Below are 72,089 nucleotides of genomic sequence, written 5' to 3' on the forward strand. Positions count from 1 at the left end.
TTCACACTACCTGAAACTGTGACTCAATCTGTGCCTGATCTTCTGTGGCTCTAAGGGAAAAGCAGAGATATTCTCGGTATTTTAGGAAGGAATGGATTCATGGAAGCTGTGAGAAGAGACATACCATAATCATATTATGAACTAATATTTATTATTTGTACAGAAAACTAGGAGAAATTTTTCAAATGACAGCATTCTAATAAAAACTAAAGTTTTGGAATCTAAAAAGTGGATTTTGCTGAGACCGTAAAAAATTGGTAATTTTCAACTTGCACTTTAGACCGAACGGTTCGGCTGAAAAAAAAGTAAATAGTGATATCTGTAGATAATTTTAAGTACTTTAATTTCTGTTAACAGACCATTTACTAAAAGTTAACAATTTTCGAGATTTTAGCAAGAAAGCGGAAAAAAGTTGAAATTTTTCGCTTTTTTTGCGATTTTTTCAATGTTCCGGCAAGAAATTTTGTCCGCAAACCCCGTATTCGGATCCAGCAGCCCAAAATCCATATATAATGAAAAAAATCAGAACTACCCCAAAACTTTCCTAGTCAAAACACAATTTTATTGAATCATACCGGCTGTACCAATCAAACTGTCATTTTTTCTCAAAGTTCGTGTGACTTTGTGGAATATTCTAGCACTTGCAAAATACTGAAATTAAAAACAAACTATAGCTTCATGTTTTCTTAACATTCTGTTTTTTGATACATTCGCTTGTGTTGGATAATAAAAAAGTTAGGTACTTAAACAGCTAACTTTATTGTTAATCAAAAGAGGGTGCTTTTAAATAAGTATGGCAAACTTACAACTGGCAACTACAAGGGGTAAATCTGCATGAAAAATAATGACAGTTTGCTTTATTTGATTTTGCACAAGGGAAATAAAAAATAATAAAAACAACTTATAATTTACCTGTATTTACAGAAGTTGGACCACATTTTAACCATTTTACTTCTTATTTTCAAGTCTTTCTGAGAAAATGGAAAATTAGACTTAAATAGGTAGTACATGTCTTCACCATGTACAGTACCTAAAAGTACATAAATGTATATAGATAACATAACGGAAGCAAGGAATAGTAATGTATTCTTCAGGTATAATAATGTAACGAATTCTTCAGGTAACCTCACCAGTCCGTGTAATGATCATAATGATGACACTTTCCCCTTTGACGAGGAAAATATTGACCGCAAAAAAATTGTAAACATGAGGTTGTAGGAACTCGCATTTGCTACGATTTCAGTTCCTTCCATTTTTGTCGAAAAGTTGAAAAAAACCAGATAGACCACGTATTAATAGAAAGTAAACATATCGGAGCAATTACCGATTCCAGAAGCTACAGAGGGGCAGATACCAATAGCGACCATATTCTAACGATAGCCAAACTGAAAAGAAGAGCTGCCAAGAAACCCAAGAACAGTAAAAGAAAGATTAACATACAAGATAGAATTACTTAAAGAAGAAAAAACGGCAAACAGATTTGTGGCAGAGATAAATAAAAGACTTCGTTACCCCACCGCAGAAGATATTGATGAAGAATGGAAGAATATACAGATAGCGATGACAGAAGCAACGGAACTATGTTTAGGAAAAGTACAAGCAGAGAAACGAAGAGACTGGATTGACGAGGATTGTAAAATAGCATTGATACGTAGAAATAAAGCAAAAATAGAAAAAGACACAGGCTATTACAGAAAAATATAAAATGGCAAGAAGAGAAGTAAAACAAATCTGCAGAAAAAAGAAAAGAGAACATCTTGACAAACAGTTGAAAACAATAAAAGACTCATACATAAACAAGGAAATAAGAAATTTCTACCAAGAAGTAAAAAAATCTCGAGGAACTGCAAAGAGTAAAACAAGTTATTGTAGAGGTAAAGACGGTGTGCTTTTAGGAGAAACAACAGAAAAATTGAACAGATGGGCGCAGTATTTTGAAGAACTATTAAATGCAAATAAACAGGCAGAACCCCAGGAAGTAAAACAACATGAACAGGATAACACAGAACAACAACGTGAAGAAGAACCTACAGTCAAGAAGTAAAAGAAGCAATATTGAAGCAAAAAAATAATAAAAGCGCAGGAAAAAGCGGAATTCCGGCAGAGATTTTTAAAGCAGGAGAAAAGCGGCAAGAAAAAATTTTCCGACTAATATTAACAGTCTGGCAAAAAGAGGAAATGCCGCAAGAATGGAACAATGCAATCCGAAATAGATTGCAAAAGGAGGTAAATAAGATCATTGGAGAATACCAAGGAGGTTTTAGACCAGGAAGATCAACAACAGATCAAATATGTTTATTAAAACTAATACAGAACAACAGCTACGAACAAAATTTGGGACTACACATGTTTTTCATTGACTTTAAACAAACTTACGACTCAGTAGACCGAGATATGCTATATGAAGCAATGAGATCCTTGGGTATTTCAGGAAAGTTGGTTAAATTAGTGAGAATGACGCTCAACAATACAAAAAACAGGATAACACTGGAAGGAAATTTTTCAAGACAATTCACAGTGAATATAGGACTGAAACAGGGCGACCCTCTATCACAGACTTATTTAAATTGGTACTAGAGCACATAGTAAGAAGGATAAAAATTAGTACAAGCGGTACCATATTTAACAACAGACAGCAGTTTTTAGCTTACGGTGATGATCTAGTCATCCTAACAAGAACAAAGGAACATGTCCAAAAAATATTCCAAAAGTTCGAAGCGGAAGCAAAAAGGTATGGATTAAGAATCAACCAAGGAAAAACACAATACATGGTAATGAAAGGAGATATAAATAAAGAGGATAACTATATAAAAATGAAAGGAGAAGGAGATGAATATAAATTTAAGGAAGTATCAGAATTCGAATACCTTGGAGTGACTGTAACCGGTACTGGAAGGGAAGAAAAAGAAATAGATAAAAGATTATTGAAGGGAAGTCGAGTTGTGGGTGCTTTAAACACGATATTAAAAGCAAAAAATGTATCAATAAACGCGAAAATCAGAATGTATGAAACGATAATACGGCCCACAGTGCTGTATGCGAGCGAAACGTGGGTAATGAATCAACAAGAGGAGAAGAAGATACAGATATCGGAAAGGAAGGTCCTGAGAAAGATTTTTGGAGGTATACAGATAGCGGAGAAAACCTGGAGGAGACGAACAAATGAAGAAGTAATGAGGATGTATGGAAGACCAAAAATAACGACAAAAATACGAGCCCAAAGAGTTAGATGGCTGGGACATATTACTCGAATGCCAGAAACTAGAAACGTCAAACGAATATTGAATGAGAGAGCATTGGGAAAAATGAGACGAGGTCGCCCAAGGAAGAGATGGTTAGAGGCTGCAGAGAGGGATTTGGCAGAAATCGGGGTGAAGGACTGGAGAAAGAGTGCAGAGGACCGAAAAGAATGGAGAAATATTATCCAGAATTTAGAAGCCGAATGCCTATAAGGCCTCTTAGCGCTGTTATATACAGGGTGAGGCAAATAAAGGGCCTATTAGAAATATCTCGAGAACTGAACGCAACAGAATCATGAAAATTGGAATAGAGGTGTTTTGAAGGATGATCTATTAAATGAAAATATTTTCATCTCTTTGCAACTTCCGGCTATACGGGAAGTTGCTTAAAACTTCGTTTTTTTAAACGGTACACCCTGTATATTTTTACATTTATGGATTCTCTTCGATGTCTTCTTTCTTAAAATATGAGGTTTTGTAATATTATACAGGGTATTTTAACCGATAATTACGTTTTTTTATTAATTTCGTAGCAAAATTAACGCCCTGTAGAATTGTAGTAGTTTGACATCTAAAACTCTACTTACGTTCAAATGATTTTTAATATACTCTACTATTGTTAAGAATTATTAGTATAGCTAAATTTTTAATTTTAGTATACAGGGTTGGTCGAAACTCGGAATGAGTATTTTCTTAGTTTTCTTAAATGGAACACCCTGTATTTTAGTATTGTAATGAAATGATATTTTATGTTTCTTTTTTATTTCTTAAGCATTCCCTATACCTAACTGCTTTAATTTGTGCTGAATTGTTAATCGCACCAACAAGCTTAACTAATATGTACGTAGGTATTTTGATAGCTAAACCATTATTGGTAATTTTAAGGACCACTCTGGATTAATATGTATTTATTTCTGAAAAATTATTTGGGATTGAGTATTTTCACGGCCAACCTAATAAAATTTTACGTATTTTTTGTTGCAATTAATGTTTAGCTTGAATCACCAATAACTCACAAATTAAAGTAGTGAGGTATAGGGAATGCTTAAGAAATAAAAAAGTACTATAAAATATCATTTCACTACAATACAAAAATATAGGGTGTTCCATTTAAGAAAACTCAGAAAATACTCATTCGGAGTTTCGACCAACCCTGTGTACTAAAATTAAAATATTAGCTATACTAATGATTCTTAATAATAGTAGAGTATATTAAAAATCATTTGAAAGTAAGTAGAGTTTTAGATGTCAAACTACTACAATTCTACAGGGTGTGAATATTACTACGAAATTAATAAAAAACGTAATTATATTTTAAAATGCCCTATATAATATTACAAACCCTCATATTTTAAGAAAGAAGACATCGAAGAGAATCCAAAAATTTAAAAATATACGGGGTGTCCCATTTAAAAAAAGAAGTTATAAGCAACTTCCGGTATAACCGGAAGTTGCAAAGAGATGAAAATATTTTCATTTAATAGATCATCCTTCAAAACCCCTTTATTTCAATTTTCATGATTCTGTTGCCTTTAGTTCTCGAGATATTTCTAATAGGCCAGTTATCTGCCTCACCCTATATATATTCTTCAGGTAACCTCACCAGTCCGTGTAATGATCTTAATGATGACACTTTCCCCTTTGACGAGGAAAATATTGACCGCAAAAAAAATTGTAAACATGAGGTTGTAGGAACTCGCATTTGCAACAATTTCAGTTCCTTCCATTTTTGTCGAAAAGTTGAAAATTGTGTAGATATTGAGCAAAAACCACCAACTTGGTATATTATATTCCACAGTTTTCACTGTATTCCTTCACTTAAACCTTCTTTCCAGTTCTTTCTGTTTGGCCTTTCCCATTCTTGCAGACTTCTTCTTTTCATGGCTTCATCCACTTCATCTCTGAAAGATCTTCGGGTTTGCATCTCTTCATTTATCCTGCCATCTTAATTTTCCATTAAAATCAAGATGGGAATTCAGTCGAGATTTTAAATTTACAGTACTATTGAGTTAAAATAGTAAAGGTTATCATAATAAAATCTTGGGCAGCTGGCCATTCAAGGATAGGCATTTTTTTCATCTAACCCGATTGGACGACTCATAAATGATCGAAAAGCAGATTTTGGTGAGGATCAAAATATATATCAAAAGAAAACATTATTTAGGTCACTTTATGCGATGGTCTTTTTTTGTACCACTTGTTAAAAATTAGGATAGGCTTTGGGATCGCACCTAATGGTAGGGGAGCAAATTGTGCTAAATGTGCAGTTACTCGAGCGGTTTAGTGACCTATTGGGTTATGAAGAGTAGGTCCTAAAATTAAAAAAAAGTTAAGCTAAGTTTTCCATTTTAGTGGGGACTTGTCCATTTTTAATTTAATTTTCCATTTCCAACAATGGTTCTTTTAAGATTATAGCGCCATCTATCCATAATTCGAAAAAATATCTCGAATAAAAGTTACTTATTTTTACGTAAGGAATCCAAATCTGCAATAAAAAATGGGGGTACCCATTTAAGATTTTAAAGAAACCCCCCACCCCACCTCCGTGGGAGGTCGTCTTTGGTACCATTCTATAGATTTTCAAAAATATTGAATAAGTGTATTTTTCTGTTTTTCAATCTGATGTTCATTCCACGAAATATCGCGGGATTCGTATTTAAAATATTAAATTTACCCCCCACCCTTCTTCGTGGGAAGTCGTGTTTGGTATCATTCGATAGATTTTTGAAAAATATTGAGCACGTATTTGTTAGTTTTTCTATCTGTCATTCATTTCACGAAATGAATGACAGTGAAATATTCGCTTTCTTCTTATGAAAATTTGGGACTCACCCATTTCCTTAGGCTCTGCTCAAATCGTCAGATTTTTAAAATATACACTCTTTTGCATGTACTTAACTTCATCATCATCAACCCGTACTCGTCCACTGCTGGACATAGGTCTCCCTCAGCTCTTTCCATCTTTCTCTGTTTTGTGAGGCTTGCATCCAGTTGCCGACAATACGCTTCAGATCGTCAGCCCATCTAGTTGGTGGTCGTCCTCTGCTCCGTAGTGCTTCTTCTCGTGGCCTCCACTCGACAATACGTTTTGTCCATCGGTTGTCTGACAATCTGGAGACGTGTCCTGCCAAATTCCACTTGAGCGACGCGATTCTTTCGACGGCGTCCGTTGTTTTTGTTCTACGGCGTATTTCTTCGTTTGGGATTCGGTCCCTCATGGAGACACCCAGCATCTGGCGCTCCATAGCCCTCTGAGTTATGCGAATCTTGTTCACTACCTTTTTTATGAGTGTTAATGTTTCCGCTCAATAAGTGAGTACAGGCAATACACACTGGTCAAAAATTTTCCTTTTCAGGCATATGGGTAAGTCCAATTTAAATACATAGCTGTTTACCAAACGCTGCCCAGGTTATTCCTATGCGACGTGGGAGCTCGCACGTCTGGTTATCTCTTCTCAACCGAATTTCATGTCCTAAGTACTTATAAGATGCAGTCTGCTCAATATCCATTCCATAAACAACAATATTACGATTTAGCGCCAGATTCGTCATTATTTGCGTCTTGTTGATGTTAATCTTTAGTCCGACCTCTAAGGAAGCGTGATATTACTTGTTCAACATTATTATTGCATCATCCATACGATCCGCTATAAGGACGATGTCATCTGCGAATCTCAAATGACTGAGCTTCTCTCCATTTATATTGATACCATATTCGTTCAAATCTGCCTTCTTAAAAGTGTGTTCTAAAAGGGTTGTGAACAGCTTTGGTGAGATGGTGTCTCCTTGCCGTACTCCTCGCTGCACACAGAATTTATTAGTTTGTTGAACAGAGAGTCTTACGCTAGCCGTTGCATTGTGGTAGATATATTTTATCATGTTAGTGTAGCGATGGTCTATTCGGCATTCTGTTAATGCTTTTAGTATTTTCTGCTGGATATGGTATCCAACGATTTCTCGTAGTCCACGAATATCAGTGCCAATGGTTTGTTGTATTCCGCCGACTTCTCTATCAAGTTTTTTATTACCAGTAAGTGGTCGTTAGTGCTATATCCGGATCTAAACCCAGCTTGTTCTCTAGGCTGATAGAAGTCTAACTTAGCCTTCAGTCTTTTTTTGAAAATTTTTCTGAACAATTTTTATATGTGTGATAGCAGACTGATAGGACGGTAGTTTTTTAGATCGGTTATGTCACCTTTCTTGCGCAATAAAACAATGACTGCATTGTTCCATTGGGAAGAGGTTTTTCCTTGGTAAATGCACTCGGTAAAAAGTTTGACCAAAACCTGGATAATTTTATTTCCACCTTGTTTGATTGCCTCGATCACTACTTCGTCACCGCCAGGGGATTTATTATTTTTTTTCATATGGTGTTACTTCTGGCATTAATTCTGATCCCTAGTTTGTGATTTTGGGCAGGGGCTGATCTTGCCTTGCGTTGGTGCCCTCATATATTTCGCGATAAAACGATTCGACAACCTTAAGGATTTCGGCTCTATCCGTAGCAATGTTGTTGTCTTTGTTTCTTATTCTGTACATGTTTTTGTTGCAAATGTTATTCGTGTTTCGCCGCAAAACTTTTAAACTTTTGTTTTCTTGAATTATTTGAGTTATTTTTCTTGTATTGTTTTCTCTTATGTCTTTTTGGATTGATGAGTTAATATCTTTATATAATTTCTTCAGTGTTGTACCTAACTTACCCTATCTTAATCTGACGATTTTTGAGTTTTTCTAAGGATAGATTTTTTTTTCGGCCCCCCCTTAACTAACTCTCCTGCATTAAGAGCCAATATATGGTGGAGGTATATCTTCAGGGTACAAGGTTTCTCCCCATGTATTAATCTGACGTGCTCGAGTAAAAATCCCCGCTTGGGCTCCCCTAACATAAGTTAGTGACCCAACTAACAATGCAAAATGTAAGCTCGTGTGTTAGAAATGAAGAAGAAAACTCTAGGTTCTTTGACATTAATAATGGCATAAGACAGAGGCACGCGCTGGCGTGTCTCCTCTTTAATATTGCCAAGAAAATTAAATGTTAGAATGAATTGAACTACTTTAAAAAGATCGACGCAATTTCTCGCATTCGCTGATGATATAGTTATAGTGAGCAGAAGTAAATGACCTGAATAATCAGCTAAAGAGTTCAACAAATGAAAACAATACAGAAATATGGAACACGTTTAAAAATCTTACCTGGAAAGTAATGGAAAAATATACAACAACGATGCAGAGGCACAAAAAACAACAATGGATGACTGATGAAATCCTGGAATTGATGGAGCAGAGAAGAAAACTGAAAGATAACAAAACAGAATACAAAGAAAAACAGAAACTAATTAAACAAAAAATAAAGGTAGCTAAAGAAAAATGGATGGAGGATAAATGCAAGGAATTAGAAAAGTTGAATGAAAAACATGATACGTTTAATATGTTTAAAAAAGTTAGAGAAGTAGCTGGTCTTTATTATAAGAAAACTCCACATACTATAACCGATTCGTCGGGAAAAATGATAATAGAGGAACACGAAATTCGAACTATATATATCGGGTGTTCTACAGCATTCGCCGTTTCCCGCATCCTATTCGCCATGCTTTTCGGTCACGAATATCTTCCTCGTTGAGTTGTCTACTGTTCATTGCTTTCTCTACGTCTTGTATCCATGTTCTCTTCGGTCTGCCTCTTTTTCTTCTCTCGGGTGGTACATACTGGATCATTTTCTTGGGCCATCTTGTTGGTCCCATTCTCTGGACATGCCCGTACCATATTAATCTTTTTTGTTCTATTCTGTCTATAATATCCTTTTCTACTTCCATTCTTTCTTTTATTTCTTCGTTTGGGATATGCTGCAGTTTAGATATTCTGCAGCTTCTTCTAAGCGCGTCCATTTCTAAAGCTTGAAGTCTTTTATTTTGTCGGTCTTTTACTTCCCACACTTCCGAGTTGTACAGGACAATTCCTTCCACGATAGTTTGGTAGATTTTTTTCTTTGTCTGATTTTGCAGTCCTGTACTCCACCAAATGCCATTTAGCTGTTTTATAGCTTTTCTTCCTTGGCTTAATCGATATTCTATATCTTGATCGCATGTGGAGTTTTTGTCAAAAATTGAACCTAGATATTTAAATTCATCACATCCTTTTATGCATTCCCCTTCTAATTCTAAGTCTTCAGTATCACCTCCGACTACAAGGTATTCAGTTTTCTCCATGCTCATTTCCAAACCCCATTTTTGGTACTCCTCTTTCAATTTTCTAATCATGTAACTGGCGTCATCTTTATCAGCAGCAATCACAACTTGGTCGTCAGCAAATAGCAACGTATACAAATAAGAATCTCCTACTGGTATCCCCATTGTTTGGCATTTCCTAGTCCAATATTTTAACACATGTGTAAGGTAAATTTTAAATAAAGTGGGCGACAGACAGCATCCCTGCAAAAGGCCTTTCGAAGTTTCAAAAGTATTTGAAAGTTTCGTTCCAATTTTAATTGCTGTTGTTGCATTAGCATAGAGATCTTTTATTGTTTGGATGTATTTTCTATTTAAAGTGGTTTGTTGTAATACCTCAAACATTTTTCCTCTGGGAACGGTATCGTATGCTTTTTTTAAGTCTACAAATACCATGTGAGTTTCTAGATTTCTACCAGAACGTTTTTCTAGTAATTGCCTTATGCAGAAAATGTTATCTGTGCATGATCTACCTGCCCTAAATCCACTTTGTTCTTCGGAATCTTGCCACTCCTTTTCTATCCGTTTCTTTATTATTCGTCCGTACAGTCTTCCAACTGAGCTGGTCACACTAATGCCTCTGTAATTATTACAATTTTTTCTACCACCCTTTTTGTATATAGGGGTAGTTATGGAGTTTTTCCACTCAGAGGGCACGCCACTACTGCCTGAAAGGCATCCGTTGAATATTTCAACTAAAATTTCTTTTGCCTGTGTCGTGCTGTGCTTAATGAGTTCAATTGGAATACCTCCGGGACCAGGAGCTTTATTGTTTTTCATTTCTCTTAACGTTAGTTCTAGTTCTCGAATAGTTATATCTTCTAGTTGTTCCAGGTTGTTTGGGGCGATGATGGTTTGCCTTACATATTCCTGTCTATTCTCTTGCAATAGGTTTCTAAAGTATGTTTCCCACTCGTTTACACTTATAAGGGATATCTGGCATCTTTCTTGTACGTTTTGTCTTGTATTTGATATTGTTCTCCAAGCTTCTCTGCTTTTTGTTCCTCCCATAAGAGTGTCTATTTCTTCACATTTCTTCAGCCACATATTTTCTTTGGTTTTAATCACTTCTTTTTTTGTTTCCATTCTTATTCTTGCGTAGGTTTTTCGGTCTTCTGAGCAATTGGTACTGAGCCATTTTTGATATGCTTCTTTTTTTTCCCTCGTCTTTTCTTTTAAAGAATCTGTAAACCAAGGGTGATTAGTGTTATTTGAGGATTTTTCCCCTAACGCTTCGAATGCAGCTTCATGTAAGCACTTTTTTAGCCGATCATATTTTTCATCTGCTGTTCTTGTATTAAACTGTGTATTGGTTATCTTTTGGCTCAGTCTTAATTTAAAAAGAAAGGAGATTGAATTATCTTTCAGTGCGTCGATGTTGTATTTGTACTGAGGCGGGTGTTCTTCTGTAATCTCTTCCTGGGTCTCTTCAATTTTGTTGTTCAAGATATATGGAAAGTATAGATCTGCTCTGAGTAAAAAGTGGTCAGTTCCACATTCTGCACCTCTATAGACTCGTACATCTTTCGTCACAATTGATGATTTCTGCTTCATGATGACGTAATCTATAATCGATTTCAATTGTCGGGTTGGCTGCGTCCATGTGTATTTATGGATGGATCTGTGTTGAAAAAATCCATTCGTTATCCGTAAGGAATACGCTTCACATAGTCCCACAAGTCTTGTTCCGTTGTTGTTAACAGTTTCTTCGCCAAATCTTCCCACAATGTCGTCATTGATCTTTGACCCAGTTCTGGCATTGAAGTCGCCCATCATGATAATCTCTTTTCGGTTGCTGATTTTTGAGATGGTGTCCGCTAGGCTTTCCTCAAATTTATCTTTTACATCCTGGTTTGAATCATCGGTAGGAGCATATACAACAAATATTTCTAATTCTCTGTTATAGAGTTTTAGACCTACTCTTAAAATTCGTTCATTTACGTATTCCCAATCTTTTATACTTTTCTTATATTTCTTGCGTATTGCAAATGATACTCCTGACTTTGCTCTGTTCTCCTTCTTCACTCCGCTGTAGATATGAATGTAGTTTTCCTTTTGTTCCATTCCAGTTCCTTTCTTTTTTGTTTCTGTTAGAGCGCAGATATCTATGCGATTCATTTTTAGTTCTTCAAAAATATTATGTTTTGTAGAGATTCCTTGAATATTCCATGTTCCGAAAATCATCGTCCGTTTCCGTAGCCTGTTTCGTTTTCCGTAAGTTCCATCCTGGATCCGAGGCATAGCGCGTGGATTTGTAACAACTTTAGTATTTTACGGGAATGAGTTGTTAGCCCATCGCCCAACCCCCAACCTGGAGGTATTCGAACTACCTGGTATAATTATATAAATGAACTGTATGTATAATGATGATAGACCCGAAGAACTGGACACTTTAGATGAAGGTGAAGGACCAGAAATACTAAAATCAGAAATACAACATGCTATAAAATTGACAAAAAACAAGAAAGCCGTTAGTCCCGACAACATACCTACAGAAATGTTAAAGCTCATAAATGAGGAAAACATTGGAATACTAGTCAAACTTTTCAATGATGTTTATTCGACTGGTGATATCCCTGAAGATTGGTTAAAGTCCGAATTCATAACCCTACCAAAAAAACAACGTCCGAAAAACTGTAGCGACTATAGAATGATAAGCCTTATGAGCCACACCTTGAAAATCTTTCTACGTATCATCCACAGTAGAATCAGAGATAAATGTGAAGGAGACCAGGATGAAACACAATTTGGCTTCAGAAATGGACTGGGAAACCGGGACGCACTCTTTGCACTAAATGTGTTATTGCAGAAATGCCGAGATCAAAGGAAAGACGTCTTTGCTGTATTTATTGACTATGAGAAGGCATTTGATCGAGTACAACATCACAAATTAATTAAAATATTAAAGGATAAAGGAGTTGATAGTCAAGATGTGCGAATCATAGAAAAATTATACTGGTGTCAAACAGCGACAGCTTGCATAAATGGAAAATCAACAGAAATATGCAAAATAAAAAGAGGTGTCAGACAGGGTTGTATACTGTCCCCACTGTTGTTCAATTTGTATTCAGATAGAATATTTAAGGAAGCGCTGCATAATTTGGAATGGGGTGTGAAGGTTAATGGAATTCTGATAAATACAATCAGATATGCAAACGATACAGTTATTTTAAGTGATGATATGAATGGATTACAACACCTTTTAAATGCCACTGATACAGTGGGAAGAGAGTTTGGCCTAAATATAAACTGTTCAAAAACAAAATACATGGTATATAGCCGTTTGGCCCATCAATATTCACGTTTATATGTTGATGGTCATATAATTCAAAGAGTACCCAGTTTTAAATATCTTGGTTGCCATATTACTGAACAACTAGATCCAGATAAAGAGATAAAATGTAGAATCGAGATAGCCCGCACGACATTTTTAAAAATGAGGTCATTCTTCTGTAATGATACCTTGCAACTTCAACTTCGAAAGCGCATGATTAAATGCTACATTTGGTCAGTCCTCTTGTATGGTGTCGAAGCATGGACATTAAAAATATCCACCATTAACCGTTTGGAGGCCTTTGAAATGTGGCTGCACAGACGTATTCTGAAAATACCATGGACGGCTATGCTGACAAATGTGGCAGTCCTTAAGAGAGCAAATGCTACCCGCGAGCTGCTTGATAACATCAAATATAGAAAGATGGCCTATTTTGGACACGTAATAAGGGGAGACCGGTATAATATTCTTCAACTTATTAAGATGGGTAAAATCGAAGGACGCAGAGGAATTGGTAGAAAGCAGGCCTCTTGGTTGAAGAATATCCGGGAGTGGACAGGAATAAAGAAAGCAGAACACCTATTTAGAATAGCTCGAGACAGAGACAGTTTCGCCATGTTAATCGCCAACGTCAAGGGGACTTGATAGGGTACGTTAAGAAGAAGAGCAGAAGTATGAGAGACATGGTGCAATGTTTTACAAAGCTTGAGGACGCCGCAAGTGAATTAGGACTTGTGGTAAACCAGGAACAAACCAAATATATGTTGGTTTCTACTAACTCCTGAATTTCCTTTCACGATAAGCGACGAACTAAAAAGACGCATAACAATAGCAAACATAACAGTTTGCTATTACTTTGCATTTGCAGAAACAGTTCAGGGTTTACAGAAACACATAATATAAAAATTGCAGTAAAGCTTAATACATCTTCTTCTTTAGAAGTAAATCCACTAATGGATGTTAGCGATTACATTTTCCATTACCACTCTGTTTATTGCAATGTGTATCAGAGATTGTATGTCGTTAATCCCTGTCCATTGCCTTATGTTTCGGAGCCAGGACATTTTGTTGCGTCCTATTCCTGTTTTGCCTTTAATTTTACCCTGGATTGTACATAAGTTGGAGGAACTGGTATTTTTCGTTTCGCATGATGTGACCCAAATACGCCGTTTTTCTTCTCTTGATGTTTTCGAAAAGCTGGCGTTCAATACATGCAAGACTTAAATAAGACCGGTTTTGATATGGGGCTGAAAGGTGGACCTTATCTCAAAGTGATGAAAGACTTCTTGGTATTTTTGAGAGAAAAATTTTTAGAAAAATTTTGGGGCCGTAAATGAAAATGGGCTATGGCGTCGAAGATAAGACTTTGAACTATATCAATTATACACTGATCCAGGTATTGTGACATTCGTCAAAGTGCAGACACTTAGATGAGCTGTAATCAACTATTTTCAATGGGAAATAAGCCAAATTTTAACAAAAAAAATATTTTATTAACGTTTCGACGCCCAAGTCGGGTGTCGTTGTCAAAATACAAAATAATTTACTGTGGAATCTCTAGCGCGAGAATTTTACTGCCACCGTTGCATTTGGTTGTCTTTTTAAAGACAGATCACATGCTATGATTTTTTGTGGCGGATATTCTTGAGTTGAGGTTGATTTTAAGTAATCGAATGAACTATCTTTTAGTAAAGTCGTCCCAGGAACGCAACTCATCAATATTGGCAATATCATTTTTAAGTCTTCTACTTTAAAATGTATAAATACATGCCTGAATTGACGATATAAATGAGTCAGATTAAATAAATTATTAGAAGAATTTTTTGCTAAGCAACAACATTTTTGTTTAATCTAGTTTTATTTTGTATTTTGACAACGACACCCGACTTGGGCATCGAAACGTTAATAAAATCATTTTTTTTTGGTAAAATTGTGGCATATTTCCCCTTGAAAATAGTTGATTATAAAAATGCCACAAGAAAATAGCTTCAGAACTACATTAGATGTAGACACATTGCTAGGATGTCAGATCATGAATACACGAAGAGACTAACATTTTCAAAACAAGAAGCCACAATAAGTAGAGGACGACTGCGAAGAAGATGGACTGATGATATGGTAGAAGGCCTAAAGATTCAGAAGATGGAGGGAAGTTGCCAGGAGTCGACAGGATTGTCGAGCCACTTATGATGATGATGTTAAAAATTATTTTGTAAAGTAATATACTTGCCTTTTATATTAAATAAAAACGTAAGTGTCCTTATAAGATCTCCCTTGTAGCTAAACTGGTACAAATACGTATCAGGTACATATTTTTTAACATCAAAGACAAATCTATGGATAGGTTTGACAAACACATCAATATTGATGAACTAAAAATAACAAGAATTGTAAAAAGAAAATCAATTTTGCATTTTTTATAGGTTTCTTTTATAATTATTACAGCTCTAAAATGATGTATTGTTATTAAAGTTTTAAGTAAAATTAAATATAGAAATCATGATCTATGGGTCATGTCATCTCATAAACAATGGTTATCGTATTTCAGCATAGATGAATTATCCAAGATGAACTACCGTAGATGAATTATCCTCAGGGTTTACAGCTCATGCCAGAAATCATCATCAATCGTGCTACAGCCCTATAAAAGAGTCTCGACCTTTCCAAGTCTACTAGTACTAGCACCAGTGTGCTACAACAACAGTGATCTCTCAAACCAAAACATCCCAAGCACACGTTTGTTTCTCTACGCTGACGATACGGCTCTGCTCACATCGACTTAACAATACAATCCACCACTCATCCACAGGCCAAGACAGCAAAGACCAAACAAATAATGAGAACAACAGAGATGAAAACCCTAAGATCCATAAGAGGTATCACACTCAGAGATAGAATACGAAACGAAGACACATTGAGAGAGCTAGGCGTTCAAGACGTAGTGAGATGGATAAGAGCACGACGACGCATGTGGAGAGACCACGTAGATCGGATGGACCCTGAACGTATGACGCAATGGGCGAAGACAGAGAAGCCCAATACCAAGCGACTCAGGAATACCCAAAAAACGTTGGTACGAGAGCTGGAGCTCCGGATCGCAGCAGAGACTGTAACAGAAGAAATATGACATATTCCTAATACAAGAATAAGAAGAAAAAGAAATGATATAAGGCGCACTTAGAAAACTATAGACACATCAGCTTATTGAACCCATCTATAAAATGTTTACCCGAATAGTTACGACAAGACTAGAAAAAAGGTTGGATTTCTACCAGACCCGAGAACAAGCTGGCTTCCGCTCAAAATTCGGAACAAAACATCACCTACAAGCAGTAAAAACTTTAATAGAAAAATCGATAGAATATAATAGATCACTAGTACTTATCTTCGTAGACTTTCACAAAGCCTGCGATACCGTGGAAGTCGACAGCATTATAAATGCTCTGAACAACAGTAGAATAGACTACCGCTTTACAAAGTTAGTACAAACATTGTACCAGAATGCAACAATGCGTGTAAAACTACATGTTACTACCAGAGAAATATGTATCAAACAAGTTGTGAGACAGGGCAACACTCTCTCACCTAAATTATTTATTCAATTAAACGGTCCTCGAATATGCCTTTAAAATCCTAAAGTGGGAAAATATAGGAATAAAAATATACTCAGTGACATTACACTCAGAAGGAATCATTTCTGGAACTTAATTTTTTGGCAACATTTTCATCAAGAATGAAACGATTTGACAACATGAGATCGGTGTCTACTTGTGGCACCTCGTTCCAAGCAACTTGAATTTCATGGATAAACTGTGCCAGAGTCTGTGGAGGATGATGCAAAGTGGACAGTCTCCTCCCCATCATATGCCACACATGTTCGATAGGATTTAAACCTAGTGAACGGGGTAGCCACGGCAAAAAATTAACGCCAGTTTCTTGGAGAAAGTCCATAGTTCGACAAGCAAAATGAGGACGCGCGTTGTCTTTCTGAAGAAGTGCGTTTCGACGGTCGTCTAGATAAGGCAGTAAAGTGGTTTGTAAGGTTTTATCAACATAACGCGCATCTGTCATACTGCCTCGAATAAACAAAAGTGGTGATCGGCTACCATAGGCAATAACCCCTAAACCATTACTCCAACTGTCCTGTGTAGATGTCTCTTAACAGCAAACCCGATATCACGTCGCTCTTCACGGCAGCGTCTTATCATCTTACGATCATCATGCACCCCTAAACAAAATCGCGATTCATCGCTGAATGCTGCATTATGCCATTCTGCCACCCAATGCTGCCGTTCTCTGCTCCAATTCAAACGTTGATGACAGTGGTCCGCAGTCAAAGGAAGCACTCGTTGTGGGTGGAATGAAACCAGACCAAAGGCTCTAATGCTACGGTATAGGGTACGTATAGTAACAAGTCTGCCTTCCACTCCAAACCATTGGTTAGCGATTTGACGCGTAGTAGCAAAACCGTCTCGCAGAGGTAGGAGTCTATAGCGCCTATCTTGTACGCCTCGGTTGACCAGTTGGTCTTCTTCGTGTTCCTTTACCCTCGTTTGTCCACACACGACACACTCGCATAACTATTATTGCCGTACAATTAACATATTTATTAAGCGCAACAGGCCTTGTAGGCCTAGGGCTAAAATGTTTACATTTCTGATTACATAAATTCTAATAACTTAACTTACAAATTTTATTTAATTACACTTCAGTCTTTTTATACACTCCTTCACCACCTCTCTCCATCTCCTGCCCAATGCTAGTTCTTTCCATCTCTCAACAATGTTACTTTTCTTTAAGTCTTAGTACACACTGTCCTTCCATCTTTTCCTTGGCCTGCCTTTCCTCCTCTTTTGTATTGGTCTTCGTAAGAGTACCGTTTTTGGCATTCGTTTACTTCCCATTCTCTCGATGTGCCCCAAATATCGTATTCTCTGTGCTTTCATCGTCGTCGTGATCGTTGGCTCTTGATATAGTTCTTCCAATTCTTTATTGGTTCTTCTTCTCCACTGACCTATTTTCACACCTCCATATATTGCTCTTTGCATTTTTCTCTCCCATCTTTCTAAAAGGTCTGTTTCTGACTTTTTGGGCACCCATGTTTCGCATGCCTATATTACTGTAGGTCTGATAACAGTCTTATAAATTCTTATTTTTGTTTTTCTTGATACGTATTTGGATTTCAATAGTGTGCGTAATGCTTCATATTTTTTATTTCCTTTAGCTATTCTTGCCTTTATCTCCCCTTCTTTATGACCATTTTCATCTATTTTGGCTCCCAGGTAAATAATTTCTTTGGCTCTTTTGAACGAGTACGTTTTTTCTCCATCTATTTGTACTATGATGCTATTCTCTTTTTGTTTTTGGATCTCTCCCATTATCATATTTTGTTCATTTATTTTTGGCTTCTGTTATTATGTTTTTCATTAACTTTTGTAGTTCTTTTTTGCTTGTTGCTTTTTGGCTTGTTGTAGTAGACCAGGGCGCATCTGTAAAAATATTAGTACATTTGGACGTTGAGAGGTGACTCAATTTTTTTTGCAGAAATTGCTTGAAAATAACTCAAATAATAATATTTGAGTTATCCTCCCTCTCAAAAAGGTCCGGAACATTGTTTAAATAATCAAAATGTCAAAAAATGAAGGAAAAATTCGATTTTTTCTTCGTTTTTTGATTATAACTTTAAGAGTATTCATTTCCGAGAAAAGTTGTATGGACATAAAAGTTGTGTAATTAAATTTCCTACAATATAGAGTTTGTTGAAAATTTAAAAAATAGTCACCCTTGTTGCAAAATAGCCATAATTGGGAAAAAACTATACAAAAACAAGTATTCTTATTTTACGGTTTTAGGACCTTCAAATTTCACCCAGAAAAACTATATGATACAGTTAAACAATACTGTAAATCTCATTAAGATCGGTTCAATAGATTTTGCAAAATAAATTTTGCAATCCAGCTTTCGCAAAAAAAATTCATTTTTTCAAACGGTTACAGGACTGAAAATAAAGCAGATAGCAAGTTGAAATTCTTTTTACCCATAGAAATGTACTGTACCTTTCATTTGCAATTTGCAAAACTAAAATCGATTAACCACCACGGCGTCAGGAATTTTTTAAATAAACATTAATTATTGGTGTTGCGCGCAGGACACCGGATAGTTTGCTCTGATTGGGCATTCCAATGACCTTTGATAATTATTGATACATTTTAATTTTTATTACATTTCGATATAAATAAATAAATTTGTTTATTGCAAAATAAAAACACATACTCTATCCTTTGAAATAACACTTTTTTTAGCAAAACATTCTTTGTTCATATATTTTAACTTGAGAATAAAAGTTTATTATTTTTAAACATATACAATTGTTTAAACAATATTTCACAAACAATAATAAAATTAGTTTGATTTTTGTGGAATTAAAATATTAAAATACAACAAAATATAGAGTAAGAAAATAATATATTAGATTTTTTTTTTCTTTTTTGGCTTGGACCGGTCATTCAGCCAGTCTCAATCAAAAGTAAATGTATTAAAGATATTGCCAATTAGTGAAACTTGGTTATTATAATATTATTACAATTTTTTACTTCTTATTTACCTACTCATTACAGCTAATGTACATACTATGTTAATAAATATAAATATATTATATTACTTAATGTTTATCAAGAACACATAGTGTATACATTTTACAAATAAAAATATTAATCTTAATATTAAAATAAATGCATTCTTTTTTGTATTTTATTTTAGTTTTTTTTTTTGTTTTGTTTTTTGTTTTTTTTTTGTCACTACGATAGGATATTTTAATAATATATTTTAATATTTTATATTTTATATTTTAATATATTTTATATTTTAATAATATATTAGATGAAGATTGGAAGAAATTTTGGTGGAAATCAACTTCATGTGAATCGATCACCGCTGTCCTGCGCGTAGCACCAATAATTAATGTCTATTTAAAAAAATTCCTGACGCCGTGGTAGTTAATCGATTTTAATTTTGTAAATTGCAAATAAAAGGTACTGTACACTTCTATAGGAAAAAAAATTTCAACTTGCTATCTGCCTTATTTTCAGTCCTGTAACATTTTGAAAAAATGAATTGTTTTTGCGAAACCTGGATTGCAAAATTTATTTTGCAAAATCTATTGAACCGATCTTAATGAAATTCAAAGTATTATTTTACTGTATCATAAAGTTTTTCTGGGTGAAATATGAAGGTCATAGGTGTAGCATAAATGGTTGAAAAACGTAAAATGCGAATACTTGTTTTTATATGGTTTTTTTCGCAATTATAGCAATTTTGCATTAAGGATGACTATTTTTTCAACTTTTAACTAATTCTATATTGTAGGAAATTTAATTACGCAACTTTTATGTCAGTACATCCTTTCTGGGAAATGAATACTTTTAAAGTTATAATCAAAAAACGAAGAAAAAAATCGAATTTTTCCTTCATTTTTTGACATTTTAATTATTTAAACAATGTTCCCCGGACCTTATTGAGAGGGAGGATAACTCAAATATTATTATTTGAGTTATTTTCAAGCAATTTCTGTAAAAAAATTTGAGTCACCTCTCAACGTCCATCTCAAAACAGATGGGCCCTGGACTATAGGCCAATTTCGCGATACGACAAATCCATATCTCTATACGACTGAGGAATAATAACTAAAAATTTCCTATAACTAAAAATTTTACAAAAACTATAAAAGATATTTAATAATTGATAATAAAAGATAATTGATTTTGTTATCATAGCATGCTTTAAATATAGTCATTGTGCTGCCAAAAAATTAAGTTCAAGAACGGATTCCTTCTGGGTGTAATACTTCTAATGTCTCTGAGTATAGATGGGGAAATGCTCAATCATTTGCGTTTTGCCGACGATATAGCACTTATCGCCGAAGATCTGGGCGAAGCACAACAAATGCTACATAAATTAGAAAATGTATGTTGAACAATATGTTTTGTTTTATGTAAAAAACCATTGAATTATTAGTTAGACAAGGGGGAAGTCTCAGCTCAGTGCTATTCATAAATGTAATAGATGAGATAGTGAAAGAATGTAAGAAAACTTTCAAGAAATACTGCAGCGGTTGGAGCAGAATGCAAATGATAAACGCTGAGACGTGTATATTTGCAGACGACACATTATTAATTGCGGGAACAGCAGAAAAACTGAAATACAACTTGGAAAAATGGAATTTAGAAGCAAGCAAATACAACTTAAACGTAAACAAAGAGAAGACTCAGATAATGAAAATATCAGGGAAACAAGGGACGGAAGATCAAATAGAAGTAATGATAGACCAACAAAAAATAATACAGACAAATTCATACAAATACTTGGGAACAGTAATCAACAACAAAGGAGACATCGAAGACGATCTTAACAGCAGAATGGAAAACACACGAAAACTATTCCAAGCACTAAATAGAGGATTTCTTAATAACAAAGAAATATCGACCAAGATGACAATATACAAAACAATATATAGACCTACGGTGACATATGGAGCAGAAAATTGGATATTAAACAAAAGACAGCAGAGCAGAATTCAGGCAGCAGATATGAAATACCTCAGAAGAACGATCGGAGTAAAAGAACTGATAGAATAAAAAATGAAGAAATAAGAGAAAGAATCAAAATCAAACCGATACTCGATTCAATCAAGGAGAAAAAATTGGCATGGTTCGGACATCTAACCCTGATGGACAATAATAGACAAGTAAAAAGAGTGTGGGACGCCAAACCAATAGGGAAGAACAGAAGAGGAAGACCCATTAAAGAATGGAACAGTGATATCTCGCAAATACTGCAGAGTAAGGGTAAGACTTGGCAGGAAGCAACACAGATGGCATCCAATAGAAAAGAATGAAGACAGTTCGTTAAGAGCCAGGACACCTCAGAAGATTGTATAATATTGTAATTTATGAATTGTATTATGGACAGCCCAACACTGAAAGGTACAAATGGGTCTACTGATTCAGTAAAGTAAAGTATTACTCAAAAAATTATTCATAGTCAAAAGAAACGATCAGCACGATATTATCTTTTAGGTGGATCAAGGGGTGACAAGATAGTAAAAATCAGATCGTACACAAAGAAGATGCTCGTTGGAGCTGAAGGTCACGTTTGTCAGAGTCTATTTTTTTGTATATCCACGTATTATTATTACTACTAATGATAATAAATATGATAACTTAGTGCTATTCATGCCTGATTGATGACACCAACAGATTTTAACCCGGGAGTAGTCGCGCCGTCAGAAAAAATCTAACATTTTATCCTTTTCCGTGATATCTTGATGAAAAATTTTGCAACATATACCACATGCACCATTCGTAAGTGCATCGAAGAAGATTGTAGTAATGCGTAGGTATATTTTTGTTATTTTTGTTATTTATTTTTTGTGGAATTTCTTGCTTTGTTGAGAACCAATTAGCTTTAAAACTGTTAGAAAGAGATATTTTTAACATATCAAGTAGATCAAAATATTATGAAATAAAGGAAATATTAATGTAAAGGAAATATTAATGTAAAGGAAATATTAATGTAAAGGAAATATGCCTCATATGTGAATACGTGGAGAACCTCCCACCTACCGTCTTCCTATTATTGTTCAACACATTGCGTGCCACGCTTTAATCGGGATACAGGTGCCATTGATATCCAAAGCCATGAAAGTTAGTCATACATATACAGTGAGCACGTAAAGGTTGGAATAAATTCATTTTCTCGAGATTGGGCGACTTTGGAAAAAAATTCTAAAACAGGTCGATTTGTATTTTTAAATTACGACTTTTTGGCATATATATCATACTAGTGACGTCACCCATCTGGGCGTGATGACGTCATCGATGATTTTTTTAAATGAGAATAGGGGTCGTGTGATAGCTCATTTGAAAGGTAATTCAATTCTCTATTCAGTAATATAAACATTAACATATCGATTTATACAGGGTGTCCAAAAAATTTTTTTTTTATTAAATTTATTGACATAAAAAGAAGACTGCATGTAATTTATGTATTTGAAAATACATTTTACTGTTCTCAGAAAACAAAAAAATGTTTATTTGAAAAATAATCATGGCTTTTCGCTTAGATTAAATGTACAAACTGTCACGAGGCTGGTGGGTGGCTGCTTTAATATTGAATTTAAGCAAAAAACAATATTTAATTGCCAAATAAACATTTTTTCCTGTTTTCTGATAGCAGTAAAATGCATTTTGAATAAATTACACACATTCTTCTTTTTGTGTCAATAAATTTAATTAAAAAAAGTTTTTTTGGGCACCCTGTATAAATAATTATGGTAATGTTTATATTACTGAATAGAGAATTGAATTACCTTTCAAATGAGCTATCACACGATCCCTATTTTCATTTAAAAAAATCATCGATGACGTCATCACATCCAGATGGGTGACGTCACTAGTATAATATATATGCCAAAAAGTCGTAATCTAAAAATAAAAATTGACTTATATCAGGATTTTTTTCGAAAATTGTCCGATCTCGAGAAAATGAATTTATTCCAACCTTTACGTGCTCACTGTATATTAGGGTGTGCCGAAAAAACTAAAATTATTTTTTCCAGTCGTAATACCGCGGAAAAGTTGCTAATGTATGAGACTAAAAAGGGGTAAGAATTTAAAAAATATCGGTTTATATCTTCCGTTTGCGCATGAGCCATAAACTTTGCCGAAATTGGTAAAAAATTGATTTTTTGCGATAATTTTTAACAGATTTAATTTAGCGTGGATACATTTGTAATAGCTCATTTTCTCATTCTTAATAACCATACTAACTAAATTTAACCGTGTTATTAAAATCTCTTAACATTGTCCGTTCGCGCAAAAGGCATAAAAATAGCCAAAATGTGACAAAATTGCATATTTGATGTTGCAAGAATTGATGTTATTTCGGGTTGTTGTTAATGTTATTTCGTCAACAGGGTTGTTGACCCTGTTATTGAGCGCAATGCTTTTTTCGCCCATCCAGAACATTTGATGTTGGCCTTGACACAAGATAACAGAAAACATATATAAGAGAGCTTGGACTTCGCAGAATTCTTAAAGCTAGACAGCTAGATAAAACAAGATCTAACATCAGAATACTCAAACTGCCAAAACTAAATTTTGAATGTCGAGACTATTTAGCAATAATTCATTGGTTAGACTGTGAGTTATCTCCTCCTCCATTATTAAAAGATATAAATGATGATGAAATAACATTAATTATTCAGAGTGATTCAGGCCCTAACTGGGATGTGATATTAAAGTCATTTCCTGTTCATACACAGGCAGTAGAACGATGTGTAAAACTCGTAACAGAAGCCGCTGGAAAAGTTTGCGGAGCTGAGAATCGCGGCGGCTTCATAAGAACAACATTGTTATCAAGGTCTGCAATGCCGGACTTTACACAGAAATCACAGTTCAAAGTGCCTTTTACTATGTAATAGCAAAAAGGTGTTAAAATAATACAAGATGGACTGGACGGACAATGGACTGGTGGACATTGGACCATATTGTTAAATTGAAAACTTGTATCTCGTAAAAAATTTGGTTTTTTCTAAATTCACAAACAACATTTTTAAATAATAGCCTACTAAAGTTCTGAAAATGATGTGTTTAAAGTGTGTTTATTTTAAGTGTTCTCAATACAAGTTCTCACGTATAAAACAAAATGTATATGTGAGTATTATTTTCATTCAACTAAACTCTTAATTACGAAAAATTAAACGTGTATGAAATACGCAATTTTGTCACATTTTGGCGATTTTTATGCCTTTTGCGCGAACGGACAATGTTAAGAGATTTTAATAACACGGTTAAATTTAGTTAGTATGGTCATTAAGAATGAGAAAATGAGCTATTACAAACGTATCCACGCTAAATTTAATCTGTTAAAAATTATCGCAAAATCAGTTTTTTACCAATTTCGACAAACTTTATGGCTCATGCGCGAACGGAAGATATAAACCGATATCTTTTAAATTGTTACCCCTTTTTAGTCTCATACATTCGCAACTTTTCCGCAGTATTACGACTTAAAAAAAATAATTTTAGTTTTTTCGGCCCACCCTAATGTATATTAAGAATGAGCGACGTGGCCCCTGGCAAAATATCTGTGTCTCTCATAATATATGAGCGACGTGGCACGCAATGTGTTAAAGGTGTTCAAAATATTACATAAAAATTTGTTAACAGTACAGTCGAACCCGCTTATTGAAATAGCCTTTGTGCCAAACAAAAGTATTCCTATAACTGGGATATTCTAATAACCGATAATTGGTTGCAAGTATAAACGTTTCGGGATCTCAAGTTTCTTCCTTACACCGGGATATTCCTTTAACCGTTATTCTAATAAGTGGGTTTGACTGTACTTTATAGTAGACACATTTTTTCTAGCATTTTTCTCTCGTTCTCTTTCTGAAATTTGTCATTGTCACTAAGTTTTTACAAATTAACTAAGTAATTAATACTTACGTTTATTAAGTTACTGTCCATTGTAATATATGGTGCATTTCCAAAAAATTCTTTTCTGATTTTAAGTCCCGCTTCCGTCAAATTCTTGTCGGAAATTATATCTACTGGTACAAATTTTTTTGGTTCGGATTGTAATGTTGGTACAGAACCCGAAAATGCGACTAAAATAGAGTATGTTAAAAGCATGACAAACATGATACTATACTTCGTTCGCTTCTAACGTAAGCTAAGGCTCGTTGCATATTTGCGTGTTTCCAAATTTCGTGCAAGCTGCGAGCAAGATGCTTGTTTTCAAGCCAAATTTCCTGTCAATACACATTTGAGAGGTTTCTCGGCGTCAATAGACGCTAGACATAAACAGCTCTATGTTAAAATCGATCGCGCGGTCAACGTGTACTGAATAATTGCCCAGCACAGTCTGCCAAACCGCCTGATTTGTTTTCAAGCGGCGTGCACGTGGCGGTGTAGCAGAAAGTGGCGTGCTCTCGGTCCACGCAGCTTGAACGCCGCGGCTCAGCTTGAGTGAGAAGTGAATAAATTCAACTCATGTACTGCTGAACCGCCAGCGATCGCACGTAACTTGCTTGCAGATTGAAAGTGAGCTGATTGGTGAGTTTGTCATGTCGACGCAGTTTGTCGTTGGTAAGATATTAATTCCTAACCAATTTTAATTAATCTCTAATAATTAATTTTAATTAATTTCTAAGCAATTTTAATTAATTTCTAACCAATGGTGAATCATTGCGTCAAAGCGTACATGTGATAATTATAAAATTTATTACTTTAACCTTTAGTCTCCCTACGGTACTTTTGAGTACCACCAAATTCTGATACCCTTATATCCTAAGTATTTAAGTAAATCGAACTTGAGAATGTTCTGTTAAATATCATTTATTAGTTAGCAGCTGATGTTTATATTTCAAATGTCGTTCAAACGATTTCGTGTGAAGTGTACAATAATATTTGTAGGTACTCTAAAGCAGGGATCACCAAACGGCGGACCGCGGTCCGTATGCGGACCGTAGGCTAGTTTTGTTCGGACCGCCATTAAATTCAAAAAATCGGTACAGATCTCAGCTAATAGATAAACAACTCAACACCCTACTGAGAATTAGTTGCACTAACCTCACTTCAAACTTCAAATAGTTTGTACGAAATAAAAAATGTTATTTTTCTCACTGACAATTTAATATTGTAAAGTGTCAAAATCAGTATATTAAGGGCCAGATTTTGTTATTTGGGGCATTTTTGGGGTTACTGAAAACGAATACGTAATCGGAACCGATCCCCGGTCACGTGCTGCCCATGGTCACTGCCAAGGCACGTCGCCTTGGTAGAGTTTGGAGGGTTTTGGGCACCAAATGCACGGACCTCGATTCTGATGGAGTATTTGTGATTAAAGACCCCAAAAACCCCCGAGTAACAAAATCTGACCCTTAATATACAGACTTTGACATGTTTATGCACTTTTGGATGGATTTTATGGCAATTAAGTATTTCTACCCATTTTTCTATTGTAAATTTTTTCCCACGTCATCACGAAAATAATGCAGAAAGCTGTAAGTCGATAGGTGCTCTATTTAAAAATAGATTAATTTTTTTCTAAATGCCCTGATCCAACTGTACCAGGAAAGTATTCAACTCTACAGTAGCCAAAAAACAATCAGATATTAAAGATACGTTAGTTTACCTTTCCATATATTTTTTTATTCGCCGTAAAATGTAAAGAACTGCAGTCGCCAATTTAAAAAAACGCTATTTAAGGTAAGCTATTACTAAAATTATAAATTTATTTTTCAAATATGTTCCAAAAGATCGTTGACCACTACTATAAGTGCCGAAAAAAAAAACAACCCGAGACAGGTAGCATTAAATCCGGACCCCGGAAGCGTAATAGGTTTTCAAAACGGACCCTCAGGGAACATAATTGGTGATCCGAGCTCTTAAGAATGGTTGTTGGGATGACCAACGCTTTTAGCTCATTTTAAAAAGGTATGACCGAAAAAATAAGGCGGAATTAGTAAAAGTACCGTTGGTAAGCAACTGTCAAAAAAAATCTAAACATGGTGGGAGACTAAGGGTTAAATTACAATATAGACATTATTCACTGAGGATGGTTTGATAGCACTGAAACGTCCTGATAAAACTTTATAAATCAATTTTGGATATATCTTTAAAATTACTTTATTATAAGTTTCTTTGAATAAGATAGTACTGTGGCTTGGTTCTAAAAGGGCCAATGTCAATATTTCACTTTCTAGTATAGCTTTATTTAAAATTTAATATTGACAAAACAAAACGCAAAAAGTTGACATTGGCCATTTTAACACCAAGCCACAGTATGTAACTTTGTGTTAAAATGGCCAATGTCAAATGGCCAAATTTTAAACAAAGCTATACAAAAAAGTGAAATATTGACATTGGCCCTTTTAGAACCAAGCCACAGAGTAAATGTTTAAATTGTTCAATGCTTACGTGGAGCCATAATGCCGACTTCATTTGTGTTATATCCCACTAATACGGGAACCCGAGTGAATTGTCCTGATAATATGGAATTATCACTTTTAACAGTCAAGAAAGCTGTTGGATGTGGAACTTCTAGAACTGGTCCTAGGGCGATACCAGTTAATGGGTAATTGTTAAACGCCTACAATTACAACAATTATTGTTAGAAACCTCTAACTACCGATAATTAATTATAACCTTCTGCTTATACGATCTCAATATATAATTTATCGCACCTTTGATCATTTCAAAATGAACACACATCTGCCTCTTTTGTAGATTACAAGACTAAAATACGACAAAATACCGCATTTCTGTTGGCACTTTCCTGAGTCTTTGATTTAAAGATTGTTGCGCTATAAAAATAATCGATTCGAAGATATATCTTATTTCTCACAGTTTCAGCCGACATATAGGTCTGGATTCCGCGCATGAAAAAAAAGTTGATTAATAGCAAGCTGGAAATTTGTTAATAGGTTAAGGGTGTCCAGTCGGACAAACTTTGATATATAGGAACACTAGAACAGGGGAAGTTTTAATTATGCAACAGGTTAAAAATTTGGAACAGTCAGACCACGAAAACGTCACATGTATTTTGTCCGACACAACTTCCAATTGATTTGTTACCTTTTCATTAAACTCTCATGCAAAAATCAGGCTGCTATTTATCACCAAATGGGAACTATAATGAGTGGAACACGTAGAATATGTCAAATGACAGGAATTATGACAGGTGATTTATAGCAGTCTGATTTTTGCATGAGAGTTAAATAAATGAGAAACAAATCAATTGGAAGTTCTGTCGGACAAAATACATGTGACGTTTTCGTGGTCTGACCGTTCCAAATTTTTAACCTGTTCCACAATTAAAACTTCCCCTGTTCCAGTGTTCCCATGTATCAAAGTTTGTCCGACTAGACACCCTTAAGGTATTAACAAATTTTCAGCTTGCTATTAATCAATTTTTTTTTTCATACGCGGGATACAGACCTAGTAAAAACAGTTTTGTATCCTAATTTCACCATGTGTGGAGCGTTAGGGCTGGAATTGGAAACTCAAGTTTTCTCGCTGTTGCATTTACGTTTACCAAAATTAATAAAAGCTTTTTGTGGTATCGGACCGCATTAGAAATTTTTGTTTACTCTTATAAATTAAACACGCATAGGAGTTTGATAAATTAATTTCTCCTCTTGTTGCAAAAGCCGTAAGAAAGAAGAATTTTTATGCGCTCAGCAAGTTCCGTTTTTCAGTGAGTATTTAGCCAGCCTCATAACTAGTAGGTCGCATTTTAGCCCAACTCAGAATGTAGTCTCCCGCATGAATATATATTCCTAATTCACGGCTCACATTTCTCATTACTACTACACGGTTATTCATGCGAAATATTCATCTCTCTCTTACTGTCACTCAAATGCTTTATTACTACACGGATATTCACGCTAATTATTTATCTCTGTCTTATTATTATACATTTATTATTATATTATATTTAATAGAAAAAATAAAGACATACAAATATCTGGGAACCTGGGTCGATGACAAAAATGACCAAAGCAAAGAAATTAAAGTCCGAATTGAAACTGCAAGGCAAGCATTTATAAAAATGAAGACGCTGCTTACAAACAAAGACCTTCAGTTGCCTCTCAGATTGAGGGCTTTAAGATGCTACATATTTTCTATATTGCTATACGGAATGGAAGCTTGGACATTGAAGAGACAACACATAAGAAGAATAGAAGCGTTGGAAATGTGGTGTTACAGAAGAATATTGATAATATTGAGAGAAATAAGGAGTTAGAAATTATGAAGGGTAGGAAGGGTATACAAACTAGAAATCTAGAATATTTGGGTCACATTACCAGAGGAGAAAAATACGAGTTGCTGAGAATTATAATGCAAGGAAGGATCCAAGGAAGAAGAAGCATAGGAAGAAGACGCATCTCCTGGCTGAGGAACCTTAGAGAATGGTTTAACTGTAGTTTATTACAACTGTTCAGAGCAGCAGCAAACAAAGTAACCATAGCCATTATGATATCCGACCTCCGATAGGAGAGGGAACTTTAAGAAGAAGAAGTCTTATTATTACACACACGCTTGACTCTCATAATCGTGGTTCACTTTACTTACAACTCTACATAGCAAATGTATGTATGTTTTTGTATTAAACCCAGTAATAGTTATTATTTTACAGTGATTTGTAAATGGTGTTTGTGTTACAAAATAAAATAATTACCCCACACGTTTATTACTCATTTCAACACTGATTTACACCTTGCTTCGACTCGACAAAAATTTATCAGAATCTACGTTATCAACTGCTACAGAAGCTGGTCCCGTCTTATGTGAAGGACAAGAGATATCCACCAGGTCCATTTAACAACTGGTGAAGCGTTCTGCACAACAATTTTTGGTGAATTATTACGTATTACATGTACGGATTTTTCAAGTTTACTTAATTTGATCATAGGTGTACAGAAGAGCTTTTTCTCTACACTAAAAAGCAAAAAAGGCGCCTTTCAACATTGTGACAAAACTACGCATTGTACATGAAAATGTTCAACAGACAACCTTCTTGAAAATAGAATTTTATTTTTCACTTTAAATTTTATAAAAAAAAGGTTTATAAACAAAAAAGTTGTAAATTAAAAAGGAACCTAAGCATTTTTTTAAAATTTTTTTTCTAATGTGTACTATGATATACGGTTGTCTGTGAACAAATGGCCGCAACTTAGGGTTGTCAGCTTTTAAAAACTCGAGGCATCAGAGATAAAGTGAAAGAAAGCTAGCGTATAACACCAAATGGCTGGATAGGAAATTTGAATCATAATACTATATAATAGGCGATTGGCAGCCCTAAAATAACGTTATACCGACCACGAAAATCATCTTTCAGGTGAATGATAAATTTTAGTCATTCTTTATGTTTTCTAGGCCGCTTAATCCGAATATGAAGTTTATTTTTATCTAAAATTTGTGGAACATTGTGGAACATCATTTTCAACTTTAACTCGCTGTATCTTTGGTTTCTGTAAATATTTCGTTTCTAAAATTTTACTGTATTATGTTTAGAAAAATTAAAAAAAGACGAGTTGTTAACTTTTAAACATTTTGTCGTCAGATTTTGTTAGTTTCATGTTTACTTCAAAAAGTTGGGAGACAAACTTTTCAGTTTATAATTCCAACACAACATTAAAACATAAGTCATGAAGAAGTTTTCTGGAAAATTTCAAGTCAAAATATACAATAGGAAAAAAGTGATGTGACTTTATAGACGAGTGGCACTTCTCCAAAAAAAAAACGCTTATTTCTCGACATATTGACCACGTTGTGGTAAAAGGTTAATTTTGGTCATACTTTATGTTCTTTATGGTGCTGAAAACAAAAAGAGATTTATTTTAAATTTTCAGTGGGGGAACATTGTCAAAATCGCAATTTTACCCTAAAAATAAAAAAAAATCAAACCACGTTTTTATTAAAATTAAAAGTTGCACCATTATTTTTCTATAAAGTATTTTATTCTTTTTTACTCTATATTTTAACATAAACTTAACTTAAAAAGCTAAATTTCAAATTTTGTCCATCAACTTTTGCATTCAACTTTGCAATTCAGGAATCTGCACCTTTTACTTTAGAAAATTCATAACTTTTACTGTAATAAGAATGAAAGATTGAAAGGTTGATTGATTGAGATTGAAATAATGAAAATTGATTTCTTACCTTTCTCTGCAGAAAGGTAAGAAATATATACATACTATAGAAATTTCAGAAAAAATATTACAATGGAACAGAGTTGTAGCGAGTTAAACGCAAAAAAATTGAGCTCATTTTTTTATTTTTAGAGTCAAATTGCCATTTTCAGAATGGTGCACCACATAAAATTCAAAGTAAACCTCATTTTTGTTTTCAGCACTATCAAAAATATAAAGTATGATCAAAATTAGCCATTTACTACAACGTGGTCAGTATATAGAGAAATAAGCGTTTTTTGGGGTGTGCCGCTCATTTATAAAGTCACATAACTTTTTTCCTATTGCATATTTTGACTTGAAATTTTCCAGAAAACTTTTTGAAAAAAAATCGCTTTTTTTTCAAAAATACATTTTATATTCGGATTCGGCGACCTCGAAAACAAAGAATGACTAAAATTTGCAATTCACCTACCATGGTCGCTTTTTCGATTTCTAAGCCTTAAATTAGAGGTGTGCCTCTCACCTATAAGATAAACAAAAATTTGTACAAAAAATGCGCAATTTTACAGGCTAGTTTGTAACTGCCGTACCCACATACCAAAAGCTGGTAGGTCCAATAGAGTCTGAACTCGTTTGTACGGAAGCTTTTAGAAATATTGGAAAAAATGTCTAATGTTTTGGTTAAATCTCCGATACATTAAAATCAGTAGATATCTACATGGAGCAATATTTTCTTCAGAAACAGCCTTGCACCATCTCGTATAGGCAGTGAAGTACAAAAACCACACCTTTCAAGAATCAATCACAAAAGGGCGATTCTTCTAAAAGGAATAAATTAAACAAGTTGAAGATAGACATCGTGCATGCTAAGAAGCCGAGCGATGTACCCAAAATTGTTGGAGGATATAGTACCAACACAGGTTTTCTTCTTCTTGTGCCACTCCTATCGGAGATTGGAAATCATTAAGGCTATCCTAACCTTGTTTACAGCTGACCTAAAAAGTTCATTAGTGGTGCAGCCAAACCACTCTCTCAAATTCCGCAACCATGACATTCGTCTACGGTCTGGATTCCGTTTTCCTTCTATTTTTCCTTGCATTATATTTTGTAGTAATGCGTATTTATGACCTCTCATCAGACGACCCAGATATTCGAGTTTTCTTCGTTTTATCGTTAACAACATTTCTGGGTCTTCTCCTATCCTTCCTAATACTTCAAGGTTTGTGACTCTTTCAACCCAACTTATCTTCAGCATTCGACCGTAGCACCACATCTCGAAACTTTCAATATTTTTTTTATGTTGTACTGTTTGAGAGTACAGGCCTCTACACCGTATAATAGCGTGTTAAATACGTAGCCTCTTAGCATTCCTAATCGTAGAGGGATGCTTATATCTCTGTTGCAGAAGAATTTTCTCATCTTTATGAAGGTGGCCCTGGCAATTTAGATACGTCTTTTTATTTTATTTTGGTTTTTGTAGCCAGAAATGTTGTTTTACACAGGTAGCCAGAATTTGTCAAAGTAACTACAGAGGGTCAGTTTTATAATTCTTCTTGTGAAATATGATTAGGAATTGGCTGTAGTAAAACTAAGAGGACATAGCATATTGTGAGCCTAGAATTGCCATCTTAGTTTAATTTGTAACTCAATTAAGTTTTAAGATTATTGGCGGATGATGCAGAAGATTGTAATTTATAATTATTTTGATCAACATTTGTATATTTAGTTTTGCGTTAGTCCGTCTCTCATTAGGGAGTTTTTGTTGCTACGTAACGTAACGCATCTCCGTATACGTAAAGCAACTAACGTGTCGTAGAGGATGAATGTTAAAATAGGTAGTTTTTGTAACTGCCTTAACGTAACGTAAAGCAAATCGGAAAGTCATTTTTAAATTCCGTTGACATTAAAAAATAAAACAATGTTCACACAATATACAAATGTAAAAAAAGATAAATGAATGATGAAATTGTATGGTTTTAATTGCTTCTATTTAAATATAAAAATATTATTTTCCTTAGGTTAAAATTTTTTTATTTTTGTTTATACCTACGTTTTAGTTGTAAATTATTGTACCTACATCAGAATTCCAGTATAATATAAATAATTTGGTAATATTTATTTGAAAATTCCACACCTGTAATTTTGAACCAATCAAAATACGTTATTTTGACAGGTCACCATGGCAACGGAGGTATTTTATCGGAAATTTTTTGCTCGTGGGGTACCCAACAGCGAATTATAGTGGACATTTTTTGACGTTTACAATAACAGAACATTTTTGACAGACTGGTTTTTATTTGTTTACATAATTTAGTTTTGATTCATTTTCTATCACTTGTAGTTACTCAAAACTTATGTAAAATTGAAGAATATACTATTTTCTATCTTGAAATGGTATTCCCATGCAACTACAATGAGTAGAAATTACGAATTTGAAAGCCTAAATAATTGCTGACAAAGCTATGGCGCGCTATTAATTTGTTCATGCAGCTTTGGATTTTCAAATGCAAATTTGGTGTGGAATTTTCTTACCGAATACCACGCGAAGTCAAATTAATATCCGGAAATTTTTTTTTGATCATGAATATTTTTAGAAAATTTCCCTCGTCTGCGACTCGGGAAATTTTCAAAATATTCATGATCTCAAAAAAATTTCCGGAAATAATTTGACCTCTAGTGGTATTACTAGTGAAAATTCCACACCTGTAATTTTGAACCAATCAAAATACGTTATTTTGACAGATCACCATGGCAACGGAGGTATTTTATCGGAAATTTGTTGCTCGTGGGGTACCCAACAGCGAATTATAGTGGAAATTTTTTGACGTTTACAATAACAGAACATTTTTGACAGACTGGTTTTTATTTGTTTACATAATTTAAAATAAAACGCCTAAAAATAATTTTCTATCACTTGTAGTTACTCAAAACTTATGTAAAATTGAAGAATATACTATTTTACATCTTGAAATGGTATTTCCATGCAACTACAATGAGTAGAAATTACGAATTTGAAAGCCTAAATAATTGCTGACAAAGCTATGGCGCGCTATTAATCTGTTCATGCAGCTTTGGATTTTCAAATGCAAATTTGGTGTGGAATTTTCTTACCGAATACCACGCGAAGTCAAATTAATATCCGGAAATTTTTTTTTGATCATGAATATTTTTAGAAAATTTCCCTCGTCTGCGACTCGGGAAATTTTCAAAATATTCATGATCTCAAAAAAATGTCCGGAAATAATTTGACCTCTAGTGGTATTCTTCTTCTTCTTTATGTGCCGTCTTCTACCGAAGGTTGGCGACCATCAAACGATAGGTTTCTCTGTTTTGTGCCGCATGTATTATGTTCGCAGCTTCTGGTGTTTGGAACCATTCTCTCAAGTTTCTCAGCCAGGATTTCTTCTTCCTGCCCAAACCTCTTCTACCTTCAATCTTGCCTTCGACGATAAGCTGTAGCAGACTGTACTTATCATTACGGAACACATGGCCCAGGTATGACGCTTTCCTCCTTTTAACAGTTGTTAACAATTCCAACTCTTTACCCATTCGTCTCAATACCTCTGTGTTGGTCACTCTGTCTGTCCAAGGAATTCTCAGTATGTGTCGATACAGCCACATTTCTAGAGCCGCTAACTTCTTTATAGTTGCTGCTGTTAACGTCCACCCTTCTACTCCGTAAAGTAGCGTAGAGAGTACATAGCATTTTGTGGCGCGCCATCGGAGGTTAACGCTTAGGTTGCGGTTGCTTAAGAGCTTTCTCATTTTTATGAATTTGGATCTTGCTATTTCAATTCGGATCCTAATCTCTACGTCTGGGTCCCACTTATCATTTACTGTATATCCCAGATATTTAAATCGGTGTACTCTTTCAATATGTTCGGCTTCAATATTCAGGTCGATATGTTGAATGTTCTTTTTACTGATCACCATAAATTTAGTTTTCTTTCTATTGATCTTCAGTCCAAATTGGTTGCCAGTTGTATTTACTCTATTTAGCATCATCTGTAAATCTTCGATGTTATCGGCTAGTATAACAGTATCATCTGCATATCGAAAATTACTTATTGGTACGCCATTAATCTTGATGCCCTCATTGTACTCTTCTAGTGCCTCTAGAAATATTTGTTCCGTGTACACGTTGAAAAGCAGTGGCGAAAGAATACAGCCCTGTCTAACCCCTCTAGAAATGGTTATGTTTTCACTCACCATATGTCCATTCTTTATGTGGGCTGTTTGATTCCAATATAGATTTTTTATAATCTGGATGTCCTTAGTGTCAAGTCCTGAAAGATGTAATAGTTCTATGAGTTTGTCATGTTTGATAGTATCAAATGCTTTCTCATAGTCGATAAAACAGGCGTAAACATCTTTCTGTTGATCCAGGCATTTTTGAATCAAGACTTGTATTGCAAATAGGGGCTCTCGAGTTCCAAAACCGCATCTAAAACCGAACTGTGTTTTACTTATGCTGTGTTCTAATTTTGCTCGTATTCTGGAATGGATAATACGCAAGAATACTTTAAGGGTATGACTCATTAAACTTATAAGGCGATATTCGCTACACGCCTTAGAATTGGATTTCTTGGGAAGGGGCACCAATGTAGATTTCAGCCAGTCCGATGGAATTTGACCAGTATCGTATATCTTATTGAACAGTTTCAATACTACATTCATGTTGTTCTCGTTAAAAACTTTTAAAAATTCGACTGGTATTTCATCGCATCCTGTTGCTTTCCCATCTTTCGTTTGATCTATAGCTTTTATCACCTCACTTTTCAATATTTTTGGTCCATTCAGATCAAGAGAGTTCGTAGAAATATGACGATAATCCGTAAACAAATCTTTTATGTAAATTGCCCAAGTCTGTAACTGTTCTTCTTTATCTACAATAAGTTTGTTGTTCTCGTCTATTAACTTACCAAACTGTTTTTTCTTGTAAGTATAAGAAAACTCCTTAATTTTTTTATGCATGTTAAAACTATCGTGTCTTCGTTCTAGCTCTTCTATCTCTTGACATTTTCCTTGTAACCATTTCTCTTTGGATTCTTTTATCTTTCTGCTGACAGTTCTATCCAGTTCTTTATATTGTTCGGGATTATTCTTATTTTCCCTCCTTCTGTCCATGAGGTGTAATATTTCATCTGTCATCCATTCGTTCTTCTTCTTCCGCTCGTAGTCACCAATTACTTCTTTCGCACCGTTGCATATAGCGTCCCTTAAGTTGATCCAGTCTCTTTCAATATCATCCGTATTTGTTGTTAAAGCAACATTACTATTAATGCTATTTGTAAGCTTGACTTTTATCTCGGGATTTCTAAGTTGATCCATATCTAATCTTTTGTTATTCTGTTTCTGGATTAAGGTTTTTAGTCTGACTCGTAATTGGGCTACAAGAGGATTATGGTCAGAGTTTATATCAGCTCCAGGATATGCTTTGGCTGATATTATTGCGTTACGGAATCGTTTGTTGATTGTTATAAAGTCTATCTGATTTCTAACGATGTACCCAGACTTGTCCTGTGGTGACCTCCAAGTGTACAATCTAGTGGTATTACTAGTGAAAATTCCACACCTGTAATTTTGAACCAATCAAAATACGTTATTTTGACAGATCACCATGGCAACGGAGGTATTTTATCGGAAATTTTTTGCTCGTGGGGTACCCAACAGCGAATTATAGTGGAAATTTTTTGATGTTTACAATAACAGAACATTTTTGACAGACTGGTTTTTATTTGTTTACATAATTTAGTTTTGATTCATTTTCTATCACTTGTAGTTACTCAAAACTTATGTAAAATTGAAGAATATACTATTTTCTATCTTGAAATGGTATTCCCATGCAACTACAATGAGTAGAAATTACGAATTTGAAAGCCTAAATAATTGCTGACAAAGCTATGGCGCGCTATTAATCTGTTCATGCAGCTTTGGATTTTCAAATGCAAATTTGGTGTGGAATTTTCTTACCGAATACCACGCGAAGTCAAATTAATATCCGGAAATTTTTTTTTGATCATGAATATTTTTAGAAAATTTCCCTCGTCTGCGACTCGGGAAATTTTCAAAATATTCATGATCTCAAAAAAATGTCCGGAAATAATTTGACCTCTAGTGGTATTCTTCTTCTTCTTTATGTGCCGTCTTCTACCGAAGGTTGGCGACCATCAAACGATAGGTTTCTCTGTTTTGTGCCGCATGTATTATGTTCGCAGCTTCTGGTGTTTGGAACCATTCTCTCAAGTTTCTCAGCCAGGATTTCTTCTTCCTGCCCAAACCTCTTCTACCTTCAATCTTGCCTTCGACGATAAGCTGTAGCAGACTGTACTTATCATTACGGAACACATGGCCCAGGTATGACGCTTTCCTCCTTTTAACAGTTGTTAACAATTCCAACTCTTTACCCATTCGTCTCAATACCTCTGTGTTGGTCACTCTGTCTGTCCAAGGAATTCTCAGTATGTGTCGATACAGCCACATTTCTAGAGCCGCTAACTTCTTTATAGTTGCTGCTGTTAACGTCCACCCTTCTACTCCGTAAAGTAGCGTAGAGAGTACATAGCATTTTGTGGCGCGCCATCGGAGGTTAACGCTTAGGTTGCGGTTGCTTAAGTCGAAGTTGCTTACCGAATACCACGCGAAGTCAAATTAATATCCGGAAATTTTTTTTTGATCATGAATATTTTTAGAAAATTTCCCTCGTCTGCGACTCGGGAAATTTTCAAAATATTCATGATCTCAAAAAAATTTCCGGAAATAATTTGACCTCTAGTGGTATTACTAGTGAAAATTTTACTGAAACTGGGTCATTTGTTTATCTAGTTATTAATTGTGGTGATCACTGTATTTCTTAAATTAATACAAGATTTGTTTGTTTTGCTTTATTAATAGACAACTTAAAAACAATAAAATTTTAAATCTATTATGAAGTTCCAATTTCCAATTACAAACACAGAATAATTTTACTCAAATAGACTAAACCAATAACCAATATAACCTTAAAATGTTTATAAACGGGTAGTACGCTGATGAAATGTTCATTTGGTAGGTAATCGGGCAAGATCCTCGTATGCATTCGGTGACGTTCGTCTCGATAGGGATGCGTTCTCACGTACGTATCAGAGCGTTACTTTAGGCAATACGTATCGAGATACGGGAGTTCAACCATTAATGCGCAAGCGTAAATGTCAAAAAGATGCGTTACGTTTACGTATTTGTGTGCACAAAAACTCCCTATTGACTTTACAGTATAAGGAACATAAACAATGCAGTCCTTATGAGAGTTTTAGCCGTGATGCCGATTTTATTAAAAAGAATTTGTAATCGAACATTAGAGAAATAACGTTAAAACTGTTTCAGAAAGGCAATGTACAATTTTAAGATTCATATGCGTTTAACACGTTGACGGGCAGAACGTCTACAGCCGTATCCATTGATGTAATGTGACACAACGTCTATAGACGACATTTTTAAAATAACGAGCTGTGATAAAAAGTCGGTAGATTTTTTTGTCACATTATATCTACTGATACTTATGAAATGTGACACGATATCCATGGTCTCCGTCCACATGTTAACAACAAAAAATGTTATAAAACTTATTGTTTCCTTACACTATAAGCGCTAAAAGAACATATAAGTGATACAACACTTGCTTATACATTTGACGAACTGTTCGTCAATGTGTTAAGTTTATTTGATATACTATAGTTATTACGCATATGAATTCTAAAATGGTAGATTGCCTTTCTAAAACAGTTTTAATTTAATCTCTCTAATGTTCGATTCCTATTTTTTTTGATAAAATCGGCATCACCGCGCCAAAAACTCTCATAAGGATTGAATTGCTTATGTTCCTTGTACTGTAAAGTCAAGGTGAGACGGACTTTAGTATTTTTTTATCAGGTCTTCCACTTTTTATACTGTATATGTTATAGTCAAAGCCCGAATTTCAGGCACTCCTAGGTTTGACTAGGCAATCCTCAGGTCTGACTGACGGTCTTAGTCAAAACCCGAAATAAATTCGAGTTTCGGCCTTTGACTAGTCAAACCTAGGAGAGACTAAGTTGGTCAGGCAAAGGTCGAAATTTAATTTTATGAAATCGGGGTTTGACTAGTCAAACCCCGATCAGCTATTAAAATGTCCTAATTTGTTATATTTAGTCCTGTCGCCAGGGGGGGTACAACGGCCTCGTTAATTCAGATGGACTTACCCAAGTTTTTTTTATGTATTTTGACCCGTAGAACACGAATTTTTTGGGTAACAGTTGATCCGGATGTCGATAAGATTGTTATAGACCAAGAACTTGAGGAATCAAATAACAGCGATTTTTGGCAAAACAAAACAATATTTTGTATTTTTTGGGTCATTTTAAGCAAAAAATATTTCTACAAGTTTTTTAGTAGGATGCACAGTTTTCGAGATAAACGCGGTTGAACTTTCAAAAAATCGAAAAACTGCAATTTTTAAACCCGAATAACTTTTGATTAAAAAATAAAATAGCAATTCTGCTTAGCGCCTTTGAAAGTTCAAGTCAAATTATGTCGGTTTTGATTATTTGCATTGCTAAAAATTTATTGTGTTATTGTTAAACAAAGCTACAAACAACTAGTGCGTGAGTGATGTTTCTATGATTTCTCATTTAAAATCGAACGAGTAGGTAGAATAGGTACTAGTGCAATCAAGACTATTTCTATGTTACATGCGTTAAAACGCATGTAAAAGCACGGGAAACCCTACGTGTTTATAGCTTTGTTAAACAATAAAAAAATAAATTTTTACCAATGCAAATAATCAAAACCGATACAATTTGACTTAAACTTTCAAATGCGGTAAGCAGACTTGCTATTTTATTTTTTAATCAAAAGTTATTCGGGTTCAAAAATTGCAATTTTTCGATTTTTTTAAAGTTCAACCGCGTTTATCTCGAAAACTGTGCATCCTACGAAAAAACTTGTAGAAATATTTTTTACTTAAAATGGCCCAAAAAATACAAAATATTGTTTTGTTTTGCCAAAAATCGCTGTTATTTGATTCCTCAAGTTCTTGGTCTATAACAATCTTATCGACATCCGGATCAACTGTTACCCAAAAAATTCGTGTTCTTCGGGTCAAAATACATAAAAAAAACTTGAGTAAGTCCATCTGAATTAACGAGGCCGTTGTACCCCCCCTGGCGACAGGACTAATTAGGTTATATTTAGGTTTAATGTTTATTATTTTTATATTGTCGTAAATAAAATAAAAAAATTAGTGTTTATTCTCACATGTTGAGGCATTATGGCATTTAGATTTGCACAATACGTTAGACCTTTTACACTTACATAATTTTGAAGAGCATTTTTTATTGCAGTAGCATTTTATAAAGCCTTGTCCTCCGAATTTAGAATCTTTTGTACTAATTTCTCTTAGAGGCAGCTTAACGTCTGGAACATCTTCGAAATTAAGAAAATTCTCTTATTTGATTTCTTGAAAAAAGTGTATTTATTGTTCCGTATTTCGTACCAACTCTATATAAACCGTCAATTATTGTTTTATCTTGTATGATATCCAAATATTTGGAGCATCTCCTTTGGCTGTATCAAAGCTAGGGATCGGTATTGTAACAGTTTTTCCGATCGAAATTAGAGGATTTTTTTTTCACTTAATTGTTCCTTAGCATTAGCCTGGGCATAAAGACCTTCAATCGCCTTTCCTTTATTTATTTTAATCTTTTCTGTGTGTGCACAAAGCATGCATGTACTTTTACATTTCTTATTCCAGTAGCATTTTATAAAGCCTTGTCCTCCGAATTTAGAAACTTTTGTACTAATTTCTCTTAGAGGCAGCTTAACGTCTGGAACATCTTCGAAATTAAGTAAATTCTCTTTTTATTATCTTATTTGATTTCTTGAAAAAGGATGTTTATTTTTCCTTATTTCGTACCAACTCTATATAAACCATCAATTGTTTTATCGTCAACTGTGAAAGAAGATATTGCAATACTAACGAAGCCCCTGGACCGTCGTGCGTCGTCACTAGGAGAGGAAGAAAATGGTCAAACAATTCAGATTACTTCTTCAGATGTGGTTTGTTGTATTTGCCAAAAAGAGAGCTCTGGCGCACAAACGTGCATAATTTGTAGTCAGGTGGTACATGTTGTATACGCTGACAGCACACTTGGTGCATACTATGAAGGTTTTGAAAGGAAAGTTACATGCATGCGTTGTGCACACACAGAAAAGATTAAAATAAATAAAGGAAAGGCGATTGAAGGTATTTATGCCCAGGGGTAATCATATGGAACAATTCATTAAATGAAAAAAAATCCTCCAATTTCGATCGGAAAAATTGTCACAATACCGATCCCTAGCTTTGATACAGCCAAAGGAGATGCTCGAAATATTTTGGCAAACAATTGACGGTTTATATAGAGTTGGTATGAAATAAGGAACAATAAACACACTTTTTTCAAGAAATCAAATAAGAGAATGCTAAGAGAATTTTCTTAATTTCGAAGATGTTTCAGACGTTAAGCTGTCTCTAAGAGAAATTAGTACAAAATATTCTCAATTTGGATTACAAGGCTTTATAAAATGCTACTGCAATAAGAAATGCTCTTCAAAATTATGTAAGTGTAAAAAGGTCTAACGTATTGTGCAAATCTAAATGCCATACTGTCTCAACATGTGAGAATAACCACTAATTTTTTTTATTTTAATTACGACAATATGAAAATAATAAACAATAAAATTAAAAAATGACGTCTTATTAAACCAAATCTAATAAATTACGATATTTTAAGCTATATCGGGGTTTGACTAGTCAAACCCCGATTTCATAAAATTAATTTTCGTCCTTTGCCTGACCAACTTAGTCTCTCCTAGGTTTGACTAGTCAAAGGCCGAAACTCTAATTTATTTCGGGCTTTGACTAAGACCGTCAGTCAGACCTGAGGATTGCCTAGTCAAACCTAGGAGTGCCTGAAATTCGGGCTTTGACTATAACATATATAATAGTATTACAATCAATACAATTATTGTGACAAAAATATCATATTTACCTCAACTGACAACAAATCTGAAACACTTTGTATACTAACATAATCAACTTTTTTTAAATTTTCTATTAACTGGCTCGAATTTGCGGATCCTACACCCAACTTGGTTCCTATATTATGAGCCAGTTCATTACCCGTTCTCGATAATCCCCATAAACACAAAGAAACTCCACTGTTCATAATAGCTCCTCTAAATAGTCCTAAAAGATAAGTAGAACTTGACAGTGATTAGTCGTTACTTACATGACATACATTTACATAATTATCCATAATGAATTTCTTTAAGGTGAAACAGTAGCGATCAACAGATAGCGAAAACGCGTTCCAAGATTGCGGCTGTAATTTTGAATATTTTTTCGAGATATTTGGCACACGTATTCGTAATATAATAAAGAATAGAGCCCAAGAATAGGCGGTACAGAGCCCAATTTGAAAAATATATTATTATGTGGAAATTACTCTGTAATTAAATACAGTATTGAAAAAACGAGCCTGTACCGCCATTAAGAAGAAAAAAAAATACACTTCCTTCAAATAAACTTTTTTATCCGATGCCTAGATTTTGTGTCATTTTGGAACTACTAATGAAATAAAAAATTTTAGTAGTTCCAAAATCACACAAAATCTAGGCATCCGATAAAAAAGTTTATTTGAAGAAAGTGTATTTTTTTTGTTCTTTTTAATGGCGGTACAGGCTCGTTTTTTTAACATTGTATTTAATTACAGAGTAATTTCCAGATATTAATATATTTTTCAAATTGGGCTCTGTACCACCATTCTCTATTATATTACGAATACGTGTGCCAAATATCTCGAAAAAATATTCAAAATTACAGCCGCAACCTTGGAACGCGTTTTTGCTACCTGTTGATCGCTACTGTTTCATCTTAAGGGCGTAGTCCCAAAATTTCGGCTCCAATGCTTTTTAAATTCATTCGTTTTTTTAATATAGAAAAAATTAATAAAAATATTTTTGGAAAATTTCAACGCAAAATGAAAGGTTGCATTCTTACTGAGGGCCAAAAATCGCTTAAAATAAACAAGAAGTTTCTTATGAATCAGATATTTGAAATTAAAAATCACACTAAATTTTCTCTTTTTTTTATCCCTGTAACCTATTAAAATAAACATTATAGAAGTTTTCAGAGACTTTCGGCTCTCGGTAATAACATATTCTTTCATTCTGCGTTTAAATTTTTCAGAAATACTTTTAGTTTTCTCAGTATTCGAAAAAAAAAGGAATTACCTACATTTAAAAAGCATAGGAGCCGAAATTTTGCGCCTACCCCCTAGGAACCACATAATTTAGTTTATATATAAAAAAGCGGTGCCGCCCAAAATCCCGACAGCCAAAATCCCGACAGCCAAAATCCCGACGGCCAAAACACCGACACGCCAGAATCCCGACACGCAACAATCCTCGCATAAGTAAAAATTCCGACTTTTGTTAATACTTTTAATAGAAAATCATTTTGTTTAGTAACAAAAAATTAAAAACAAGAAATAAATGTAATTATATTATGTTAAAAATAAACTTATCAAACCTGTCGGGATTCTGGCCTGTCGGGATTCTGGCCGTCGGGATTGTGCCTGTCGGGATTTTGGCTGTCGGGATTTTGGGGTAGACCCGTAAAAAACAATGTTTTTATATTTTAACCTTAAAAAGCTAACCTTTGCATTTTTTGACCTAGAAAAATCCTTCGATAAAGAACTAATACACAAGATATGAAAAACACTTAAAAGAAAAAGGAATGGAGAATAAGCCCCAAGACATACAAAAAATATACAACAATGAGAACAACAATGTTGTAATTAGTCACAATTCAACATCAGATACTCCTTCTTCTTTTTCTTCTTCTTCTTCTTCAAGTGCCGTCTTTCAATCGGAGGCTAGATATCATCATCACTATCTTTACTCTATCTACTGCTGCTCTGAAGAGTTCTATAGAACTGCAATTAAACCAGTCCCTTAAATTCTTAACCATGACACTCTTCTTCATCCTATACTCCTTCCGCCTCTTATCTTTCTCTGTATTATCAGTCTTAGCATTTCATATCACTGTCCCATCATTACGTGTCCCAGATATTGTAACTTTCTTATTTTTATTATGTTTATAATTTCGTAGGTATTCTTTGTCCATTTCTCGCAATACTTCCTTGTTAGTTTTTTTCTGTGTCCATGCTATTCTAAGCATACTCCTGTATCACCACATTTCAAAGGACTGTAGCCTATTTATGTGTTCTTACTTCAATGTCCAGCTTTCAAGTCCATATTGCGGTATTTACTTGTATTATTTACTTGTATTTACTTGAAAGAAGTATGTACTTACTGAAATCGGAATGAAGATAATTATCAGCAAAATAAAAGTTATGCAAATAGGAGAAACTAGAGAAGAAAATAATATAAAAATTCTTCTTCTTCTTCTTCTTTTATGTAGGCAGTACTGCCTGTTTTTCTTCAACTGTGCCTTTCATTCTGCCCCTAAGTTGTCATTCCATCTTTTCCTTGGGCGTCCTATACTTCTCCTGCCTAACGGTGACTTGTCCCTGGCTATTCTTACTATCCTTGATTCAGACATCCTGCTTATGTGCTCACTCCACTCTTCTTTTCTGTTTTTTACCCAGGTATTTATATTGTCTACCCCACATATGCGTCTGATTTCCTCACTTCTTACCCTATCCTGTAGTCCTTTTCCAGAAATCCTTCTTAAAATCTTCATTTCATTGGTTTCCAGATGTCTTCGTGTTTTGCTTGTATCTGGTCTTGTTTCGGCTGTGTAAGTCGTAACTGGCCTAATAAATGACTTATATATTCGGGCCTTTGTTTCCAATCTTAGGTGTTTGTTTTTCCAAATTGTGTCGTTTAGGCATCCGGCCGTTCTACTGGCTTTAATTATTTGGTCTTTTACCTCTTCTTCGATATTGTTGTCGGCTAATAGATTAATTCGCAGATATTTGAAAGTCATTACTTGTTGTATAATTTGATTGTCTAACTCCAATTAGCTTTTTGTTTTTTGGGCTGATGTTTTCATATCCATTTCTTTTGCGTTAATGTTGATCTCGTGCAATAACCTTTGTAGGTCGTCTTCGCACTATGCTACTAACACGGTGTTATCAGCGTAACAGATTATTTTTATCTCTCTATTGCCCATTTTGTACCCTCTTTTTTTCTTCACTTGTTTTATTATTGCATGCGAGATTATGTTATTGAAATATATAGAAATTGAAGGAACAAAAATAGAACACTTTAAAATTTTTACGTACCTAAGAGTAATAATAGAAGAAACAGGACTTCTAGAAGCAGAAATCAGTAGCAGAGTAGAGGAAACGCTACAACTGTATCACACAATCAACAAGAAATTTATAAACAAAAGAAAAATATCCCAAAATACAAAAACGAAAGTTTTCAAAGCAGTAGATAGTACTGTTCTGATTTTTTAGAAGAATTAGATAATTTGGAAGATAATTGTGGGTACTAAGGCAACGGCAAAAGAGCAAGGTACAGGCCATATAGAGATAGAGATTTTAAGAAGAGTTAAAAGTGTTACCAAAATGGACAGAATAAGGAACACGGATATAAGGAACGAACTGAACAATTCACATTGCAGATTATGGAACAGAGACAGCTAAGTTGGTGGGATCATTACACCGGATAAAAGATACTATACCAGTGAGAAGAGTGTGGTATGCGTAAAATTTGAAACACAGAAAAAAGGGAAGACAAAGACAGACATAAGATGAAGAAACCGAAAGGATATTGGAGAGAAGAGGAGTGACAAAGAGATGAAACCGTAAAAAATGGAGGAAATATGTTATTAGTAGTGGACGACCATATAATCAAAGAGGTAATGGATTGTAGATACTTAGGTGTGGAAATATCTAGCAACAGGCATCTGTGGCAAGAATCAAAACAGCAGGCAACGACAGCAGCGAGAATATCTGGTTTCCTGAACGATATAATCTGGCGGAATAAATATATGAGCACCGAAAGCAAAGTCCGTATTTATAAGACATGTGTTAGACCCGTACTGACATACGCAGCTGAGACAAGGGCCGAGACAACAAAGACCAAACAAATAATGAGAACAATAGAGATGAAAACCCTAAGATCCATAAGAGGTATCACACTCAGAGATAGAATACGAAACGAAGACACATTGAGAGAGCTAGGCGTTCAAGACGTAGTGAGATGGACAGGAGCGCGACGACGCACGTGGGGAGACCACGTAGATCGGATGGACCCTGAACGTATGTCGCATTGGGCGAAAACACAAAAGCCCAACACCAAGCGACCCATAGGAAGACGATGGTACGAGAGTTGAAGCTCCGGATCGCAGCAAAGACTGTAACAGAAGAAACAGGACATAGTCCTATTACAAGAAGAAGAAGAAGAAGAAAAAGAAGAAGAAGAAGAAGAAGAAGAAGAAGAAGAAGACGAAGAAGAAGAAGCAGATGTTAAGAAGTAAATTAAATCTTACAGAATTATATAGAATGGTCTTTTATTATATAATATATAAAATTTACCTTTAGACCTTTTAGAAGTTAAATGTAGAGAAACAGATACTGCACCGGCACTTTGTCCCCAAATTGTTACGCGTTTAGGATCCCCTCCAAAATTAGCTATATTCCGTTGGACCCATTGTAGAGCAAGAGTTTGGTCTTTTAGACCCCAGTTTCCTGGACAGGTCAGATCTCCGGTACTTAAAAATCCAAATACGCCTACTCGGTACTCAATACCTACTACCACTAGACCTTCTTCCAAGAATAGTTCGGGGGAATTTGTTATTAACGATCCAGTTCCATTCTTGAAGGTACCCCCATGAATAAACACCATAACGGGAGCTGTTCCATTTAGCTGTAGAATGCAATTATCCCTGACTACGTACATATTTTTACATTATTTATCAGTTATACACAGGGAGGTTTGACGAAAAAGAAAGAGATACACTTCAAGGAACTATTTGTCTATCTAATTAGCCTTAAATGACCATTTCTGGGAATAGGCCTTCCCCGTTAATCTCCATTGGTTTCTATTCTGGGCGAACTGCATCCAGTCATTCCCTGCCGTTCTCTTAAGGTCACCCGTCCATCTCATCTGTAGTCTTCCCCTTTTTATTTTCTGTTCCCATGGTCGCTCGGTAGAATTCGCTCATTCCATCTTTCATCTTTTTGCCACAGAGTGTAGCCGGTGAAGATTCATTTAAGTTTTGCAACCTGTCTTGATACATCGTTCACCTTTGTTTTTCTCTAATCCATGAGTTTCTTTTCCTGTTCTTAAGACCGATACCCAGGAATATGACATTTTGTTATAAGCAACCACGACAATATATTTGATAAACCCACAGGCAGGTTTTTTTGATTAAAGGAGGACAGAGTTTTTCGATATTTCCCATTATTTTACTTTAACACTTAAAGTAGGGTAATAATCACCCTAATATATTTTAAGAGCAAAGGGGGTTAATTAAGACAACGCTTTAAAGCACTTGAAGCTGTATCTGGAGTGACATTTTTTGTGCTGCAATACTTAACCCCCAGTGTCATAGGAATAGGGTTTCTTTTTTAATGCGATGTTTTAAAGGGTCATATAAATGCTTGACAGAATTAAAGTCTGATATGAGCTATATGGTGACTAGTATAATTTATAAATTGAATCACATCAACGTAAGTACTCATTACCCTAATACTGAGTTATCATGCATTAGCACGAAACTGCCATATCCAATATTGCTGGCAAATGACAAGACATGATCTTCTAAAATAGTTTTAATCGACATGTCATCTCTCATTCACCCAATCACTACCACAAGCTCGGTATATCTTTTATACCACTCCATACGTCTATGCATCCACCAAAAATAACTAATGCTCTATAATGAGGGTAATAATATGGTATGGTCATGTAGAAAGAATGTACGATGACAGACTGCCAAAACAAATTCTTATGGGCACCAAGGGAAAGAAGGAAGAGAGGAAGGCCGAAACAATCATGGCTAGGCAGCATTCAGAAGGCAATGTCGAAAAGGAATCTTCACCCTGGCGAATGGAATAACCGACGAAGCTGGATACTGGGAACCGAAAGGCGAAGAACGCTACATATCTTCTTCTTCTTAAGGTGCCTATCCGTTCCGGATGTTGGCGACCAGCATGGCTATCCTAACTTTGCTTGCTGCTATTCTGAATAGTCCGGTTGTCGATGTATTAAACCACTTTCTCAGGTTTTGAAGCCAAGATATTCTTCTTCTCCCTGGTCCTCTCTTTCCAAATACCTTGCCTTGAAGAATGAGTTGCAACAAGCCATATCTCTGTTCATTCCTCATAACATGGCCAAGATATTCTAGTTTGCGCTCTTTGATTATGTTAATAATCTCGCATTCCTTGCCTATTCTACGTAGAACCTCAATATTAGTCACACGATCCACCCACGAAATTCTCAAAATGCGCCTGTAACACCACATCTCAAATGCCTCGAGTTTTCTCAAAGAAGCCTCGGAAAGTGTCCAGGCCTCTACTCCGTATAATAACGTAGAAAATACATAGCATCTGATGATAGAGATTTTGGTAGCAAGAGGTAAATCGTGGCTTCTGAAAAGAGACTTCATCATTATGAACGCTGATCTCGCTTTTCCTATGCGTTGTTTTATTTCACTTGAGTGGTCCCACTGGCTGTTTATGTTGGTACCAAGGTATGCGTAGCTGTCGACCCTGTCAATTAGTTGTTGGTTAACCAAAAGCTGTGTATTTAATATTTCGCGCTTACTGACTACCATATACTTTGTTTTTTTCGTATTGAGATCAAGTCCGTATTCTCTACTTATATCTGATATGCGCGACATTATTCTTTGCAAACCATCTAGACTGTCTGCAAAAACTACAGCGTCGTCGGCATATCTAATGTTGTTCAGACGCACTCCGTTGACTAATACGCCTTCCTGTAGTTCTCCCAGCGCTTGCTCGAAGATACATTCAGAGTATATATTAAACAGCACCGGGGACAGGATGCATCCTTGCCTCACTCCTCTATCTATGGAGACTGCCTCTGTTAATTGGTCTTCCACTTTAATATTGGCAGTTTGGTTGTAATACAAATTATATATGATTCTCAAGTCTCTATCATCTACTCCCGCTTCTTTCAAGATGTTTATGAGTTTATCATGTTTTACTCTATCAAACGCCTTTTTGTAGTCGATAAAACAAATATACACTTCACAGTCAACATCCCTGCATCTTTGCATAAGCACTTGGACAGCGAATAGAGCCTCTCGGGTGCCTAAGGCATCGCGGAATCCAAACTGCGTCCATGATATCTGTTGTTCGCATTTTTTATATATTCTGCCATGTATCACCTTCAGAAACGTTTTGAGTAAGTGGCTCATTAGGCTAATTGTTCTGTAGTCTTCACATGTTTTGGCATTTACTTTTTTGGGTAAAGTTACGAAGGTCGACTTTAACCAGCTTTGGGGTATTTTTCCAGTTACGTATATTTTGTTGAATACGGTTGTTATCCATTTTATTCCTTGTTCATCCATAAGTTTTAGGAATTCTACATAAAACTGGTCAGGCCCTACAGCTTTACCATCTTTAGTTGTTTTAATAGCTGACGTGACTTCTTCAATGGTAATCGGGGGTCCTGTTTGGCATTCAATGTCTTCAATGGTATTCTGCCTTTCATCTGCAAAAGTTACTTCCACATATTTCTTCCACGTGTCTAGTTTTTCTTCCACACTTAACAGTGGTTTGCCTTGGTTATCTGCCAAACACCCAACTCTTCTAGGTTTGTATAAGCCTGCAGCTTCTTTAACTTTTTTGTGCATATTGAATGAATCGTGTTTATGTTGCAATTGCTGGATTTCCGCACACTGTTCTCTTAGTCGTGTATCCTTAGCTATTCTAATTGCTTTTTTGATATCTTTATCTATTCTTTTGTATAATGACATGTCCTGATCTTTGGACTTTCGCCTCTCTTCCATCATATCTAAAATCTCGTTTGTCATCCACGATTTCTTCTTTATTTTTGGTGGTTTGAGGAATTTCTCACGTATGTCTTGTGAAACTGTATGCAACTTTTCTATCTCCTGGTCCATTACATCCGATTGAATAACGGTATTCAAGTTGTTCTGTATATACCGTTTTACACTCTGTTCTGTGTTTTGGTCTTTTAATAGCCTTATGTCGAATTTTGGATTGACACTACGTCTAACCTTCTTTAGCCTGAGCTTAATTTTGCCAATCAGTGGGTTATGGTCTGACTTGATATCAGCTCCTGGGTATGTCTTGACTGATGTTATGCTGTTACGGAATCTTTTATTAATCATGATGTAATCTATTTGATTTCTCACTATGCGGCCTGGAGTGTCTTGAGGTGATTTCCATGTATATACTCTTCTGTAAGGGAGTTTGAAGTAAGTGCTAGTAATCACAAACTCTTCTTCCGCCACAAATTCACCCAGTCGGTCTTCTTGCTCATTTCTTTCTCCAAGTCCAAATTGCCCTATAAATTCTCCCGATTTTCCCCTACCAATCTTGGCATTTAGATCACCCATAATCAAGGTTAAATCCTTTTTGGGGAGGCATTTTAAGGTGTTGGATAGTTCATTATAAAATGCTTCAATTATCTCGTCCGATTTGTCAGCTGTAGGGGCATATACCTGGATAATGTTAGTTGTAATTGGGTAGGTATTAAGTTGAAGGAGGAGTATTCTTTCCGATATAGGTACAAAATTTTTAACATGTCTGGCAGTTTCTTGATTTAAGATTATACCTACCCCATTTTCGTGTCTTCCATTAGGGTTACCTGAATAATATATGTGATGATCATTAATTTTACATTGCCCAGAGTTCGTCCATCTCATTTCACTTATTCCCATTATGTCTACTGATAGTCTATCCATCTCCTTGATTGCATTATGAGTCTTACCTGCCTCGTATAATGTTTTAACGTTCCATGTGCAGATCGTGAGGTTTATCTTTACACTATATTGGCAAGGATTTCTTCTGCTGGCGACCGAGAAGGCCTTGCCGTCTTGTGATTGTCCTTCTCTGCCGGATCTTGGTATCCGAGTTCCATGATCAGTAATATCGTTTCTATGATTTGTCGTAGTCATGCTAATTGTACTAGGGGTACTCTCCGAGTCTTTAATGCAGTGGTTCCCCGTTGCCTTCTGCATCTTTATGCCGTTGACCGTTACGTTGTTATTAGGTTCATCCGCCTTCGAGACCGATTTATCAATCTCAGGACAAAAAGGTGCCCTTCCACTTATCAGCTCATCCGCCCGAAGCCGTTGGCCAGTAAGTGGGGGGATTGCTTATACCGGCAATCGCTCGGACGTCAGAGCCTCGTTTGTTATCTGGCAGGATGCACCGAAAGGTCAGTATCAAGACCATTACACGGGCAGGTGAGGTTGACATTTGGATAGGAGAGGCTATACGTTGCGCATCACTATCCCTTACATCCCAACATATAAGCGAGATATAATAATAAAAATAATAATAATGAGGGTACATCATCTACTAAATGAACATCTTTACAAGACTATGCAGAAAGCTGTACTGTACTACTCGCAACGGCCAGATGTGTACGAAAATTTTTGGGAGATACACCTGCATACCAAGTCACCTAGGGCTAGATAACATGGAAAGAGTCCCACCAGAGCTCGATGCTTTTGATACCGTAGGTATCTGGGATGAGTCCTTAAATTTTCCCCTTAGAGGGAGTGTGAGCCGTATGGCTAAATCTGAATGAGGGTACCACTATCTCAGCTACTGAATTCCACTGACTCAGGCTTTAGCATCAAAAATAACAATACTGTTGTAGCGGAGCTTAATCATTTTTGGTATTTGGGTGATTTAAAACTAATGGCTTCAACTCGAAAACACCTAGATCAGATGTTAAAAACTGTAGAAACCTTCTCTAATGATATTAGTATGCACTTCGGTCTAGACAAGTGCCGTATCTTAAATATAGTCTGAGGACAGGTTCAGCCCGGTGGTTTCGATATGCAAAATGGCCAGAACATTGAGGCCATGGGTGAAAATGACATGTATAAATATCTCGGTGAAAAAAGCAAGCGCGGAAAATTGACCATAAACAAATGAATAACGAACTAACTTCTGAATTTGTACGAAGGGTAAGACAGCTTAATCGGCCATATCTCAATAGTAAAAATTTGTTTAAGGCATTAAACACGTACGCCTCTTCCGCGCTTAGCTACTCATTTGGTATTATCAAATGGTCAAAAACCGATATAGAAAGTCTTCAGCGGAAAGCAAGAACACTTCTCACAAAGGCACACAACCATCATCCTCGCAGTGCAGTAGAGAGAACAACATTACCGCGGTATCTAGGAGGAAGAGGACTCATGGACATAGGTGAGCAATTGGATAAACAAGTGGCTAACTTAAGAACTTATTTTCAGGCACAGGCTGAATCATCTATTTTACATCGTGCAATCTGCGCAGTAGATGACTCAACGCCGCTTAAACTGAGGGAACAAGAAATGCACATAAACCAACTATTTCAGGACGAAAAAATGCGCACCTGGATGGGTAAACCACTGCATGGACGGCATCTGAATGAGGTCAACCAAAAATATGTCGACAGTAGAGCGTCGAACTATTGGTTGGTATCAGGAAAGATGTTCCCCGAGACAGAAAGTTTCCTACTTGCCATTCATGATCAGGTTATTCTAACTAGAAATTACCTGAAGTACATTGTAAAAGATCCTCAGGTCCAAAACGACAAATGCCGATATGGATGTCAAGCCCAATAATCCATCCAGCATCTTACGGGGCGCTGCCAGGCGTTTGTCGGAACTGATTATAAAGAACACCACGACTCAGTAGGAAATATTCTCCACCAAGAACTAGCTAACAAACTTGGACTCGACCATCTTCCTTATTATCAATAGGTCCCTGATAGAATGCTTGAAAACGACAACTACAAGCTATACTGGAATCGCTCACAGACCAAACAGTGGCACACAATAGACTGGATGTCGTACTAGTTAATAAACGTACTAGGCAAACAACATTAATAGAGGTGGCGATACCTAACAACAATAATCTGCGTGTTAAGCACAACGAAAAGATCGCCAAATAGAGAGATCTCGAAATACAAATAAGGAGACAATGGAGAATGGAAAGTACCCAGACAATACCTATTATTCTTTCTACTACTGGAGTCATTCCAAAGAACCTCATAGAAAACATCAAAAAGCTGGGTCTAAATGAATATCTTTACAAGACTATGCAGAAAGCTGTACTACTCTCGACCTCCAGATGCGTGCGAAAATTTTTGGGAGATACTCCGGCGTACCAAGTCACCTAGGGCTCGATAACACGGAAATAGTCCCACCAGAGCTCAATCCTTTTGATACCCTAGGTATCTGGGATGAGTGAATTTTCCCCTTAGAGGGAGTGCGGGCCGTATGGCTAAATCTGGATGAGGGTACTTATAATATGAGGGTACTGGCAAAAAACTCCCACAGGGAATGAGGGTACTTACAACGGCCTGATTTGTACAAAAATTTTTGGGAAATACACCTGCATATCAATTCACCTAGGGCTCGATAACACGAAAAGAGTCCCACCAGAGCTCAATCCTTTTGATACCGTAGGTATCTGGGATGAGTTAATTTTCCTCTTAGAGGGAGTGTGAGCTGTATGGCTAAATCTGGAATGACGGTAGAACTGGCATACCGTTTACTATATGGAAGCATGATTGACAAAACTTCGTCTACAGAAGAGTTGGTATGCCAGTCGTAACCCCATAAAGAGCGTTAATTTTGATTGTGGCGGCATAGTGCTATGGAGTGTTACTTCTTGGAAAGGGCGTACCAAACTTGGGAAGGTGATCGGGTGAATGACAAGCATTAAACACATTTTTGCCATGAAGATCATGATTTGCAATTTACCAGCCATATTGGTTATTTCAGATTCGGATCACTTGATTATTAGAAAGGCGGTGTTCCTTCGCGTTATGTTATACTTGTTCGTCAATACTTGAGCAAAATTTGTCATTCCACTGGATTGAAGGAAGAGGCAGTATCGGATGGTCTTCTCGGTTACCAGATTTGTCTTCCCTGGATTTTCTCATGGAGACACGTAAATAGTATTCGATTACATTACTTATATCTCTAGAAGATTTACGTCAACGAATTGTCAAATGATGCCAACGAATCACTCCACAAATACTTTGGAATGTAGAAGAACGTTTCAAACAAGTTTTTATCATTGTATGGCATCGGAGGTCATCAATGTCAGCATTTGGTCAACTAATAAACAAGTAACCAGCTAAAAATGTTAATTTAAAAAGGAATTTTTTTAATAAATCAGATAAAGTACTGGAACGAATTTAAAATTTAAAGACTAGGAGGGAATTGCAAGGAATTTCAATCGTTATCTTATTTGACCCCCATTGCTATTAAAAAATATTGGGGTAATTGTTCAGTGTGATAGAAATATTGAGGCGAAGTAAAATAATCACTGTCGCTGGGTTTTTGGAAAATGTTGACGTAGTTCCTGATAATGCCACTGTTTCCTTTTCGTTTGGTCACTATGTATACTAAATAGCCTGTAAACCTAAATTCTTACCATGTTAATGATTTTTAAAATTTGGTTAACAAATTATTAATAAACAATATTTCTACTTACATTTGGACTAGCTACGTTTAAAAATAGACAGTCTTCCGAACCTTGCACTATTATGCCTCTACCTTGCACACATTGTGCCCTTTCTCTTGTACAGTCCAAAACACCAGTCCAATTGGATTTTGCAACAGACAGCTGGAAAAAATTGAATATTAAAAAAAAGTTTAGTTTTAAGGGAATAGGTGCAAAATGTCGCCTGTCAAAATGTTCAATGCGTTTTAAACGTATTATTTTTTTTTTCAAATCTTGAGAAAACTAATAATTATTTTGAAAAATTTATACGCAGAATGAAAGATTACATTATTACTGAGGACCGAAAGTCCCTGAAAACTTCTATAATATTTATTTTAATAAGCTACAGGGGTGAAAATAAAAGAGAAAATTTAGAGTAATGTTTAGTGTGAAAAGAAACTTTTTATTTATTATAAGTGACTTTTGGCCCTCGGTAATAATGTAATCTTGCATTCTGCGTTTAAATTTTTTAAAAATACTTATTGGTTTTCTCAGGATTCGAAAAAAATTGAATACATTTAAGACACATTGAAAACTTTGACAGGCGACATTTTGCGTTATTCCAGTTAATCGATAAGTGAATCACCTCGAATCTTTTAGGTGGTTCTGCATATGGTATACCATGGAACATATACATCTTATGATTTTTTTCTGATAACGAAGTCTTTCCTAAGATGGTACCTTCATTTGTGGTTACTTGAACATTCTGTAATAATAATATAAAAAATATTCAGAGTGATGCTGGGAATAAGTATACTCCACTAATACTACTAATGCTTGGAAAGCATTAGTAGGATTAGCGTTTATTAGCATTTAGATTCCATTCAAGACTCTCTTACACGTATTTCTGGGTCTACCCGTCATCAGAGGGAATTATAAGAAGACTGAACTGAATCGTCCATTTTTCATTCGCCCATGCGTTACCATACAGATCGAAGAACAGGATCTACAAAACTCCATCAGACCAATATGGATCAGTATGTCATGGATGCGAGATATGGATGATGACAGATAATATTAAAAAGGTGGAAGTCTTTGAAAGAAAAGTCCTAAAGAAGATATTTGGATCTATTAACGAAATGGAGTATGGAGATCCAAGTACAACCATGAATTTGGCCAACTGTTCAAAGAGGCACCGATCTCAGACCAAGGCCTATTTGAGCTGTAGTACCACTGTAGCGAGAAAGGTCACAGCGCTTCATTACCTTTCTTTAACAGGTGTGAGTTTGGAAATAATAAGAAAAAAAAATTAATATTCACGATTCTTTTTTGAGATCAGAACTAGGAAATACAAAAAAATATAATGCACTAAAGTGAACGCATTATACAGTGATGAGCGCGCTAATAACCGGCAAAATGGCACAAAAGATGGAAAACGTATTCAGTTGTGAGATAAAAAGAAATGAAACTAGTCGAGCTGGGCCATTTAGCGATATTAACCTATAAATTTACATTATATTGACTGTTTCCCACCTTTACACGTATCAGAGGAGTATGTCAACTAAAACTGTCACTGTGACAGTGGTAGTTTCCAAACTCGTGCGATACGTCTAAAGGTGAAAAACAATCCATATAATATAAATGTATAGGTTAACATCGCTAAATTTCCCAACTCGACTAGTGTCATTTCTCTTTATCTCACAACTTAATACGTTTTCTTCCATCTTTCGTGCTATTTTTCCGGTAAATAGCGCGCTAATTACTATATAGTTGAACAAACTATTTTAAGATTAAATATTCCACATGTTTATAAAACTATATCTTTTATGTCCAAGTCATAAAAATAAAGAAAATAATTTTACTAACATCTGAGGAAACTTCAAGAAACATTAGCGCTAAGAAATTTACAACAAATAATATGTGTTTCACAAACATTTTTGCACTGTTACATTGTAGTAGAGTTATATTTTTTATATATGTCTGCATATCTATATCAGGCCCATAACAAGTGCATGCACAATAAATTAAAGTATATTTTTGTAGAGCGTTAACATTTCGTTTAATATTTATTTGTATAAATTACTAATAGGCCTTGGGCCCGCATATACAATTATTATTTATGACCACACCGTTGAAACTTTTTGTACTTGTTATTTGGGTGGAGTCGGACAAATTTTGAGCTTGGCGCATTATGGTAGTGGGGCGTTTGTCTGTCAAGCGGTGACGAAGTTGTCAATTTTATGCAAGAAAAAAATTTATTACCACATTGGTCATTCTATTTTAATCAATGGATTTTATCATATAAACAACGAAAACAATTTTGTCGGACAAAAATATTGGGGCATATGACGCGTCGGACACGCTAAATATGTCAAATTTATGAAAATAATAAATTTATTACCACATCGGTAATTTTAACGGTATCTATCATAAAACCTTTTTACAATAATGTGGTAACCTTGTCGGACAATTTTCACGGGGCATATGCGCAGTCGGACGCACCGAAGATGTCAATTTCCTGAAAATTTTTTATTTATTACCACAGATGTCATTTTTATTTTGTACTGTTCTTTTACATGTGTAATGCATATTGGATCACTTGTCGGACAAAAATAATAGGGCGTTTTGGTACAATTAAAAGAAGAAGTAATTTTTATGCATACAGGGTGTTTGGTAAAGAATGGGCCATAGCTTAACCTCAGGTTCCTGAGGTTAAAATAGGCCGATTTAAGCTAACTTACCTTAGTACAAAGTTTATAATAGCCGAGATACAGGGTGTCAAAGTTAAACTTTTTTTTTATTTATTATTTAATATTTCCTGATAGGTATGAGATAACAACATGAAATTTTATATTTGGGGGTTTCTTGGGTCGAGAAATCTAAATTCCTTACCAAAAATTATGCATTGCCCAGAGGGCGCCACATATGCCTTTCAGCACTCATTTATTACGTTCAATTTTTTTTATCCCTCACTCTGTATAATTTTGACATTAAAATTTTTATTTTCCTATTAGTTTTACTTAATAAAGGTATACTTCTTTCATCTTCCTAAACTCAACCGTTTTCGAGATAAACGCATTTTAAATATGCGATACACCATCATTTTTAGCATAATATCATTGAAGTTACACCCGAAAAATAACTTAAAATTTATGAAAATAATAAATTTATTACCACATGGATAATTTTAACGCTATCTACCATAAAACCTTTTTACAATAATGTGGTAACCTTGTCGGACAATTTTCACGGGGCATATGCGCAGTCGGACCCGCCGAAAATGTCAATCTTCTGAAATTTTTTTATTTATTACCACAGATGTTATTTTTATTTTGTACTGTTTTTTTACATGTGTAATGCATATTGGATCACTTGTCGGACAAAAATAATGGGGCGTTTTGGTACAATTTTAAAAAAATTAATTTTTATACATTTTTGACTTCATATTAAATTACGTATTTTTCGGCTCATATTACCCGTATGCGCGCCAATGGTGAATATTAAATTCTTAACTGTAGTTAAAAATGTGCAATAACTACCTCTTAAAACCCACCAAATTTCATTTGCATATCTCAACTGGTTTTAAAGCAATAAATAAATCGTCAGTTTGTCAGAAAAACTTCAACACCCCCTATCTCGGAAACGATGCATTTGTGGACATACGTTTTTCTCGTAAAGCAAACTGACTTTATTTAGTCATGCACAATTACTCCTTAAAGTTTGCCATTTAAAAACACACTTTGTCTATGAAAAACATGGCTAGTTATTAAAGTCCTTAACTTTTTTATTATCCAACATAAACGAATGAATGAAAAAACTGAATGTTGAGAAGGAATGAGGCTATAGTTAGGTTTTAATTTTAGTATTTTATAGATGCTAGAATATTCCACGGGGTGATGCGAACTTTGAGAAAAAACATTTTTCCCTTTTTAAATAGAAATTGAATAAAATTTCTGAGATCGGTAACTTTTGAATGGTATATACAATTTTCAAAATTACAATGGGATAAGACAGGGAGATTCCCTGAGTCCTCTGTTGTTCAACCTGATCATGGACGAAATAATAAAAAAAGTAAGAACAAAAAAAGAATACCAAATGGGAGAAAAACCACTTAAAATAATCTGCTATGCAGACGACGCAATACTAATCTCTCAAAGTGAAGATGATTTACAACGTTTGCTGCACGAATTTAATATAACCGCTAGAAAATTTAACATGTAAATTTCCCTAAAAAAGACTAAATTCATGGTTATAACAGCAGATCTAATAAGGTGTAAATTAGAGCTGGAGGGTCAAATAATAGAACAAGTCATGGAGTTTAAATATCTAGGCATCACACTATGCAGCTACGGAAAGCTCGAAACAAAAGTGGAAGATCAAGTGAATAAAGCAAACAGAGCCGCAGGTTGCCTGAATGAAACAATATAGAGAAATAAAAACATCAGAAAAGAAGTGAAAGGCAGAATTTACAAAAGAGTCATCAGACCAATAATGACATACGCGGCAGAAACACAACCTGATACAGAAAGGACAAAAAGAATGCTATAGAAACAGCAGAGATGAAAACATTGCGAAAAATCGATGGTAAGACGCTGTGGGATAGAGCTAGAAGTGCAGATATATGAAGGAGATGCAAGGTGGACAACATTAATAACTGGGTGAAACAGAGGTGTAACCAGGATGACCTAAGGGGGAGTTACGTCTACTTGAAGGTCTCTGGGGGTATGGAATAATAATTGTGTTAAGCGTATAGAGCTCAAAGTACATCCAAAAGGGGGGTTATAACCCCCAAAACCACCCCCTGGTTACGCCTATGGGGTGAAAAGCAGAAGAGTAGAATGCAACGACCACATAAGCCGAATGACAACAAATAGAGTAGTAAGGACGGTCAGAGAAGGTTCCCCAATAGGAAGACGATCAGTGGGAAGACCACGAAAAAGGTGGAATGACAACTTACTGGAGGCACATTGAAAAACAGACAGAGTAATGTCTATATAAAAGGAAGAAGAAGAAGAAGAAGAAGAAGAAGAGAAGAATTTTCAAAATTAAACATGCTTTGGAAAGGTATAAACATGCTTTGGAAAGGTAATGTTCAGTACTAAAGGAAGCTGTAAAGTCGGACTTAAATTTTCTAAATTTTTGGGAGTTTTGGGGACGAGAACGAAAAACAGACTCTAAATGGGACGTAAAATCCACACCCTTGGACCAAAATGGATGGTTGATCTATATCTCTTTTCCTATATTTTAAGATTGGATTTGGCCCAATTTTTTCAATTCAGTCACATTTAGAAAATCGAAAATTTCTTGTATAATATAGTGTCGCATGTACGGGAACAGCCGTTCTCTGGGATATAAAAAAATAATAAGCATCAAGGAGACCAAAGCGAACTATAAACAATTTTTCTCGGTTAGTTCTACATAGATCAAACTGAAAATTTGTAGAAATACACCTTATAATATTTATAAGGACGTAACGTAGAGAACATTCCTTCTTCTTCTTCTTTCTCATAATCCTTAGTGCCCTTCAGGGCGTCGGATGTCGGGTTCCGCCTTGTAGAGAACATTCTAAAATTTTAAAAAAAATTTCCGAAATTTTCCCTCTTGTCGAAAAATCTTTTTGGAAAATTTTGTGTACAATTCTTTGTCATGCCCTTTTAAGTGTAGTACTTAGCGTGTGTACCAATTTTTAGCTAAATCGATTCAAAAGTAACCGAGAAACACTGTTTTAAATTTTTTTTTGATAATACCTCTTCGTCGATAGCCTAAAAGAATTAAGATTTCTGTTAGTTTGCCCCAACATTTTTGTCAGACAATTATATTTTTTGTTTAAGAATATAATTACTTGTAACCTACTACTTTTGTCGGAAAAATGGTTGTAAAGATAAGGGATGCACGAACCCAGCATAATTTGAAAGTATACTTTACTAATAAAAATAAATTTTTTGTCCGACTGTCGAGTTGCCCCAATATTTTTGTCCGACACTTCGATTTTTTGATTAAGAATATAATTACTTATAACCTACTAATGTTGTCGGAAAAATGGTTTTAAAGGTAAGGGTTGCACGAACCCAGTAAGGTTCAAAAGACAGTTTATTAATAAAAATTAAATTTTTTGTCCTACTTTGGATTTGACCAAATATTTTTGTCGGACACTTAGATTTTTTGATTTGGAATATAACTACTTATAACCTGATACTTGTGTCGGAAATTCTTTTTTATTTCGAGAAAAAAAAACTACAGAACGATGTTTGTCGTTGTTCAAGGAGTATGTACACAAATTATCAGATCAAAATTTTTCTAAAATTTTCCCTCTTGTCGGAAAATTTTTTAAGAAAATTTTGGGTTCCGGTCTACGTCATACCCTTTTAAATGCTTTACTAAGTGTGTGTACCAATTTTCAGCTAAATCGATTCAAAAGTAACCGAGAAACACATGTTTTAAAATTTTTTTTTGATAATACCTCCTCGTCGATAGCCTAAAAGAATTAAGTTTTCTGTTCGTTTGCCCCAACATTTTTGTCAGACAATTATATATTTTGTTTAAGAATATAATTACTTGTAACCTACTACTTTTGTCGGAAAAATGGTTGTAAAGATAAGGGATGCACGAACCCAGCATAATGTGAAAGTATACTTTACTAATAAAAATAAATTTTTTGTCCGACTGTCGAGTTGCCCCAATATTTTTGTCCGACACTTTGATTTTTTAATTAAGAATATAATTACTTATAACCTACTAATGTTGTCGGAAAAATGGTTTTAAAGGTAAGGGTTGCACGAACCCAGTAAGGTTCAAAAGACAGTTTATTAATAAAAATTAAATTTTTTGTCCTACTTTGGATTTGACCAAATATTTTTGTCGGACACTTAGATTTTTTGATTTGGAATATAACTACTTATAACCTGATACTTGTGTCGGAAATTCTTTTTTATTTCGAGAAAAAAAAACTACAGAACGATGTTTGTCGTTGTTCAAGGAGTATGTACACAAATTATCAGATCAAAATTTTTCTAAAATTTTCCCTCTTGTCGGAAAATTTTTTAAGAAAATTTTGGGTTCCGGTCTACGTCATACCCTTTTAAATGCTTTACTAAGTGTGTGTACCAATTTTCAGCTAAATCGATTCAAAAGTAACCGAGAAACACATGTTTTAAAATTTTTTTTTGATAATACCTCCTCGTCGATAGCCTAAAAGAATTAAGTTTTCTGTTCGTTTGCCCCAACATTTTTGTCAGACAATTATATATTTTGTTTAAGAATATAATTACTTGTAACCTACTACTTTTGTCGGAAAAATGGTTGTAAAGATAAGGGATGCACGAACCCAGCATAATGTGAAAGTATACTTTACTAATAAAAATAAATTTTTTGTCCGACTGTCGAGTTGCCCCAATATTTTTGTCCGACACTTTGATTTTTTAATTAAGAATATAATTACTTATAACCTACTAATGTTGTCGGAAAAATGGTTTTAAAGGTAAGGGTTGCACGAACCCAGTAAGGTTCAAAAGACAGTTTATTAATAAAAATTAAATGTTTTGTCCTACTTTGGATTTGACCCAACATTTTTGTCGGACACTTAGATTTTTTGACTTGGAATATAACTACTGATAACCTGATACTTGTGTCGGAAATTTTTTTTTATTTCGAGAAAAAAAACTACAGAACGATGTTTGTCGTTGTTCAAGGAGTATGTACACAAATTATCAGATCACAATTTTTCTAAAATTTTCCCTCTTGTCGGAAAATTTTTTAAGAAAATTTTGGGTTCCGATCTACGTCATACCCTTTTAAATGCTTTACTAAGTGTGTGTACCAAATTTCAGCTAAATCGATTCAAAAGTAACCGAGAAACACTGTTTTAAAATTTTTTTTTGATAATACCTCCTCGTCGATAGCCTAAAAGAATTAAGTTTTCTGTTCGTTTGCCCCAACATTTTTGTCAGACAATTATATTTTTTGTTTAAGAATATAATTACTTGTAACCTACTACTTTTGTCGGAAAAATGGTTGTAAAGATAAGGGATGCACGAACCCAGCATAATTTGAAAGTATACTTTACTAATAAAAATAAATTTTTTGTCCGACTGTCGAATTGCCCCAATATTTTTGTCCGACACTTTGATTTTTTGATTAAAAATATAATTACTTATAACCTACTAATGTTGTCGGAAAAATGATTTTAAAGGTAAGGGTTGCACGAACCGAGAAAAGTTTAAAAGACAGTTTATTAATAAAAATTAAATTTTTTGTCCGACTTTGGATTTGACCCAATATTTTTGTCGGACACTTAGATTTTTTGATTTGGAATATAACTACTTATAACCTGATACTTGTGTCGGAAATTTTTTTTTATTTCGAGAAAAAAAACTACAGAACGATGTTTGTCGTTGTTCAAGGAGTATGTACACAAATTATCAGATCACAATTTTTCTAAAATTTTCCCTCTTGTCGGAAAATTTTTTAAGAAAATTTTTGGTTCCGATCTACGTCATACCCTTTTAAATGCTTTACTTAGTGTGTGTACCAATTTTCAGCTAAATCGATTCAAAAGTAACCGAGAAACACTGTTTTAAAAATTTTTTTTGATAATACCTCCTCGTCGATAGCCTAAAAGAATTAAGTTTTCTGTTCGTTTGCCCCAACATTTTTGTCAGACAATTATATTTTTTGTTTAAGAATATAATTACTTGTAACCTACTACTTTTGTCGGAAAAATGGTTGTAAAGATAAGGGATGCACGAAGCCAGCATAATTTGAAAGTATACTTTACTAATAAAAATAAATTTTTTGTCCGACTGTCGAGTTGCCCCAATATTTTTGTCCGACACTTTGATTTTTTGATTAAGAATATAATTACTTATGACCTACTAATGTTGTCGGAAAAATGGTTTTAAAGGTAAGGGTTGCACGAACCCAGTAAGGTTTAAAAGACAGTTTATTAATAAAAATTAAATTTTTTGTCCGACTTTGGATTTGACCCAATATTTTTGTCGGACACTTAGATTTTTTGATATAGAATATAACTACTTATAACCTGATACTTGTGTCAGAAATTTTTTTTAATTGGAAAAAAAAAACTACAGAACGATGTTTGTCGTTGTTCAAGGAGTATGTAAGCAAATATCAGATCACAATTTTTCAAAAATTTTCCCTCTTGCCGGAAAATTTTTTAAGAAAATTTTGGGTACAGCTCTACGTCATACCCTTTTAAATGTTTTACTTAGTGTGTGCCAATTTTGAGCTAAATCGATTCAAAAATAACCGAGAAAACTCTTTTAAAAATTTTTAATATTACTTTCTCGTCGATAGCCTAAATGAATTAAGTTTTCTGTTCGTTTGCCCCAAGATTTTTGTCAAAAAATTACATTTTTTGTTTAAGAATATAATTACTTGTAACTTACTACCTTTGTCGGAAAAATGGTTGTAAAGATAAGGGATACACGAACCCAGCATATTTTAAAAGTATAGTTTATCAATAAAAATTAAATTTTTTGTCTGACTTTGGATTTACCCCAATATTTTTGTCGGACACTTAGATTTTTTGATTTGGAATATAACTACTTATAACCTGATACTTGTGTCGGAAATTTTTTTTATTTCGAGAAAAAAAACTACAGAACGATGTTTGTCGTTGTTCAAGGAGTATGTACGCAAATATCAGATCACAATTTTTCTAAAATTTTCCCTCTCTTCCGAAATTTTTTTGGGAAAATTTTGGGTACAGCGCTACGTCATACCCTTTTAAATGTTTTACTTAGTGTGTGTACCAATTTTCAGCTAAATCGATTCAAAAATAACCGAAAAAATCTGTTTTAAAATATTTTTGGATAATACCTCCTCGTCCATAGCCTAAAAGAATTAAGTTTCCTGTTCGTTTGCCCCAACATTTTTGTCAGACAATTACATTTTTTGTTTAAGTGTATAATTACTTGTATCCTACTACTTTTGTCGGAAAAATAGTTGTAAAGATAAGGGATGCACGAACCCAGAATAGTTTAAAAGTATAGTTTATTAATAAAAATTAAATTTTTTGTCCGAGTTTGGATGTGCCCCACTATTTATGTCGGGCACTTAGATTTTTTGATTTGAAATATAACTACTTATAACCTGATACATGTGCTGAAATTTTTTTTTTAATTCGAGAAAAAAAATACAGAACGATGTTTGTCGTTGTTCAAGGAGTATGTACACAAATTATCAGATCACAATTTTTCTAAAATTTTCCCTCTTGTCGGAAAATTTTTTAAGAAAATTTTGGGTTCCGATCTGCGTCATACCCTTTTAAATGCTTTACTTAGTGTGTGTACCAATTTTCAGCTAAATCGATTCAAAAGTAACCGAGAAACACTGTTTTAAATTTTTTTTTTGATAATACCTCCTCGTCGATAGCCTAAAGGAATTAAGTTTTCTGTTCGTTTGCCCCAACATTTTTGTCAGACAATTACATTTTTTGTTTAAGAATATAATTACTTGTAACCTACTACTTTTGTCGGAAAAATGGTTGTAAAGATAAGGGATGCACGAACCCAGCATAATTTGAAAGTATACTTTACTAATAAAAATTAAATTTTTTGTCCGACTGTCGAGTTGCCCCAATATTTTTGTCCGACGCTTTGATTTTTTGATTAAGAATATAATTACTTATAACCTACTAATGCTGTCGGAAAAATGGTTGTAAATAAAAAAATTTCAGGAAATTGACATCTTCGGCGCGTCCGACTGCGCATATGCCCCGTGAAAATTGTCCGACAAGGTTACCACATTATTGTAAAAAGGTTTTATGATAGATACCGTTAAAATTATCGATGTGGTAATAAATTTATTATTTTCATAAATTTGACATATTTAGCGTGTCCGACGCGTCATATGCCCCAATATTTTTGTCCGACAAAATTGTTTTCGTTGTTTATATGATAAAATCCATTGATTAAAGTAGAATGACCAATGTGGTAATAAATTTTTTTCTTGCATAAAATTGACAACTTCGTCACCGCTTGACAGACAAACGCCCCACTACCATAATGCGCCAAGCTCAAAATTTGTCCGACTCCATCCAAATAACAAGTACAACAAGTTTCAACGGTGTGGTCATAAATAATAATTGTATATGCGGGCCCAAGGCCTATAATAATTTCTTTTAATGACGCTTGGTATTCCCCATTTCCTAAATATTCAATAAATATCAATTACAGTTACAAGTTTCACAAAATAGAAGATTAACCCATCCTGTAACTCTTTAAAACCGAGTAGACAAAACCTGGGCAAACACATTAAACAGAGAGGTCAAAACGGCCCTTCGACAACACCGCAGTGAAAAATGGGACAACTTCGTACAAGAGATGGAAGAGCTAGACCCAAACATGAAAAATGTCTGGAAGCTCCAGAAAATGATGAGAAGTGACAGAAAACCCATCCCCCCATTACATGGAGAAAACGGCATGGTGTATACCATAGAAGAAAAAGCAGAGGTGATGAGATCTACACCCGAAAGAGAATGCAGGTTAAACTTCCACCAAGACGAGGACGTAGACTTCATGGAAGAAGTCGAAGAGCAAGAAGAAGGACCAGAGGACCCAGAAGACATCATTCCCCCAACATCACCAGAAGAAATCAACGAACATATGAGAAACAGTTCACTAAATAACAAATAGAGCCCTAAAGTATTTGGCTATAAGAGTTATAGTGTACTTTACAAACATAGTGAACGCGATATTAAGATACAAAATATTCTCGAACAGATGGACAGAGGCCCATGTCATCATGATCCCAAAACCTGGCAAGAACCACACATTCCCGCAGAACTACAGGCCAATCAGCTTACTCCCAGCGATCAGCAAGATGGTGGAAAGAATTATTCTCAGCAGACTGCAAACGGAAACAAACAGATTAGAGATAATCCCAGAAGCTCAATTCGGATTCAGACCAGAGCACTCCAGCGAGCTACAAGTACTCAGATTAACTGAGTACATAGCAGCTGGATTCAAAGACAAGCAGTACACTGGAACAGCATTCCTGGACGTAAGATAAGCTTTGGACAGAGTATGGCACAAGGGGCTCATATACAAAATGCGAGGTTATGGGTAGAGCGGAGCGATAACGAGGCTGATCTCCTTGTACTTAGGCGGCCGGAGCTTCAGGGTTCGGATAGGACAAGTCCTGTCCGAGCTCGGGAGCTCGGAGGCTGGAGTGCCGCAGGGAGCGGTCCTGTCTCCTCTGCTGTACAGAATATACACCGCTGACGTACCTAGAACACCAGGTACCCTAATGAGCCTCTACGCCGACGATACAGCGATAGCGGCCAAACACAGAAACGTAGACATCGCAGTGACCAAACTGCAAACAACGTTAGAAGACCTCTATGAATGGTGTATAAAATGGAAGATAGCCATCAACTCCGAAAAGACACAAGCAGTACTATATAAGAAAGGAAGAACAGCTGACGGTGCTGAACAACCGCATCGAGTAGAAAAATTAAGCTAAATACCTGGGAGTCATCATGGAAAAAGGATTAATTAGCCTTCCAAAAACACGTAGAAGTCACAGTCCAGAAGGCCAACATGGCGAGAGCAACATTCAGAGGACTCACAGGAAGAAAAATAAATTAGCAAAACTAAAAGTAAGCATAATATTACCGGTATTAACATACGCATCTCTCGCATGGCGACAAGTATGCAACACCCACAAAAAGAAGATACAAGCGGTCCACAACAGCAGCTTAAGAGAAGCAGCCAGAGTACCAAGATACGTCGCAGAAAGTTTCCTGTTCAGAGAACTTCAACAGGTGAGAGTCACTGAAATGATGACAGATAAAGCAAGGGTCAAATTCGCGGAGCTGGCGCACCACCCAAGTCACATACTGCGAGAGATGTTAGGATATGACGCGTTCCACCGATGGAAGCACAAACGTCCTAAACAGCAAATAGTGAATTAAAGTAAATCGAATAAAGCAAACAAAGAGTGACAAAGTAAAAGAAAATGTAAAAGTGAAAGTAGTAGTCAGTTCGTAGCTCGAAACACCTAGTGCCGAAGAAACATGCAACCCAAGCGTAGGTCCAACACCACGACCAGGTAAGTCAGCCAGTAAGAAAATAGAGGACAAGATGCAAGCCAACAAAAAACACAAAAAATCAAAAAAAGGCGTAAGCCACCAAAAAAAAACATTAAAAACACAAAAATCGTAAAATTTTTGAGCAAAAAGCCATTGGACAGAGCTCAGTGGGGCTTGGTACAGTGACTTGAGGCCCAAGCAAGCAATTTTAGTACTGCGGATAAGTAACTAGAAGATAAAGGCATAAAGCGCTTCACGCTGGCCTAGTTTTGTAATTCGACTAGGGCATCACATTGGAATCTTATTACCCAGGATTCCATTATGAAGAGCATTTGGCTACGATAGTTGTGCCCCCATCGCGCATCAGCGTGCTATGGGGGGAAGGGATGGCCTGGGGCGTTGGAGCGAGGTGGGATGATCCCTGTTTTTACTCGGGTCAAAAAACCTCGCCCCAATGAATTGTTACACCCGAATGTACTTTTTCGATAGGGTGGACATCTCCCACAGGTCGGGTTGAATCCAATTGCTTCCTTGCTTGAACTCTTTAATATTCATCCCCTTAATCTTAAACATTAGTTTAAGAAATGTGAAGGGGTCAGTGGCTGGAGTCAGCTTGGTTTCAAAAATGGACTTTGTACGAGAGAGGCGATATTTTTAGTATGCAAACATTAATACAGAATTGTTTAGATGAAAGAAAGGACGTTTTTATCTGTTTCATCGATTATGAGAAAGCATTCGATAATGTAACACACGACACATCTAGGCTTTGACAAAATGATATGATCGACGTTTGCTTGTGGCACCTCGTTTCAAGCAACTTGAACCTCATGGAGTAGCTATGCCAGAGTCTGTGAAGAGTGGTGAAATGGATAGTCTCTTTCCCATTCTATCCCACACATGTCCCTTGGAATATAAATCCGGTGAACGGGGTGGCCACAGCAAAACTTTAACGCCAGCTTCTTGGAGAAAGTCCAGAGTTCCATAAATAATATGGGGATGCGCTGAAAAAGGACGTGTCGACGGCCATATAGATAAAGTAAAGTGGTTTGTAAGGTGTCATCAACATAAGTGGTGATCGGATACCATAAGCAATAGCCGCCCAAACCAAACCATTACTACAACTGTCCCGTGTACATGACTCTCAACAGCAAACCCGATATCTCGTTGCTCTCCACGGCAGCGTCTTACCATCCTACGACCATCATGTATTACTAAACAAAGTCGCGATTCATAGCTAAGTGCTAAGTTGTGTCAATCTGTCACCCAATGCTGCCGTTTTATGCACCAATTCAAACGTTGATGACAGTGGTTCGCAGTCAAAGGAAGCCCTAATCGTGGGTGGAATGAAATCATTCTAAAGGCTCATATGCGACGGTATAGTGTACGCATAGTAACAGGTCTACCTTCTACTCCAAACCATTGGCCAGCGATTAGAAGCGTAGTAGCAAAACGGTTTTGCAGTCGTCTAAAGCCTCTATCTTGACGCTCTGTGGTATGCGTCGGTTGACCAGTTGGTCTTTTTCGTGTTCCTATATTTTCGTTTAACACACGATACACACGCATAACCGTAATTGCCGTACAATTAACACGATGGCCAATTTCGAGATACGACAAACCCATATTTCTATAGGCAACAATTCTACCGCTGTCAAATCGCTAACATGGTAGTAATTTTGGTGTCTTCTTGCTCAAGGCATTTTCTTACACTAAATACAAATGGACCGAGGAATAATAACTAAAAATTTCTGTACCAGTCAGCCAGACCTCATAAATCAGTCTCTTAAAAAACAAAAATTTAAATATAAAACTTTGTATTTACTCTATCTATCTATTTGTAGGATTCGTTAAAGACAATCGTAATAAAAGTCTGTGTGATGTTTAACAGTTTTAATTAATAAAATAGATAACTAAATTATATATACTATTAAATTGACGAAATGTAAAATTGTTTGTGTAATTGCGACTAATATTTTACGAGTTCTCACAAAAGAAAATGTCTTTGAAATAATCGCGTTTATCTACTTAATATATTACCGGCTTGTCAATATATAAGTACGTCTTAAAGCGTCTCTTTAAGCGTCTTTTTGATTATCCCAAAACACGTCTGTCGTGTTTCTGATGTTAAAATCGACTGACTATGACTGTACAACCCCTACACTAAGACAAATTCTCTTATATCTAATCTCCTCTTCTCATGGTTAACTTCGCTTTCGTGAGAACTAACCTATAAAAATTGAATCAAAGTATGTACCGACTTTTTCCAATAAACGAGAACCAATAAAATTAGTCAAGGCGACTACTGTTTATCTTAAAGTCCGATTCCAAACGATTTAAAATAAACACAATCTTCTCACTAAACTACCCGTCGATTAGATACGCCCACACATCTGTCCCTGAGGTCATCGACGGCCGCTCGTTTCGTGTTTGTACTAATAATTAAAGAAATATTATATACAGGATATTTAAAAATTAAGATAAAATATGAACAATTCCACATATCTATCTATCTAATTAGCTTTCTTCGGTCCATCTTGGGACATAGGCCTACCCAATCCATTTTCCATTCTTCTCTGTCTGTCGCTACAATAATCCACCTAGATCCCACGTGCTTCTTGATTTCATCTGCCAATCTCATTTGGGGCCTTTCTCTGCTTTGTTCTTATTCCCACGGTCTCCAATTTATAAGAATTTTGTTCCATCGGTCTTCTTTTTGTCTTATATTGTGTCCGCCAAATCTTCATTTCAATTTTGCAACTTCTTGTCTAACGTACCTAACTTTGGTTTTCTCTCTTATCCACTCGTTTCTCTTTTTATCAATTAGTCTTATATTTGCAACATTTTCCTTTCCATTGCTCTTTGCGTTTTTATGATTTTGTCCATGTTTGCTTTTGTAAATGTCCACGCTTGGGAACCATAAGTGAGATCAGGCAGTACGCATTGATTGTATACTTTGGTCTTAATATGTTGTGGATATCTTTTGTTTCTAAGGGTGTAGCTTAGTTTGCGAAATGCCCCATGCCAGTCTAATTCGTCTCTTGATTTCTGCTGTTTGGGTTTCCCTGTTAAATTTTATAATTTGACCCAGATACAAGGTTTTTGGTAAATAATGGGCCATAGCTTTACCTTAGATTCCTGACCTTAAAATAGGTCGAATTAAGCCAACCTACCTTAGTACGAAAGTTGATAATAACCTAAATACAGGGTGTTAAAGTTAAACTTTTATTTTAATTATTCTCGAATATTTGCTGAGAGGCATGGGATCCCAACACGAAATTTGGTAAGCGGGGGTATTTTGGGATTAGAAATCTAAATTCGCCACCAAAAATGATGTATTACCCAGAGACTACATACGTCTTTCAGCACTAACTTAATACTTTCAATTTTTTATCCCCCGCTTTACATACTTTTTGAATCAAAATTTTTATTCTCTTAATATTTTTACTTAAAAAAGGTATACAACATTCATCTCGCTAAACTCAAGTGTTTTCGAGATAAACGCATTTTAAATCTGCGATACAACATAATAGGTCTGGATCCCGCGTATGAAAAAAAAGTTGATTAATAGCAAGCTGAAAATTTGTTAATAGCTAAAGGGTGTCTAGTCGGACAAACTTTGATACATGGGAACACTGGAACAGGGGAAGTTTTAATTGTGGAACAGGTTAAAAATTTGGAACGGTCAGACCACGAAAACGGCACATGTATTTTGTCCGACAGAACAGACTTAAACTCTCCGAACAGAGATTAAACTCTCATGCAAAAATCAGACTGCTATTTATCACCTGTCATAATTCCTGTCATTTGACATATTCTACACGTTCCACTCATTAAAACGCCCATTTGGTGATACATAGCAGTCTGATTTTTACATGAGAGTTTAATCTCTGTTCGGAGAGTTTAAGACTGTTCTGTCGGACAAAATACATGTGCCGTTTTCGTGGTCTGACCGTTCCAAATTTTTA

At 35.3% G+C, this 72,089-nt stretch overlaps 1 protein-coding gene across 2 annotated transcripts; it reads right to left on the reverse strand.

The window, feature by feature from the left end:
- Positions 1-912: 912 nt before the first annotated feature.
- On the reverse strand, positions 913-57,015 carry LOC126890500 (juvenile hormone esterase-like; the record flags this gene model as incomplete). 2 transcript variants are annotated; one of them, XM_050659483.1, is given in 9 exon segments in its annotated part: positions 913-1,030; positions 14,968-15,109; positions 25,244-25,404; positions 27,719-27,890; positions 42,483-42,679; positions 47,004-47,334; positions 55,128-55,259; positions 55,723-55,842; positions 56,943-57,015. In XM_050659483.1, coding segments are annotated over 9 exon segments (1,442 nt in total), but the record flags the coding sequence as incomplete, so codon positions are not given.
- Positions 57,016-72,089: the final 15,074 nt, after the last annotated feature.

Source organism: Diabrotica virgifera, chromosome 8 (assembly GCF_917563875.1).
Source record: "Diabrotica virgifera virgifera chromosome 8, PGI_DIABVI_V3a".
NCBI classification, from domain to species: Eukaryota; Metazoa; Arthropoda; class Insecta; order Coleoptera; family Chrysomelidae; genus Diabrotica; species Diabrotica virgifera.